General features: G+C 39.2%; 2 pseudogenes; both read right to left on the bottom strand.

Moving 5' to 3' along the window:
* Nucleotides 1–15,017: 15,017 nt before the first annotated feature.
* Nucleotides 15,018–62,511, bottom strand: LOC149221792 (DNA damage-binding protein 1a-like; annotated as a pseudogene).
* Nucleotides 16,466–16,898, bottom strand: LOC149221793 (uncharacterized; annotated as a pseudogene).
* Nucleotides 62,512–72,089: the final 9,578 nt, after the last annotated feature.

Genomic DNA, 72,089 nt, shown 5'->3' with positions numbered 1-72,089 from the left:
GCCTAACCAACAGATTCCAAGCTTTAGATCCCCTTCCAAAATCGAATTTGGCTCGCTTGAAGGTTCTACAGGATGTTTCCTGTAGAAATATAGAACTTCCTCTAGAAGGCACAAAAACTCCTTTGTCTTTGTTTTGAGTGATCCTCCTGACCTGCAATGTCATTGCTGCAACCTGAAATTATTCAATGGAAATTAGATTTATTTTTCTTTTTCTTTTTCTCTTTTTTTTTTGAAAAACAACTAGGGCGCCTCATGGAGGTTTTCACCCTAATTGCCTGCCCTGGGCGCCTCCAAGGGAGGTTTTCACCCAGAGATCTTATTCTCTTTTCTATTTTTTCCCAACCCATTGACTGCCTCATGGAGGTTTTCAATCAATGAGCCAATCTAAGGCGCCTCTGAGGAGGTTTTCACCTTATATTTTTATTTTTCTTCTTATTTTCATTTTTTCTCTTTTTTTTTTTTTTTTTCTACCCTACCCTACTTGAAAAACAAAATCATTTTCAAGTGTAAGAATACTTCCAATGGAGCCATGTGCACATCGAGATTAGTGACAAAATGATGTGAAGGCTTGAAATGCTTGCTTTGACATCTATCCAGATCTTAGAGACAAAATGATCTAACTTTGAAGGGATCAAACATAGCTGAGGAAGAGAGTACTGTTGCAACTTAGTGACTGTCTGGAACCATGTCTCAATATAGATTTGATATCCTTGGTCCTTTTGCTGATCTGGATCATTCTTCATGTCACCTTCTATCATGACCTTCTCATCTTCCTCTTTTTTCTAATCTTTCTCTTGAGTACATGGAGGATTTGATGGTAACCATGAGGGAACTCTCTCGATCTCTGATTCTGATCTCTTCTCTTCATCAAGTGCAGCCCATGGTTCTTTGATCTCCTCTTTTGAATCTTCTTTTGCCGGATGTGGTCCTTCAATGCTTTCAAGATAATCTCTTTTTTGTAATGCCTTTCCTGAGCTATGGTGAAGATCATTAAGCTCAAGAGGAGTCATTTGGACATGTTGTGCCTCAGCTTTCTAATTAGGTTGAGCTATTCCAATGTGCGGGTTTGGAAATGGTGGTATGGGTAGTTGAGTGGGGGCGTATATTTGAGATGGATGTGGATGGGGTTGTGGTTGGGTAGGAATTTGGGGTTGCCTTGGTGGAGCAGGAGGCAATGGTTGTGGATGAGCAGGTGGTGGAGGAAAATAAGCGGGAGGAGTGTTGTATTGGGGCCTCCACCCCGATGAGGTGCATTCCACTGAGGCTGTGGCTGAGCATAAGAATGAAACGAATGAGCAACTGGTTGGGCATAATATGGATCTGTGAAGGAACAAGGAGGAGGTGTGAACCAGGAAGGGTGAGTAGGGGGACCCCAATAAGGCATGAAAGTGGCTTGATAGGGGTCATAATAGGTCTCGGATGTCCCTTGCAGTTCCTGCTGATAAGATCTAGGTTCATGTGGCCTCCTTTGGTTCATATAGTAGAGTGATTCAGTGGCTCCTTTTGCTCTCTGATATGCAGCTTTGATTCCGGGTAAGGAAGGGCACTGATCTGTAGGATGGTATTCTTCACATACAAAACACACTTTTATGGAGTACAATGGACATCCGTTCCTAGGATGCTTTCTAGTGCACCTAGGACAAAAAATGGCCAAAGCCCTCTTGGCTTCTTCTTGCTTCTTTTGGATCCGCAAGGTATCCAGTTGCATGGCAAGAAACTGCCTCATATCACTCTTGAAATCTTCAATCTGATTTTCAAATTCATCTTTGGACAAGGTGCTGCTCCCAACATTTCTGCTTGTAGCCATTTTCTCCAGAGGAATGTTTCTTCTTCTTCTTCCCTTGAGGTTCTTCAAATATGTCTTGCTGTCCACCTAAGGGTTCTTTAATCACAGCCATTGAAGAAGAGAGAAGGTTGGCTGTGTGAAGCGGTGGGGGTGTTGTGCAATCATTTTTCTAACTTATCTCTACTCCTACAAGGCATGAAATGAAATCTTTTTGGTTGATTTTTGCTTTTTTCTACTTCTACCTGCAAAACTAAAATAGATTGAACTGCAACTAACTATCTTGCTAAAATGGAAATGTGGAATTGAAATGAAAGCATGAAAGGACTAATATATTTTGCTCAAATGAAATTGCAGGAAGTAAATACTAGTTTACGCTTGCAACATTGAAATTCTATTTTACGCTTGCAGAATTGAAAGTCTACTCTATGAAAGTAGGAAAGGTCTACTTTACTTTTGCAGAAATGGAAATGCGGAATGGAAATGAAATAAACTATTTAGCAGAAGGCGAGAGTAGGAAAATAGAAGAAAAGCAACAATCACCAATACTCTGACGCTTCCCCAGCAACGGCACCAAAAAGATGGTGAGCCCCAGTATTGTAGCAATAATGCTACAACTCCTGGAACTCCCTTCTTTAATTTTATCAACCCGGTAGTTCGTAACAAACTTGGAAGCGACGGTGCTGTATGCACAAGTACTAGCTCTTGTCGCAGCTGTCACTTGGTCAGCTGGCACAAGTCTACTAGGGGCTTAAGCCAACTTCTATGAGCTCTTAGAAGAAGCTTTTTAACTGATGGATGAAAGCTAACTCAAAGGAAGCTAATCTACTTGCGGAAAGAAACTGAAAGCCAAAAAGAAACGCAAACCCTAGCAAACCCTAATTCTACCAGCTAGTCCTACTGATGCAAAGATGAGAATGCAAACTACTGAAAGAGATGCCATTATTTCTATGAAGGTAAAATACATGTGTCTAGACTACCTCTATTTGAAGAAAACATCTTTTTGTATTTTTGACTAAGTTATTAGAATTATCATGCATGTGCTTTTAACTGGCTTTTCACTGTGCAGGGGTGGATCAAGGAGGAGAAATGCTTGGAAAAGGTTGGGATGGTACAGAGAGGGTCTAAGGAGCCCCTAACAATCTTGCAGAGAGTTTCACAAAGTTTGGTTGCCAAAAAACCTTGTTTGTGAGCTTCTACAGGAAGTCTGCAGGGGTTCTACAGGATGTTTCAGGAATTTCTACAAGATGTTCAGAAATTTCTACAGGATGTTTTAAAATTGGATTTTGGAGGATGGGTGAGTGAGGTAAGGTGCATGAATGGATAGGGAGGTAGGGTAGGGGCCTGAAATGACCTAAGGACTGATGGTTGGAGTGGTGAGAGGGTGTGGAAAGCTGGCTTGGCTTAAAGAAGGCTAAGACAATGGAGGAGCAATAAGGTAGGGTTACGTGGGCAGAAAGACAGTTGTGAGATGAGGAACCTAACTAGGAGATGGAGCAGCTGGCCTGGACGAAGCTTGGGTGAATGAGAGGGAGATGGAGATGCCCTGCACAGTGTACACTTAACCGAATCAACTAAGTCCTGCACACAATCGAAATATTAGCTAATCTAGTCTAACTGTCAATGAAACAAATGAACAGCAGCTTTATTCATAAAGAGAACCATGTACAGCACTTAAGCAAAGAAACATTTCAAAAGGCCTGAACACATGATTAACTCCTACAAATGAAAACATTACACCAAAGATTGCATGGACAAGCAAACTAGTGTTTTTGTTGGGCAGCAAGGTCACATTTGTCCCAACTCACGATCCCACTGAGGGAGAGGTAAGATCAGAGGTGCTTGAGCCCTTTTTCCAAGGATCCTTTATGTTATTAACCTATCAAATCAATCTGAATATGAAAATCTACTTAAATCATCAAAAGCAACCTAAATAACAAAACAAGATTTAGATCTAAATGGCAGATTTTATTCTAAGAATGCAACAAAGACACATAAAGGTAAACAAAGGAGGTATTGGGCGCTTGAGATGGGCCCAACCCCAAGAGCTACATCCTCCTAAGAGAGATTTAGATCTGGTGCAAAGCTGGATTCATCTTTATTGAGCAAGAAAAGAAGAGTTACATCAAAACTGTCCACAAGGAGACTTTGAAAATGAGCTGAAAGCAAAGCTAATCTATTGCCTAAAAATCGAAATACAAAATGACTGCAAAATGACTATAAAGTGACTAACTACTGGCTACAAAAATGACTAACTACTAGCTAACCAAAATGAGGCCCTAAGCCTTCTTATTTATACAAATTGAGGACCCAAACAGTCCTCCTAAACTTTAGGGACTCGGCTGCCCAAAACTTGTAGTTAACAGCAGTCCTACTTGACTTGCTTGGCTGCCCTTGTGTTAATTGATTTGGTGGCCCTTGAACTCCGAGATGATGGTGGAGAACTCGAGGTAAGGGTCCATAAATGAAGGGAACACCTTCCTAAAAATACTCTCCACGAATTTGGCTGCCAAGTGCTCATTAAAACCTTCAATTTTGTCTCCAAATTGACCAAAAAGGCTACACAAAGCACACATTAGACTTGTTGGCATAATGACTAACCCAATTCACTCTATTAGCATAAATATAATCAAAAACATGCAATAAACTAATGAGAATGGTGGATTAAGTCGAATTAGGAGGTTGAATGAGCCCAAATAATTATCCATTTTTGGGGCTCATCAACGTGCACCCCTTTATCCTTGATATTGTTGATGGAGTAACCCCTCTTTTTCTTCTCGAGCTTATATTTTTTCTTCATGGCTTCCACGAGAGCCAAATCTCCGCTCTTTCTTGCTATCGTCACAGGGTCATTTCCCTTACAATGAAGCCGAGAAATTCTATGGATGAGATCTGCTGTGATGGGAATAGGCTCTTCTAGACATAAGTACCCATAATGCACCAGGAAAAGAAGCTGCCTAATGACGAAAATAGTGATGGCCGTGTGGTGAAAGTGTGGTATCCACAGAAAATGAAGCAATTTGGCCTTCTCCACACCATGTAGCCATTTTCACGGCTCTAATGTTATGACTAGCCCCTCTGTGCTCTACTTCATGAGGCTCTCTATCTCCAAGTGTGGGAACTTCTCGCTGTCAGTGAGGTCCCAATCTTCGAACTACATTGTGGGCACACGACCCAGGTGCAAGCCCTCAAACATAATTCCATCAGGGAGAAGCAGGGTCTGGAGTGCACTCTTTGTGGCATCCAGATCCTTTGGTATCTTGGTTTTCCCTTTTTGCGAAGGGACATACTTGGGCAATTTCACTGCAGAGCGCACCAGTTGGATATCCTCTTCCATATCCTCTACTTCCTCTACCTCATCGATGAGAACCTGTAGGTCCTCCTCCTCTTCATACGTCTCAATGGTGACAACCTTGCCCTTTTCTTCCATTGAGAGCTTACTGAACCACAGATTCCTCAGGGACATGCAGACTGGTCCCATTGCCTGCTTATGTTTCTTGCGTCTCAGCATCCGAGGCGATTTTAGGATTTCTGGCGTGACCTCTGCACCTTTGAGAACATCATGTATAGTGGGGTTCTGTGCGGCCTCGCTGGTGGTTCCTTCTGCAAAGCCCAAACCTCTCCTAGTAGCTGCCATCTTGTTTGAACTATTTGTGGTTGTTCGCGAACTTAGGGGCTTGAATATCATTCAGCACTCAACACTCTATGCTCTAATAAACTACTCAAATCTCAAGTGAACAAGTGTTGTCTCGTGGCTAGCCCTTGGAGTTTTATAGCGCCTTTTGAATTCAAATTCGACCATTCCCCCCAATTTCGGGCCATAAATGCTTTCTTGGTGATAGATTGTCCCAAATCTTTCCCTTAATTCACGTCTTAAATGCCCATCGCCTACTCCATTTGGCCTCAAATCGAACATCTCGTCATGAACAGTGATACTAATAGTCACTTCCCAGCCTACCCGTGCAACAGCACAGCGCCTCGTGCGCGGGCGTGAACCTTGTGACATGTTGATTCTGCGCGCACCTCCCTTATCGCACAACTCCTGAACAGCTCTTTTATAGTTTTGCGCTCTCTTTTGATTTCCTGGAGCACTGAGACTGTGCTTCCTATGGCTAGTCATGTGGTCGCACCCCATGTGCGAGGCTTCAACCTGCCTTCCAGTATATTCCGCGTAAAATCCCTAATTGCCCTCGCGATAGCTGGCGTTGCGCATTCTATCGTATGCAATGCGCTCCCTGGTTACTGCATTTGGTGAGATGCGGTCATAGCCATGGTAGCAGAGTCATAAATTCTTAGCGACACTCTTCTAATTCAGTGGTATGATCATCCACACCTTGCCTTGTCATATTTGGTTTATCGACGAGACATGCTTGCATAATCTCGTCTTCCAGCATCTTGACCTCAGTGTTCATCAAAATGATTCTCATCCTCAATCGTACCCAGTCTTTTTCGAGTTCATGAAGTCTAAGGTTCCCTCACTGAATGGCTTCCTAAATCCTTATATGTTTGACCCCGCGTAGTTGTGTGATTTCTTTGTCCTAGCCTTCGCCCACCATCACATCTGCGAGAGATATTACTTGTGAATTCCTCTTTGCATTCTCTTCAGAAATTATGATCCCTACTCTATTCCGCCCCTTTGGAATCGTTTCTGCAGTCAAGTTTTTCACATGGTCCTATAGGCCCATCGAACCGCTAGTACGCGCAGGTCCCAATCAGTGTGTCTCGCCTAGTAAACCATGTTCAATACTTCGCACACCCTATCAAATCCTTCTCCGTGGATAATTGGTAGTGTGCGTCACCTTTCCTGCTACTATGGTTTGTTTCAATTCTATATTATGGGAGTGATGTGTGCTTGTGCAGGTTATACAGCATATGTCCATACCCATCAGGAAAGGTGGGCGCACAAGTTGTTCCACCCCTGCTGACTGGCTCTCGTGTTGAGCTAGGGTTTTCCAAAGTGCAGGCACATCATCCTTCTACATCCGTGCCAATCCTCAGAACTTCCTTGATGTGTACCCCACCATCGTGCGGCCGTTGCATGTAGTGCCCACTTAAGAGCATCGAACCGCTGCTGTTCTGGTGTTGCACTTTCAAATTTGTTCAGGAATTCATCCACTGCTGTCAACCCATCGTATGTCAGCAGATCCCTTGCTTTTGTTGTCACACAATGCATTGATCTAACCATCATGTTGTAATTAAGCATTGTTACTTCATGCAATCGATTCTGCCATCGCTCTATCTCTTCATCTGAATCGGAAGTGCAGAAGATTTTGCGCTCCCACGAAATCCTTCCATCTACAGTCGGGTTCACCCAATCCTCTTCTCACGTGGTTATCTTGTAAATACATTCGATATCGTCATCACTACCATTTTCACGCACTGGTTCAGTGTATCGTGCTCCTTCGGCGAGATCTAGCGGTACTACTACGCATAGTGACTTTTTTCAAATATCATTTTGCACTTCTTCAGGTCTATGACTTCGTTCATAGCGGTGGCCTAGTCTATTCCTAGTAGCGCGGGATAGGGATTACTGTCATCGACAATCTCTATCACTTCAAAATCTGCCTGCGTGCTCGCACCTTCAATATCTACTGTTACCCCTTGCAATCTTCTCATGGGTAAGATCTTTTGTTGGTTCGCCATTCGTAACTGAATAGGATACCACTATAGCGCGGGTCTGCCCATGCATTCCCATGTTTTTTTTGGCAATACTTTCGCATTCGATCCAAGATCCAAGATTACCTTATCCATTTCATACTTGCCGATTTTCGCAGTCAACCTCATTTCCCATCTTGTACGCATTGCATGCTTTCCAAGTTTCCGGACCATGCACGTTACCCTGACCCCACGCACCTAGTGATAAGTTCCTATAGTCCTTTTACTTCCTTTCTGTCGTGTAGAAGTTTCATGCATGTCCACAAAAAGGTAGTGTGCATTGAAGGATCCATCCTGGTTCTAGTTGATCCTTAGGAGGCCTCCGTGAAGCTCTTCTTAGCTTCCATGAATGTCTCCTTTATGCATTCTAAATCAAATTTAGGTTCCTTTGTAGGAGCCTTGTAAACCCACACACTTTCTTTTGATTGTTTCCCTTTATCATCGCTAGTGGTCATGCCGCTCCTGAGCATCATGTTTACATTCGGATCTTCTTCATGCGGCTCAGACCTCATCATCTACAAATTCTGAGTCGAGGGGGCTAAAGTACCCCTTTTTCGTGCAGTCTCGCTATCAATGTAGGGCAGTCTTCTACCTCATGATTAAACTGAGTACAATACAAACATGATGTCCTTGTCGAGTTTGTATAGTTGCGATCATAGTGCCCTGGCCCCCCGCAATTGTAGCAAATTAGTTGTCTGCGACCCCTTCCTAGTCCCATTCCACCTCGACCTCAACCGTGCCCCTAAAATCCAGTGCACACCATTCCTGCATTTGGGTCGAGGGCTCGTGTTTTAGTCTGCACCCTATAGGTAGGAGTTTGATCCCTCATTAGTTCGTAGCTTTTGCAGGTGCATTCATCATGGCCTACTAACCTGCAAAAATTACAAAATAATTGCTCGGATGTCTGCGTATACTTCTACAATAGATGACGATTATGTGTAGTGTGTTTTTCTCCCATCTGACAGATCATGCACCATAATGCAGGTGTCACGCTTGGTCCTACCTGTGCCTCAGGTCTTAACAGCATCGGCCCTCCTCCTGCCAAGTAATTCGTGAACACTGGATAGTGGTCCTTGTTATGCCCCTGGCCTTTGCATTTTATGCACCATACCTCCTCGCGTGCCTCTGGCCAAGGTGTCCTATCCTGTTTCAAACTCTACATCTCCAGACACAGATTTTGCAGTTGCGCGTGGATTTGTTGGACTCCCAAATTAGGCTCTTGTAAAGTGGTCTCATGCAATCTCATTGCCATCTCCAAAGCTTCAGCCTGGGTGGAAATTTTTTGTTGTGACAACGTCATCCGTAAGTGCGGTGTTAGTGATGCTACAAACCATGCACGGTGTTATCCATCCGTCAACATCATGTTGGCTTCACGAATCATACCCTTCAGTCTTTGATCCAAATCCTAGGGGGTCTCACCTGGGAGCATTGCAATCTCCTTAAACCCGATGATTGATTGTGTTTCTGACTTTGGCATGTTAAATTCCCTGTTCAACGCGGTCTGGATTTCTGTGATTCCTACGTTTGGATGGTCATTAGAATGCTTGATGTACCATGTTAATGCACAATCCTAAAACGTGCTTAATAGCGTAGCCTTTTTGATATTGTCATATGTTATCTCAAAATCAAACCCTAGAAGGCTGTTGACTAGGAAGACCTCAAGCAATTATTTCAAACCTACTTTAGGCTGAGGCTTAGCCTCCCCAACCTGAGAGGGCTCTCTCAAATGATTAATGTTTTTTATTATGATTAAGATGGCTAACTCTTGTGAAACAAAGATAGAAAAATGAGAGTGGTTGAAACACAATTAGAAAGTATCCATTGGGCTTATGGAGTTGTTGTGGGGGAAAGTATCCAACTCGGAATGACCCTAACCCACTCTAAGGGTGACAGTTCCTTAGCAACAGCTGAAAGCAAAGCTATCTAAAGTTTCTTCTTTATGACATGCAAGAGATAAAAGGAAGAGATCCACTTACCGATGTCTTGCGCAAATGGTCGATCCAATCTCCTTTGATTGCCGCTTGCTCCCAGCTCCAAGTCTTTTCACGGGCCCAGCTACACGAGATCCTGCAAACAAGACAAAGAAAGGAAACTACAAGAAGCATGCATTCATAATCGATTCAAAGATTAGCATAAATCAAAGACGCAAGTAAGACAATACACCATTGAAACACATGCGAATAGAAGAACCTCAAAAGCTTTATTAATATATGGAAGTAAGGTTCAGGCGGTGATACAACCATGAGAGGTCCAATCCAGCATCACCTTCCCGACGGAGAGAAATCTCTTCTTCACCTCCCTCAAGCAATCACCCAATGCTCACAACTGTAAACCAACAGCAATTCTTTGCACTAAATTCCGGCCTCCTGATCCCATGGGATGAGATCCTTATATAGAGTTTTGGAGTGAAGATAAGTCAGCTTGATGTGTGACTTGTTGTCCTCTTCAACTCCAGTTGTTCTTCAGTTCTTCACTTGGAGTTTCTGTCTTCCACTTGGAGTTTTAGAAGCTCTTAACTCATCATTAGGCGAATCTTATCATCAAGTGTCTTTTTAGAAGCTTCCTGGGCACTGGCACTTTGAGAAAAAGATTCCTCCACATGTCCAAGTACGCCCAACGCAGGTAGCCTTTGTTCTACTTGCTATGCAACGCAGGTAGCCTTTGTTGTACCTGCTATGCAGCGCAGATGCCTAGTGGAGCAGCTGCAATGATCCAAAACTGACCTGTTTTTGAGTGTTTTTCAGTGGAGAACTGACTTGCAGTGCTGTGGTTTGCTGACCTTATTCCTCTAAGGGTAAGAACAACTTGTTTAGGGACTTTGGATCCCTTAGATTATTGACATTTCATGCTCTATGCTGTAAGGCACAAAAATGTCTATAACAGTTGCCCCCTAAAGTATGAGGTCGTTTATCGGGTGAAATGCTTTATTAGGAGGATCTGAAGTTCATTCAATCGCCGGGAGGTGACCTGTAACAAAATACAATACAATACATTATCTTTTCATACTTTCTTTTCATGATCTAGCTGATGCGGGCATTTCCCATGCTCAGCTTTATAAATACATTTGTTGTACATAAACAGACGATCGTCTGATAGTAGACTGATAATTCTCTGCTTTTAATTATCATCCTTTTAGTAGGATGATCATCTGCTGCACATGTCTATGTTTTTATCTCCTGAATATATATCGCAGCCCGGATGGATGAAACTAGATCCGGGGTCTTCAAACTTCCGATCTTCACACTAAGTACAAGTCGATCCATGTGAGAATTTCTTGGAGTCGAACATGGAAAGACATCGCTTGATTACCAGTCAATAATGTAAACTATTAACAAGCGCGAGAGGAATCACCGATAATGATGATGACCCTCAAGGTACTGCAGCACAATTCACGTGGCGTGAATATAGGATCTGACGTCGAACACCACGCAAAGTCTCCCGGTCGAAGGTCATTAATGTATACCTATCGCCGGAAGTGAGAAACTTGCCATTGAGGCATGCAAGCTTCAAAGTACTGAGGGGGTGTTCCTAGATCAACTTCTTGGATAGTGAGCTGATGTCGACAAGAAGCGATCCGTCAAAGGAGGGCCTTAATGAATCCCACATTAGTGACACGGAACGGAACTAGTGATGATGGTGAAAACGATCTGTGAAATATGATCCAGGGTGGCGGTCATGGAAGGATGAAAGATGATGTATGGTAGTGGATGGGACCCGGTTGACACTTTCTGAATGACATCTCTTGGACATATCTCGACACTGATGTGATGGATCGGTAGCATTACCCCATTTGGATGGTATGGCGAGACCATGGTGAAGGGACCGGTGAATGATAATAACCCAACCCGATATTTACGGAGGCAAAAGTGTCATGTTCAAGAGCGACTTGCTACCATTAAGCTTTGAGGTTCTTCCCAATTTTTCCCCAGTCATTTCTGACCAGTACCTCTTTATTTTTGTCAAGCTTGAGGAGGATAACATATGCTTGATCTATAACCTGCCCTTCGGGCAAGCCCATCGCTATGTTTTAACGAGCCTAGCGATAGGGAAACTCGTTCTTGTCTAAAGACAAGTTTGTCGCTATCTAATATTTTTAACGAGCCCAGCGACAAAGACAACTCGGTCCTTTTCATTTTTAGAGAGTCTGAAAAGGGTACATAAAGTAGACTCCAGGGGTCCTTTTTCGTCGTCTAATCCCTTAAGTCCGAAAAAGTATAAAACAATACAGAAGGGATGAATGTTCGATATCTTTATCGAGCCGAACCAGACAAGCGCTCGATCTTTTTGTGCAATAATCCCTCAGGTCCAAAAAGATTAAAATCTAGAGGAGGGATAGCTCTTCCGGTCCTTTTAACGAGTTGGAAGGCCAAAACTCAGCAAACTTTTCATTTTTTACGAGTCAGTGAAAAGAGCTCAAAGAAGACTCGTATTTTGAGGAACGAGTGATAAACAGGGATAGCAGCAGATTCCAGGTACAGGTTGGAATTTTCCAATCACGGCAGTATTACAAGGATGGCTAAATGGGATCACTCTTCGCAGATGTTCCTCAAAATAGGTAAACAATCAAGTGGATGTGAATGATCGGCCAAAGGAAAAGTGGAGGTGACGGTGCACAAACACGACCAAGGCTTTTATGGCTAATGAATTTACGGTCTCAAATGGTTATTTACCGGTTCATTTTTTCTGAATGAGCTTGAACACTGGGGGGAAGCCTGCTCACATGTGTGTTTATTTTTTAACGAGCATGAACCCTTGCGAAAACTGCTCGGTTTTGCGTTTATTTTTTAACGAGCATGAACTTTGCCAAAACTGCTCGTTTTTACCAGTCATAAAGTAGTAAGGTCTCATGGAAGATTCCTATTTTTTAAAGAGCTTCATCTTCCTGCGCTTTGCCCCATACCCTCTTTTTATGCAAGCTGGGTATCGGCTAATCCTACGAGTTTAACGGGTTAGACCTACAGGTTTAAAGGGAGGACCTAAAAAACTAAAAAACAAAATAGCCGCCCGTGCTTGCATTCCAAGAGGTTTGCATGCCCCCAGGTATAAAGTATAATTTCAAGGTTGCCCCTCCTCTCCTCCACTTCTGTTTTTCTTTGGGTGTTCTCATCTACTTGTCATCTTGTCAGTCCTAATGTTAACGATACTTGTCTTCTCGTTATTTTTAGCGGGTCTTACGCGGTACTTGTCTTCTCGTCAGCCCAGTTTTTAACTGATCTTTGCGACAAGAGAAGAACACTTCTCAATAGACAAAACATTGGTGGGTTTGAGGGAGGCTTACCTCTTTCAGGTTACCCAAAGATTGGTTTTATTTGCTGGCGCAAAGGAAACTCTTTCTTCGGCGATGTCTATCATTAGGATACACAAAGATGGTTACAATTTGTTGCAGCAATAGAATCTCTTTCTTTGGAGGCTGCCCCTACTTATCCTCTAAAACATTTGTTTTAATGGGTGAGGCTTGCCTTTTATCCAAAGATGGTTACTACTTGCTGCCGCAAATGAATCCCCTTCTTTGGCAGAGCCTACTTATTTAGACAAAGGTGAGTAACGGGCCCCCGTCCTCCCACATAACTTTAACAAAAGAATCTTTTTCCAGAACAACCCCATTCCTAACAGCCCCTTCTTCCGCATGAGAGCTCTTCTCGGCTCTTCTGTTTTACGAAGAAGAAGGAGGGGACGGGGTACGGATTAGTCATATTCTCCCGCGGAAATTCTACTTTACACCCAGGGTTTTTTCTGCCTCCAGAGCAGACCAGGATGCATGCCCCCTGGGCTCCTGCGTTCCTTTCCCGAATCACTCGCATTCATCAGGAAGAAGAACCGGGGGAAGAGACCTTTCTTGATCGAAAAGACCATTGAGGATAGGTATGTGACTATTCGCGACGCGTGATCCCGGAAATGAAAGTTGGTCTACGAGCTTGACCATTCTTCCTTCGCGTGGAAAACACATTATTCGAAAGAGTGAGGAGACTATTGCTTCCATGCAATATATGTAGTCTCGTCCAAGGAGTAGGTTATAATCCAAGGGTCCTTGGACGACCATCAAATTCATCTTGACAGCCTTCCCCTTCAAGGTAATAGGCACATTAGGTAGAATCCCTAATGGTCGACTGGTTCCCCTGTCAAAACCCGAGAGACGCCTTGTCTCGGGCAAAAGCGCCGGGCAACCCAGTGCTTTCCAAGCAATAGAGGACAGGATACTCACAGATGCCCCTTCATCAATGATAGTTCCAGCCATCACCATTTTGTATATTTGGACTATAATTCTAAATGGTATACTGGCTGGTAACCGGGGTCTGCCTAGTTGGTTCCAATCAAAGGACACAACTAGGTTGCTTGGTGGTGGGACCGAATATACGGCCGGATATGATCCTGACGATGCTCCTTCCTGCGATAAAGGAGTGGGCGCTTTGCCCAGATGCTCATCAGAATCGGAGTTGACGAAAAGAATATGGATGGTGTCATCCTTATTCTCTTTGGCGGGGGTGTCAACTGAAGATGGATCCTCAGTGACTGTGGTGTTTGAAGATGAAACTTCTGAAGGGAGAACCGGGTCAACTGCCGTTTCGACCTTTGGACTTTCGTCCGGTCCGGATTCAGTAGGTTCACTTTCAGTGACTGACACTTTAGCTGGCCCTCTGAGCAAGACAGCTGTATTTTCGACCAACGAAGGACCTGGCGCGAGTTTTTGATATCCAGGAGGAAGTAGCACTGGTGCCACCAGTTGATCTTCCAAAACTCTCTTTGCCTCGTCTAAAAAGGGACAACGGCGAAGGGTGTGATCGCCTTCACACAGTTCGCAGGGGAATCTCATCCCTCTTCGTCGTCTGCGACCTTCACTTTCGTTGGTCGACAGTAAGCATTCAACCTGGTTGTCAGAGGTTGACGCTTCTGAATCGTGCAAACGAGGGGACCAGTCCCTTAGTATCCGGGGAATACTGGGACAATCACGGTGGAGGTGGTCTCCTCTACATATGACACATGGCGATTTGGGCCCGGTCCGTGCTGTGTGTGGGTTTTCGTTAGATGCCTTTTGCTTGCCCCCAGGCGCCTTTGGCTCCTTTTGCTTCTTTTCTTTCTTCTTCTTTTCCTTCTTCTTTTCTATGGGAGCTCCGCTTTTGGCGGCTTGACCTTTCGAAGAAGAAGGATCGGAGGAAGGCTCACAAGAAGTGGAAGGCTGGAGGGTAGCTCTAGACTGGTCTAACTGTTGAATTGTCTGTTCAGGAACCGTGGTGGTCTGAACTACAGCGGTTGAGAATAGCCAAATTGGCAGGCCAATTGTCAATCCTGGAAGCAACAATGTGGCCATTTGAGTGCCACATTCTTCATGTGTTGTAAGCCTTTCCCGTATACATGTGTGATGACAAAAACTTTTAAAAAGATTTGCCGCTTTGTCAATCATAATTGATCAACCGAATTGTAACATGCAGCTACAGCAGTTTCGTAGCGCGCTACGAAACTGCTGTGTAATTTCAAAAACACAGTCTTAATGCCAAAATTTGACTATCTTGAGCTTCATTATCTTGAAATGTATCTTTTCATGTGCCCTGAAGCTGTTCAAAACTGAATGCAAAGGCCCTTTTTAACTCTTAAACACCACATTCCTCTTGAGAGATAGTTGCTTTACCTCTACTGGAACAGACATTGCAGTTGCAATTTCCTCCATCCGATTTCTGCTGAGATCCAGAAATGACTCAATTAAATCACCGTCCAGGAAAATTTTTGCATCCATAGTCTTCCTTTCATAGCTAAATGATCACCATTGTTCATGGCTTAAGCCCCCTACTCCCTTGATCACCTTGACAAGATTTGCTTGCAACTTTTCAAGAAACGTATATTGCTCCTGAGGAAGAGATGCAATGACACAAATAACACCCTTGACTGTTCCAAATATAGCTGTAGGAATCTAGCTAGATTCTGAATTTGGTAGACGCATAACAAGATATCCATGCCTAATAAGATACAACAAACTCTCCTAAGTGGTATTCACCTACAACTTCCAATTTTCCTCTCTCTTCATCAGTTGCAGCATCGCTATTTTTCCTCACTGTAAAAAGGTTGAAATTGTTCTCTGCTCCAAGGTATAAAATGTATTCGCAAGACCTAACAATGGATATCCTGATTTTACTGATTCTGTACCATCAACTGACTGCCTTGGAGAGAAATCACTGTGACCATCCTCATCAATCTCTGGTGGCTCTAATGTCAGAGTCGAATCCCAGAATTTATGCATCATTGTGCTTGTTGTGTCACTTGCAGCGCAGCTTGAACCTCCCACCATGGCCATGGCTGCATGTGTTAGTTGTAAAACATCCAGGCAGGCCAAAATGTATCCATCTTTAACAACAACTAGAAGATGTAAAAATTTCCCATCGTGCATGGTGTGCAATGCATCAACAATTGTTGTGTCAACAGTTGTACAGTATGTATTTGGTCTCATCACCTTTTCAACAAGGGTTGATTCTGGATAAAGGTTGTGTGCAACAATCCATGTAAGCAAATCCTTTGAAGTTAGAATTCCTTGAGGCTTATTCCCAATTGTGACGATGACTAAACTGACTTGAAATTCACTCATCTTCTTTGCAGCCATATACACAGATTATACAAAATCTGAGGTGGCCGGAGTTGATCAATATCATCTCTTATTCCTTGAACAACAGTAGAAGCAAGCTCTATCAAGCTCTCAAATCCACAATTGAAACGATGAATGCAACCCATAGAATCGCGCAACTTAAAATCTAGCATCATCCAGAACTTCAACTGTTGTCATTTAATTTGCATTATAATCACGAGTCCTCTCTTCAATTGCTCCCTCCTCATGTTTGTATAAACTCGATTGTGGATAATTGTATATGCCTTTGAAAACCAGGAGCATTGGTGAGAAATAACATGTTTCAGAAGGCACTCGTAGTTTGATTACGAGTATGACAGTGGCCATGAAATTCAGCACACAATACCGGACCTCACACTTTTACAGTGCACAATGAACATGGAGACATGGTTACATTGAATTTAATGAGAAAAAGCCGCTTTTCACTGTTATTTCTTAAACCCTAAACCCTGATAACACCTCAGTCCTTGTTCTTAAGCCTCTGGAGTTGCTCGTCCATCCGCTGAAGCTGAAGGCGCAAAATTGTAACACGGTACAGAAGCCAATAGAGAACCAGAGACATGACTATAAGCAGAGCATTCCTCTCACTTTTCATCACTGATTTCTGGTGTCGAAGATGTTCTGCGGGACTACAAAGGGGCCATCACAAACAGGGCGTACCTCGAATTTCCAGTAGATATCCATCAACAGAAAGAGGCAGAAGGGCACCACAGTCAACAATGGCTTCAACGCGCTCTGGGCCACCACATTGAGGCCCTTTCCCAGGTAGTCCAATCCAGGCATTGTTAACATTAATAATATTATGGCCTCTGCTGCTGCAATGTACCCTAAAACAATCCATTCCAGTGCCATATATCAATAAAGAGATTGATTTCATCAAATCACCAACTACAATAAAATCTCCACGAGATTGAACATATATTGCAAGAATATGACCATGATGGCCACATTCAGACTGCAACTCCTTTGAACCATCATCACGGAGTTCCCATTTGTATAACTAAATCTTTTGATTGATGCCAGCAAGAAAATTTCCATTAAATGCATTCATATCGTAAACAGAACCCTTTGTCTCCTTCTCAGTAACAAGTTTCAGTTTGCCATCTTCAACTGAAAATACTAAAATTCGTCCCTTGTTAGGTTCGTTCTCCTCGGGCAATACATATGTTGTCCCAACACAATAATAAGCATTTTTGTCATCTGTAAATGAACAACTGCAAACATGTGCCAATACCAAGACACCTAACGACCTAATGATGAGGATAAGTGGTTGAATTGATAGGTAAAGTTCAAGGAGTGACACGTGGTGTTGAAACATTAACAGATTTTATTCTTGCGCTACGAAAACTCCTAGACAGTTTCGTAGCGCATAAGAACCTTGAAAAAAGTTTCGACATATGATGTTCATGTGAGCTATGAGACCAATGATAGACTAAGACAGATAATTGACCCCTTTTGACATACCAACAAGATTCTTAACAAGACTCCTATTCAAAATCTTAGACTCTAAAACAACATGAAAAGACCAGACCAAGACTGACACCAACCTTTGACAAGTTTAAAAAATTTATGCTCAAAATTTGAAAATGTTTTTTCTTGAGCGATAACATCATCCACGACTCCTTGTGCTTCCCATACCACTCTTACCACGAACCAGAATTGGTTCGGATCTTCGTTCCCTACTCCTTTGAATACTGGTAGTTTGATCGCACTTGCCATACTGAACTGTGGTAGTGGCGGAGGTGGGGTGGGTGGAGATGGGGGTGAGGAGGGTGAGATGGGTGGTGGTGTAGGTGTAGGTGGTAAGCGTGGAATTCGCTGACTTATCAGACTGACCGCGCTTCTCAGAGAAACTTTCGCAAGCTCTTCCTCACTTTCCCTCAAGGGAGAAATTAAGGGACTGGTTTCCAATTCTTCATTACTTCCTCTTCTGTAGATATTCCCACTTCGCGTAGTCCCAAACATTAATTTATTCACATAACCCACTTTTCACATTATAGCATCTTAATCCAAGTGTTCAAAGATTTGATATACTTACCTCGCGGTCCCTTGAGGAAACGTCGCTCCTCCTCACTGTAGCTAACGATCATATCTACCATGAACCCAGTGATAAATCCTCCTATAATTCAGCCGAACCAATGGTCCACAGCTCATGCGATCTTATCTCCTGACGCTTCAAGTCTGTGCGCTAATTCCGGAGTCCACACGATTGGTTTGTCGAGCCTACATGTTGGGTCCCTATAATACTAGTGATTACCCCATTACTATTGTAGTTATACCCCTTATTTATATTGTTGTGCCCCTATTACCCCCATATTGCTATTTCTGTGCCCCATAGAATCCCTCTATTTTTATTTTTGTGGCTTTATATTATTATTGTTAGGTCGGCTGGATTATATTGTGACTCCTTAGACTCCTATATACAGAAAGGAGGTTTTGTCATTTGTATCATCCAAGAATTGTTCATTTATGTAATGTAAAGGAGGTTGCCCCCTCGAAGAGGCTGAATTCTAAGGCGTTGATCTATCTTTTCTATCTTTTCTTGAGCTGGTTTCATAACATTTGGTGTCAGAGCTTTGGATTCTAGGGTTTCGCTGCTCCAAACAGGTCATCGTGGCATTTTCGCTATAACTTTTTTCTCTGATGTTTCAGAAGTCGCAAAAAAAACCCATTTGAGAAGAAATCGTGCTGAACCTTGGGTCCGAATTTCAGAGCTTTTTACGTGATATTTATGGAGATATGATCTGAGGAAGTTGGTATTTTTGCAGACTCCTGAATTACATTCAAAACAGGTGACCGGGGGAAAATCGTCATAACTTCCTCTCTAGGGATCGGATTGAAATTTCATAAGAAGGTACAGAAAGAGGATGGATTGTAGTTTCTTGTATGCATGTTTCATATTCAAATTTTGAAACAGTGACTCGTGGCACGTCGTACAAGTTCACTCTATTGAACTAGTCTAAAAGCAAGTCACTGTGGGAGATTTCACATAACTCTTCCTTGGAGAATCCAATTTGGGTCAGACTTGTGGAATTGGAAAGAGGATGCAGAAGGCTACTACAGATCACAATTTCAGAACTAGATGATTTGAAATTACAGAGATACATCAGATTTAATATCAAGCTTCCATAAAGTTAAAAAAGGTGTGTAGTTTTTTTTTAATTTTTTCTGTAAGCTTGGTTTAACGGAATTCAAAGGGCATAGTAAGGAATTATTATCGGTAAATGATGCCCTGAGGAAAGAAAATGCAAACACCTAGTAAGGAACCTGAAATCTCTAGCATGACTCATGAAGAAGAGGAAGAAATGCTACATGATATATCCAAATTACAAGAACAAGTGCAACAAATGTCACGCTCACAAAAGCTAACAAAAGCTAAGATAAGTGGCGTGGAATCTAAGATAAATGGCGTGGAATCTAAGATGAATGGCATGGAAGCTAAGATGGAAAATTTAAAGATAGATTTGAACACAAATTTGAAGACAGGCATGGCATATTTGAAGACAGTTTTGACAAATTTTCTACAAGAAATACTTACTAATGGTGAAAAGGTAGTAAAGGAAACTCATGATGAGAACAAAAGAAATGTTAATCATGATTCCGTAGACGCTAATGTTGGATCAAAGAATCACCATATTCCAAAAATCGATATGAGGAAGTTTGATGGCAAGGATCCCGCCACATGGATATTACAGATGGAGCAATTCTTCGATCTCAATAATGTGCAAAACGCACAAAAGGTACGTATGGCAACTGTATATTTGGAACCAAATCAATTTGTATGGTATCAATGGCTTTGTTCTCGTAAAAAATTTATCACTTGGGCAATTTTTACGGAAGAATTGATAGCACATTATGAGGATACAAAAAGCAACACTTTTTTTAGCCAATTGATAAGTCTCAAACAAAAGGGTTCAATAATGGAGCACATTGAGGAGTTCCAAAAATTGAACATAAGGGTAAAAGATATTCCAGAGGAGCATAGGATTGATGTGTTCATAGGGTCTTTAAAGGATAATATCCAACATGATGTTCGCCTTTTGGAACCTAATTCATTAGAGAAGGCATTCAGGTTAGCAAGAAAAATGGAAAGCAAAATTATGGCAACTAGGAAGCATACCATTCACAACTATAAAGATGGAAGTGTTGTTGCCCCTAGTCTTCCACAACCTACAAGTTTGACACCACAACAATTGGAAGAAAAAAGAGCAAAAGGGCTTTGTTACAATTGTGATAGCAAATACACGAAAGGTCATAAGTGTGCTGAGAAGAAATTATTCTACATAGATTGTGAAGAGGAAGAAGAAAAGGAGCAAGAAAGGTCAAAAGAAGAGGATATACTCCAGGAACAAAGCCTAGATGAAGAACAAATAAATCTAACCATATCTTGTAATGCATTGGCGGAAATTACCACTCCTCAAACCATCAAGATAGAAGGACAAATCAAGAAGAAAAAGGTAATAGTGTTGATTGATTCAGGAAGCACCCACAATTTTATTCATTGTAGGGTAGCAAAAGAATTGAATTGCTTCATATATCCAGCACCAGAGTGTCAAGTGATGATTGCAAATGGAGGAACAATAAATTGCTTTGGAAAGTGCCATAATATTAAGCTATCCATGGGAGAATATGTATTGACTAGCCCAATGCTTTCCATTCCAATGGGAGGTGCTGATGTTGTACTAGGAGTCCAATGGATACAATCCTTGGGTACAATATCTTTTAATTTTCAAGAACTTTTCATGAAATTTTATGCGGAAGGAAAAGAAGTTGAATTAAGGGGTATTGCAGGGAAACCAGGAAAGATAATCAGCTCTAATGGCATGACAAAGCTTCTAAAAAAGGAGCAAAGAGGTGTAATTTCACAATTATGTTCGCTAGATGTTTCCACATTGGAATCATCTATTTCTCCAGATCTCCAAAAAGTTCTGGACAATCATTCCAAGGTATTTGAGACTCCCAAAGGTCTCCCACCTATGCATGAGCATGATCATGCTATTCATCTGATTCCAGGAAGTGTTCCTCCAAACATCAGGCCGTACAGATATCCCTATGTCCAAAAAAGTGAAATTGAACGTATGGTTGCAGAAATGCTAGAGGCTAGTATAATTCAACCGAGTCAAAGTTCTTTCTTAGCTCCAGTAGTATTGCTGCACAAGAAGGATGGATCATGGTGCATGTGCCCGGATTATAGGGAGCTCAACAAGCTCACTATTAAAGATAAGTTCCTCATTCCTGTCATTGATGAATTACTGGATGAATTGCATGGATCAATTTACTTCACCAAGTTGGATCTTCGTTCAGGATATCATCAAATCAGAATGAAGATTGAAGACATTCCGAAAACGGCATTTAGAACTCATGAGGTTCATTATGAATTTTTGGTCATGCCTTTGGCCTTACCAATGCACCTTCAACATTTCAAGGTTTGATGAATTCAATTTTCAAACCATTCCTTAGAAAATTTGTGTTAGTATTGTTTGATGATATACTAATCTACAACAAGTCTTGGAAGGATCATGTTGAACATGTTGACAGGGTGCTACAACTATTGGAGGAGAAACAATTATATGCAAAAAGATCCAAATGTTTCTTTGGAGTCCAGGAGGTGGAATATTTGGGTCATATTGTATCTCATGAAGGAGTTAAGGTAGACCCTAGCAAAATTAAAGCCATTAAGGAATGGAAAATCCCCACATCCATAAAGCATATGCGAGGATTTCTTGGGTTGACAGGGTATTATCGCAAGTTTGTTAAGAATTATGGGAGAATAGCAGCACCTCTAACAACATTATTGAAGAAAGATTCATTTTCATGGACTCCGCAAGCAACAAAGGCCTTTGAACATCTTAAAGAGGCAATGTGCCAAGCACCGGTCTTAGCTACACCGGACTTCACAAAAACCTTTATTGTGGAATGTGATGCTTCAGGAAATGGAATTGGTGTTGTTCTAATGTAAGATGAAAGACCCATTTCTTTTGAAAGTCGTCCAATCAAGGGAAAGTTTTTAAGCAAAGCTATTTATGAGAAGGAAATGTAGGAAATACTCCATGCACTTAATAAATGGCGACCCTACCTAATGGGAAGACACTTCAAGGTAAAAGCGGATCATGATAGCCTTAAATACTTTTTAGAACAAAGATTATCCTCTGAAGAGCAACAAAAGTGGGTCACAAAGATGTTGGGTTATGACTTTGAAATCATCTACAAAAAAGGGAAGCAAAATGTGGTGGCAGATGCACTCTCAAGAAAGGATGAGGATGTGGAAGCATTGTTGTGTGCCATTTCTATTATCCAACCAGATTGGATAAACGAAGCAAGGGAGGAATGGAATAATGACAAAGAAGTGTGGGCACTTATTCGAAAGCTACAACAAGATTCCAGTACTTCTGATATATTTAGCTGGCAAAATGATTCGTTATGGTACAAAGATCGTTTATACCTCTGTAAGAATTCCCAGCTAAAACAAAAGATCCTTATAAAATTGCACACTTCTCCCTTAGGAGGGCACTCAGGATTTTTAAAAACTTACCACAGGGTTAAGAAGGAATTTTTTTGGGATGGCCTTAACTAAGATATTCAAAATTTTGTGGCGGAATGTTTGGTTTGCCAGCAAAATAAAGTTGAAACAATTGAGACACCGGGTCTATTACAACCTTTATCCATTCCAAGCCAACGTTGGGAGGAGGTTTCAATGGATTTTAGCACAGGTTTACCCAATTCCGAGGGAAAGAGTGTCATCATGGTGGTAGTTGACAGACTTACCAAGTATGCACACTTTTGTGCATTATCACATCCATTTAAAGCCAGTACAGTTTCTATTGCATTTATGGAAATAGTTCAAAAGCTACATGGAAACCCAAAGATTATTGTAAGTGACAGAGATCCCATTTTCACTGGAAATTTTTGGACAGAATTATTTTCTTGTCTTGGTACTCAGTTAGCTCATAGCTCATCTTATCATCCTCAATCTGATGGGCAAACTGAGATAGTAAACAAATGTTTGGAAGGATATCTCGTTGCTTTGTATCGGATAAACAAACACAATGGGTCAAATGGTTGCCTCTGGCTGAATGGTGGTATAACACTTCCTTCCATACAGAAACAAAAATGACCCCATTTATGGCACTTTATGGGTATCAACCACCATCCATCACATCATATTTAAGAGAAAATTCTAAGGTTTAGGCAGTGGAACATCACATCAAACATCAACAACAAGTCCTCCAACTCTTAAAGGATAACCTCGTGTTGGCACAAAATAGAATGAAACAATTGGCAGATCAACATCACAGTGAAAGAAGTTTTGATGTAGGTGATTGGGTATTCCTACGGCTACAACCATATAAGCAAATGTCCCTAAAGCAAGCTAAGAAGGATAATAAATTATCACCAAAGTATTATGGTCCGTACAAAGTGTTGCAAAATATTGGTACTATGGCATACAAATTGGAGCTTCCTGCAGCTTCCCGATTGCACCCAGTTTTCCATGTTTCATGTTTAAAGAAGGTTATAGGCGACAAGCTCCCAATTCAAACAATATTGCCAGAACTTGACGAGGAAGGAAAAATTATATTGGAACCGGAAGCAGTCACAGAAACAAGAACTCGACAGCTACGAAATCGATCAATTTCAGAGTATCTTATCAAGTGGAAGAACTTATTTGCTGAAGATTCCACATGGGAGGATGAGAATTTTATGCAGAAGTATCCAGAACTACTCAAGCGTTGAGGACAACACTTTTTTGAAGTAGAGGGGCATGTTGGGTCCCTATAATACTAGTGATTACCCCATTGTAGTTATACCCCTTATTTATATTGTTGTGCCCCTATTACCCCCATATTGTTATTTTTGTGCCCCATAGAATCCCTATATTGTTATTTTTGTGGCTTTATATTATTATTGTTAGGTCGGCTGGATTATATTGTGACTCCTTAGACTCCTATATATAGAAAGGAGGTTTTGTCATTTGTATCATCCAAGAATTGTTCATTTATGTAATGTAAAGGAGGTTTCCCCCTCGAAGAGGCTAAATTCTAAGGCGTTGATCTATCTTTTCTATCTTTTCTTGAGCTGGTTTCATAACACTACACCTTCCCTAACTATCTGCTAACTTTTTGATCCACTCATACAGCTCAGAAGGAAAGGATGCAAAGAAAATTTTGTGGATTTTCGTACACAAGTAGCGCTCCAACCACTGTTCCTTAGATACTCGTGGATTTATGTTTTCCTGCGCTACGAAATCATGAATCTTCTTGTCCAACCACTCTTCAATTTCTTTCTTTGTTGGATTCCAGTGGCACGACATTACACATCCCTTGTGCAGATCCCAATCCTGACAATGGAACCATTTGTTGGCTTGTATGGGCCTGACTCAAGTTCAGAGGTGATTTAGCCAAACGAATCCCAACACTACTAGCCCTTTCAACGACAGTCCACAGAGCGTAGATTGAGGTCTCACCTGAAGTAGTATGGGAGGGTGCTAGAACTAGGTTTCCACACCCTGGGGATGTCTGATGAGCTTCTGGCAGTCCGCGGTTTGACCCTGCGTGCATGTCGCTACGCGCATCTATTAGTCCCTCACAACCTGTGATGTTGCCTTCGCGCAGCCCTACTCGGGCACAATCCGTAATATACCCAAGTTCCTTACTATTTAACTTGTTATTACCCGATTACTTAACTTATCTATGTAAGACTAGTGATAATTAACAGTATATCCAGCAATCATATAAGTTCACGCAATAAACAAAATAGTATAAATGAATAGACTGCAATACACAAGCAGATGCACAGAATTTGGAATCAACTTCTCTTTATTATTCTTCATTCAAGGTTACAAACTCAACACCGCCCTGTGCACTCAATTGCAAGGGTCTTCGCACTCAGCTGCAGACTCTACTAGGCCTCTACGCACTCAACTACAGAGCCTCTTCCTACTAATATGACCCAATACACTTAGATTCTCACTCTATGCTCTATCTCTACTCCGCTCATCCACTAGCTATCTTTACAACTTAGAGCCTCACTCTATTTATACAATCCCATGGTCCGCGAACCATGGGTAGGGTGACATGACATTACATTACATTACAAAAATTAGGGCTGATAGCCCTATGAATCAACATATACTTCGCGCTAAGCGCCCGCAATTCGCGGAGTCTTACAATACATTTCACCAAAACCTTGGCTTTGAGCCCCAAAACATGTTGTGGGAGGATCCGATGCCCAACACTCACTATTGATTTGTATTAGTTAGCTTCGCGACATCCATTCTAGTGTTTGTGCCTCCACGCATAACTGCGCCCACAAATGATTGATCCTTGTGCAGTTTCATGGTGCTCATTTGAATGTTCAATCCTTTCTTCTCTTTTCATTTTGTAATTAGATGAGAACAATATTTTGTTGCATGATTAAGGGCTCTACAATAGGTACAAGTTGAGCAATGGTAGGGGAAATCCCTTGCAAGATTTCCTAGTTGTCCACAATTATAGTGGATAATTGGCCCTTTACCCCTTCCAACTGCTCATTCTCCTCATCCTAGTCCTCTAGGTCCTCTGCCCATCATCCCTTGGCCTCTTCCTTTCTAGTTACATGGTCTAGGTTGATTGTAAGTATGTGCAATTCTTTCGTTCCCTTCTTGTACTTAATAAGAATCCATCGTGTGATCCCTCATCAACTCCAATGCACGTCAATGATGAATATCATGTCCCACCAAATTGGAAAAATTATAAAATAGGGTCCTCACAGAAGTCTCATATTTCTGCATCATGGGGAAATTTGAGGGTTAATGTCCCCAAACTCTACAAATTTCATACCCCAATCATCTTCCTTGAGCCAATGGATCGGCTACACCAATTTCCATGTAGTCTATCAGCATAGGACACTCATTCCTATGGTGTGTCTCATCCCTACAGATAATGCACCATACATCCTTTCACTTTTCTTTTCCATTAGTCAAGTCATATAACTGAATCATCAGTGCAACTAGTCGTGATTGAACTTGAGCCATGTTAGTACTATATCCACTTGCTACAATGGATGCCTCAAATTTTAACACAATCTCTAAGGATTCTAATTGTGATGTTATTTTCGGTTGGGTCAATGATAATTGAATATGGGGAAGTTGTCCAACAATAAACCACTCCTTATGTTTCACATCCAAAATATCGAATTCCAATATACCCAACATTACTTTAAATATTTGATCATAGTCCCACACAAACTCATTTTTCCTCTGCTTAATATCCTTCAACTTTGTTATACATTGTGAGTCATACTTGTGTTTCAAAGCTCTTTTAGTAATGCCTACTTTATTTATGGAAAAGTTCTCTATTGTCAAGCCAAAGTAGTGCTCTTATATTTCATGTACCATGTCAGTGTGTGGTCTTGAAATGTAGTCTCTAGCTACGAATCTTAGTAGGCTCATCTTGGAATTGATTCACACTCCATACCACCTCACATACAAACAAATTTTGGTCAGGATTCTCATTCTCGGTACCATGAAATGAATCTTTGAAGTATCTCCCATTTTTCTCTGTGCACTAGTCCCTGATAAAGGATTTCTAGGTATACTTATTGTTTTTATGGCACACTTGTTGGGTAATTTAATTGACGTTAAATTACTTCATTAATTGTCAACCAGGGTTCCTGTACTTATGAAGTGCATGTGCACAATATATGCTGATGAAATTGATTTGAATATGAATGGGTGTTATATTAAATCAAAATATTACCACGCACATATTATTTCATTAAAACTACTTCAAAACAAAATGAAATCTAATTGTTGAACTAAATTGAAATTTAATCTATGAATTTAAAATCACTGCTTATTCTAATTGCAAAATGTAAATTCTAATTCTAATTTCCATAAAGGAAATTCTAATGCTACTTGCATAAAGAAAAATTTAATGTTACTTGCAGAAAAGAAATTTTAATGCTACTTGCAGAAAGGATATTCTACTTACAAAAAGGAAATAAATCAAAACTAGACTTCTTCAACAATATATCAATTCAACTTGTAACTTCAAAGGATTACTAGTGTGCATGACTAAACTTTGAAATTCTTCTATTTGCCATCCATGAAATTATTTGGCAAATTAATTGAGCTATGAAATGAAACTTCTAAAATAAATGAATTATGAAAAGTACTTTTTTTGGTGTTTTATGAGCACTTTGTTTGTTATGAACAACGAGAAATTAAGCTAGAAATTTTTGAATAAAATGCATTGACATATTTAATGAAATAGAACTGTCTGGTAATCAAATCGCAAACATGAATAGAAACTAATATACTCTTACAACTCTCCAGGGGGGGCTCGTGTTGAGTGCAAGTTCACCACCAAATTAATTCAATTAACCATGCATTTGTTCAGAAACAGAGTATTATATTAATTGTATAAGTCTTCAACAAAGATTCCAAATAATTAACAATAACAACTATTGTCTCTCAACCTCGCCTCAAGGCTTTTTATACTCTCTTTATTAAAATTGTTTTAAGAGTCCTATGCCGAGAGGCAACTTAGCTAATTTGACAACTAAGAAGTAGAATTAATATAAAAGTCTTTATCCTCATGATTTGCTACTAAAAGAGAAAATCATGATGGATTTTGATCGAACACATTAGTTTCTAAATCATTTCCACACTTGCCTAATCTTGCCACGAACTTCCTTCAAAATCTACCTGATCGCCGAAATGTCATAGCCAGAGTTGACTTCTGGTTTGACTTCTAGATCTCTCAATCTATGTGATTTTCCAGATCATGAGGACAGGTGGCTATTCATATATGGAACTTTTTCCATCTGCTAGTACCTTTTATTCATTCTCTAGTGTACAAGAACCTATCTAATCATGGAAATAGCTGTAGAAATTTTCATTGGTTTTGGAATGAGAAAAATTCGGTAGTTGTAGAAATGTTTCAATTATATTTCACAAAGAAGCAATATATTCTAAAACATGGATGATTAATACCTTTTGGATGCTTGATCATATCCATGATGACCTTGTTTGGATTGAAACTGCAACAAAATTGTCACAAAAAGGATAAAAGAGAGGAAAAAGGATTGTCATAAAGAGAACAATTTTGGACTTCAACGTTCCCCACACCAAAGGTTTTGCATGTCCTCATGCATCAAAATTTAAAAAATTTCTCCTTCTTTCATTCAATGTGTTATCTATGAAGCTTGTGCTATAACATCTAGACTAGTTCTCTTCTTTCTCTTCTTGATACTAAACACTGTCCTAGGTTTCTTCATTAAAATTTTTCTCTATAACCCTTTAATTGTATCTTTGAGGAATCTATTATTTACTTTTATTTTCTTGTTCTTTTTGTACCAATGGCACAAAGGAAAAAGTATATTTTCATTATGAGTCCTCAATTTCTCATTTTGTACCTTTACTACTTCATGTCCCTGTTTAAGATGTTTATTTATAATTTCCAACACACATATATCTTGCTTTAAAACATCCTCAATTTTGTATTCTTTTTCAAGAATATTATCTGACAGAGGGGTTCTTCATTGAATGTATCTTCTTGATTATGAGAGAGAGATTTACCTTTTTTTTTCACTCTTTGCTCCAAGGATTCCACATAATCATAGATTTCTTGTTGTACAGGATCAATATTTGGTGTCTTCCTTGTCAGACTTAGAATTTGTGGTGGTTTTTTGTAATTTTCTTCTTCCATATCAACTACTTCTAGAGACTACACATTTGATAGTTTAAAAATTCACCTTCTTCTTCTTAACTTTATCCCTAATTCTTTAATGTTTTGGGTGTTTTTCCTTTTTTTGGGTTTTCCCTGTTTCTTATCCTCTAGTACTTCATCTTTTTCTTTAGGTAGTTTGGCAGTTGAGTTGGCTTTATTTCTTCTAACATTTTATTGTTTAAAGAAACTCACTCTGTTTCTGGGTTAACTTTTAGCTTCTGCTACTATATATTGTGTCAATATAAGTTTGATTTCACCAATTTCTGCCCCTACCTCATCAAAAGCCCAAGCAAAAGATTTGGTAACTTATGTCTCGTGCCCATTGAACTTTTCAAAGAACTTGAGCCAGCCCACTTGTTGCAGTTTTTCTCTGACTCATGGATATGCATGAAGGAATTTGGCTCCATTAGGTTCTGATCGAATAATGACACCCATGGTGGAGAGGAGTCTCAGTCCTAGATTGCGTCTTTTTTTAAAAAGTGATGGAATTTTTGTAAGAGGATGGCTAGCATAGCTGGATAATGGTGGTATGAAATGGAGGTTGAATGATGATGAAATAAGATGCTCACAGGGTATTCAACTCATAATAGGACTAGACTATTTCACATAATTCCCACGATTCCAAGATCTAATTCCATAAGATCATTAAATCTTAGGCAATTTTGAATGAATTTGATGTGACAAGTTGAGGTATGGTGATAGGATAGGGTTATAATAGTTATGATATAGAGATATAATAGTAAGCAAATTCATGCTGTATTTTAATTGCTCGAGCCTTGTAATGTAATCATCCAATGAATTAAAATATAATGTCCCTTATATGAAAATAATTTAACATTTTATATATCTCATTGTAATTATGATTTTCCTTTGTTGTAGGTTCTCTGAATGGCAAATGTGAGACTATTTTGGCTATAGAATTTGAAATCATCTACGAAATTGAAGATTAGCTGCAGAATGACATTGATTATGTGGTTGTTTATTTTTATGAGATTTTTTTCTTGATTAGAAGGGAATTCTTTATTGTTGTCACTTCCTTTGGTGAAAATTGGAGGTTTGTCTTCAGAAGTGTTGCTTTGCAACCTACAGAATTATTAAAGAAAAGAGGGATAAAAAAAAGAAATGGGAAAAAGATAACGGAATTATGAAAATGTAAACCGCCAAGAACTCTTGGTTTTTAGTTAAGATTTTTTGTGAGTATGCCAACATTGTTGGTTTTCATGATTATACCTTTATTATTATTATTATTATTATTATTATTATTATTATTATTATTACTACTACTACTACTACTATTATTATTATTATTATTATATACAATTGAGTTAGCATATGGGGAGAAATATCTCCTTTCTCAACTAACTTGAACTCAAAATTATTTTGCAAATACTTGACAAACTCTTCTCTTGTTAGTGGTTTATGATATAATCTTAATTTCTGACCATTAACAAGGAAATTAACTTGTTCATCATCAATAGTTTTGATCTTGACTGCTCCATTATCAAAGACAATATCTATCTCATAAGGACCAAGCCAATGAGTATGAAATTTCCCTTTAAAATCTTTGAATTTGGAATAAAAAAGAAGAGCCAGTCACCTGGATTGAACATTTTAGCCTTGATAAATTTTTCATGCCATAATAATCTTTTTTTTTTAACTATGTTATTTCTTTGGATAACATCTTGTCGAACCTCATATAGTTCATTCAATTTTTCTAGTCTTTGTTTCTAAGATTTAGATAGATCAAGGCCCAATTTAGTTGCTATCTTGAAGGTCTCCACTTGGAACTTAATTCGAAGCAACAATTGCTTCCCATAGACAAGCTCACAAGAAGTATTTCTAGTTGTGTTTCTCCATGTGGTTCGATATGCCCATGGTGTCTCTTAAAGCTTCTATGCCCAATCTCTCCTATGTAGATGCACAATCCTGGTTAGAATTGCTTCAAGTACCTTATTGGTGGACTCCACTTGTCCATTGGCTTGTGGATGATATGGAGTATACTTTTGATGCTTGATCTTATATTGCTCCATGATCTTTTCCACCAACTTGGATGTGAATTGAGTACCTTGATCTCTTACATTTTCTCTTGGAAAACCAAAACAAGTAAAAATATCCTCAAAAATAAATGTAACTACAACATTTTCAGTTGCAAATTAAATATCTTTAGCTTCTACCCATTTTATAACATAGTCGGCATGAACAAGTATATACCTTTTCTATTTAGATGGAGGATTTATTGGCCCAACGAAATCTAGAGCCCATTTTCAAAAGGCTTTACAAGTACCTATGGTTGTAGAGGAAATTCATTTGATGGAATAGGATTCCCCTTTCTTTGACAACTATAACTTCTTTTGACATATTCCTTGGCATCCTTAAAAAGAGAAGCCCAATAATATCCCAAAATAAGAATCTTGTAAGAAGTTCTTCTGTCAGCAAGGTGTCCTCCATATGGCTCATCAAGAAAACCTTTTAGGATTTATGGTACTTCATCTTCTCAAATACACCTTTGAATGATAAAATCAAGTCCAATTTTGTATAATTCTCCATCTATCCAAGAATAAGGTGCATTGGTTTTGATGACTTTTTTCTTTTCCCTAGGTAATATTTGTAGGGGTAAATCTCTTGTAGCTAAACAATTAGAAATATCTACAAACCAAGGTGTTTTAGTATATACTGCAAAAATATATTCATCAGGAAAATTATCCTTTACAGGAACATCATCATTATTATTTTTGCATTCTAGAAATAAAATCAGAAATAGTGTTTTCTTTTCCTAGTCCATCAAGAATAGTAATGTCAAATTCTTGTAATAATAACAACCATCTTATAAACCTACCATTACTAATTGGTTTTTTCATTATATATCTAATAGCAAAATTATCTGTATGGATGAAAGTTTCATAACCAGTGATATAATGATGAAACTTATTAATGACAAGCACAACAGTTGAAAATTCATTTTGTGTTAAAGTGTAATTTAAATCTATTGGAGTCAAATTTTTTCTTGTGTAATAAATAACATAAGGAGTGTTGGCTTAGATGGGCTTAACCCAAGTTTGGCTTTTACTTTGTACCAACAAAACCCTTAGAAACCGTCCCTTTTGGCAACGACCCGCAAGCAATTTGAAGTCTCATCTGAGGTGGCTATGGTTGATCGCAGAACCAGGTTTCTGCAACCTTGAGGGACTGCACGAAGTGGCTCTTAACTTCACTTTTCTATACTTTAATATTCCTTCTAACATTCATAACATTACTGTACAATGTAGTCTAACTACAAACTTTGTCACATTCATTTTAATATAAACAGATTGTATAACAATAGCAGTTACACTAACATACCAATTACTTGCAATTACTTCGCATAAACAGATAGAACACAAATAACAAATACATATACAAAAGGCTTCCTAAAACTTCTTCTTCGTTATTAATATAGATATTTCAAGACATACAACTTCTCGACCTACGCACCCAGCTGCAGGTGGTTTGCGCACTTAGCTGCAGACTCTTCCAAAGCCTCTGTGCACTCAGCTGTGGAGCCTTTCCTTAAGACCCAAAACACAGAACAAAAGATTCGATCACTTGTGCTCTCTCTGTGTTGTGATCTAATGATTTTTTCAACAAAGCATTACATGTCCTTCAATACATTACATTGCTAAAAAAACCATGGTCCACATACCATGGACTCAACAAAACAATGAACTAAAACCCCGATACCATTACAAAATTAGGGGCTTTGATCCACCCCGAAGCCCCTAGACACTAGGCGGTAAATAGAACTTTGTGCACTCCGCTCCTCAAAATGCAGAGTCTTTGACCAAAACTAAACCAAGTTGGGTTGCACTCTACAAGCCCCAAATACTCACATGTGACTCATCCTGAGTCACTCAGCTGCAGTTCCCTTGGACTATTTCTACTACCTACTTTTCCTCTCGGTGCACTTCTTCTAGCAATGCCTTTATGGTTGGTTCGATAGTCTTTTGCATCACTTCTTTCTCCCTCCTTGATCCTTTCATCTACCGCTTGCAAAATTTGGAGGGCGTCATCCTAGCACGGCTACGTCCTCTCTAGCAAAATATTCTCTTTCCTTTGAAGATCTTCAATCTGTTTATGGAGATTCTTCCCTTCAGTGATGTTGGCGAGCCTCTGCAAGACTGGTAGGGTCTTCATAGTTCCCAGGATCTCTTCCTACCACTTCTGCTTCACCTGTAGCTCCTCTTCAATCCTCTGAATGTTTGGATCCTCCTGTAGTGAGGTCCAAATCTACATGGTCTCATCTAGTAACTTTCCACAATCTGCCACTATGTCGGAGATGCCTTTCACTATAGTTTTTAGATCCCTCTCCCTTTGCTCACGTACTTCCAATAGTGTGACTAGCTACAACATTGTTTGCAGCTCAGAAATATTCACTTCATATTCAAACTTTATTTTCGTGAGATTATTCTTTAACTCCTTTATCATGAGGCCGAGCTTTGTGACCTTCTTTGCTGGAGGTTCTTCTTCGCAGGCATTTGCATCCCGAACTTCACTACAAGATTTTGCAATGGCTTCCTCTAGATGTTGTTGTTGCTGGCATGCTTCATCCCTTTCTTTGATCAATTGATCGAGCTCCTTCTTCATCGAAGCTCTTCCCTTTTCCACCTAAATTCTTAAAAATGAAGTGCTTTGTTCTTGCTCCTTCAATTCATTTGTAATAATTTGAAAGAACTCATGTAATACTTGATTTGGCAGTGCAGTGATGTTCATGTTAACACTATCCCACTCTCTTGCTCGCTCTCTATCCTCGGTGAATTCGAATGGTAACACTCCACCTGGTATCTACAAAATCCTCAATCTAATTATCAGCTCTATTCGTCGCTCTGGTTGCAGTAGTTGACCTATTTGTGTCGGTTGTCTAGCTATCTATGCCAGTACCTTTAACTCTGTGATGCTTTGTTGCACATCTATAAAGATCATTTTGTAGTGATCATCAACCTTGTTCTATGTCTATGTTGTTACTTCCTGGGCCTTTTCTCCAATCTCATCGATGTCCAGATCAGTGAGGATAAGCAGTATCATGCCCTTAGATTTTCTTTCCTTTTGGTTCTTTTGTGTGCTTGGCGTAGTTACTGTAGGTACCCTTTTTTTGATGATGAATGGTGATTCCCCTGTCAGATCTATGCCACTAAGAGGGTCTTGGGTATCATGTTTTGTCTCTGGCTCTAGTTCCTCTACTTCTTTTCCTTTATCTTTCCTACTTGGACCCACATGTTGTGTGGTGCCCCTCGTTGCTTTTGTGTCATCTATGGTTGGGATCATCCATTCGACTGACCATTTTTGTATTATTGCGAGCATGTCATCTTCATTGACCAAATATGGCATAGGGTGCCATGTCTCCATAGGATCCTTTCGAGCCTTGATGTATAATCTATGAAAATCTTTCTTGAATGTTGTGATGTTGCGATACTGCTCATACAAGCTAGGTGATAAACTGGGATACTGGTTCACCACAATGTGAAAATCCATGTCCAATAGCACAAAGAAAATTATGTTCTCTTGCACGTACAACGGCTCCTTGGTATGCCATAGTGAGGCATACTGCACGGCTTCACATACATATGTTTCAACTAGCGTAAATTCTGAGTCCTCTAGCTCCTTCCATGCTAACAGTGCAATGATCAAAATCAACAACACATAATGAAATGTTTTGCCTTCCTCCTGTGCCTTGCAACAATCCTCCAAAAATTCCTTGCATAGTACCCAACCTAGTTGAATTGAACCCCAACATTGCACTTCGTAGCCAAAGAAACCACAGATGTGGGGACTTCATTTTCTCTACATTTCCACATTACTTTTCCTACTAAAATGTGTGCAGCGAAGTGCACCCCTTGGTCGTAGATAGAGTTGATATCATATCCGTGAGACTTTTTGATAATCCCAAACGTATCCTTCATGTTTTGTGCCATTTCCTTGTCTTGGTTTTTACCGACGAACTCTTCGACGGGGTCCTTCCCTTGGTAGGGAAATCTAGTAATCCTTCTTATCAACATCTCATCAATCGAGATCCTCTTCCCCAACCAAAGGCATCCATCATGCACCAATACTAGTAACTATCAAACACAAGTTTTGTTGGATGTGCTTCTACCAAAGTGTGGCACGTATAACATGTTTAGCAAGCCTGATCTCTACAATCTTGCAGCCCACTGATGTGGCTCCAGCCTCATAACTCTGCTCTCTAGATAATAGATAATAGACCTGGTGTAGGTACCTGCTCGGCTTGAACTGTGGATATTTACTTCTGTCATTAAAGTGTTAATCCTCCATTTTTAATTGCGGGATTTTCACCAACATGTCACCTGTTATCACTTAAGAATTCTAATGCCAAAATTTCTCATGCTAGCTTGATGATAAAGGTCAGCGTTAGTCTAAGTTTTATTTCATTTGTCCTTAGAGTCTGAGTCTTAGGAGGTCTTGAGTCAAGCATGCATTCTCATCTATCACTGGTCACCCTCATTCATCACCGATCTCATAGCCATGTGTCAGTTTGGTTTAAAAATCATTATGTACCACAAAGCCTTTTTAGGTGATTGCGTAGTGCATGTAACCATTCTGAAGTGTTTTCGCAGTGCATTAATCTTGTTTAGCAGTTTCGCAGCGCAAAAATTCATTTGGTGATTACACAGCGCAATAGTCCTTTAGGTGTTTTCGCAGCACGATAGGTTTTAGGTGATTTCGTAGCGCATCATTCAAAATTTACACTGATCGCGCTGCGAAATTGGAGATTCGTGCATTCCGCAGCGAATCTTTCCCAACTGTCAAATCTGTCAAGTTAATCTATGGCTACGTCATTCATTGTCAGTTTATGCATTCCATATATCATCTCCAACCGCTTATCTCCATTATTGCAATCACTAAGTACGTTGGTACACACGAAATACAAGTTCCAAGAAAGGCCAGGTATGCTCAGTTTTAATGATGATTGTATGCCTTGCATGAGAAACAAATCTACTAGATTTAAATTTGAAAACATCGTCATCAAGTGAGGCAGCTATCAAGCGAGGCAGCCATTCAAGCAAGGCAGATTTTGGAGTTTGAGCAGCGCTAGCATTTCCAGCCTACAGGTCACTGAATCTTCATGGAGGGATCGGCAGAGAGGAAAGACCATAGATTAGGCAAATGTCTGAGAAACGAGCCTGAAGGTTTGGATATAACCTTGAAGAACAGAGAGGTCGAACAGTTATTTAAACAAGCTGGATGTTGGAAGTTTAGGTAAAAAAGTTTTGTTATCAAGCCTATGTAAAGACTCTGTTTATTTTGGTAATACAGTAATGGCTTCTGCTGCTCAAGAATCATAGTGACTTCAATGTATGAATTCCTCTTGTTGTGTTTCATGGTGTTTACAGTTTGATGAGTACTTGATTACTTAGAAATCACTTGCAGTGTTGTAATTTCCTTCAGTTACTCATATACTGTCCCTTTTGTGTCTGCTGCACTTTATATATATTGAAGTCTGAATGCCTTGATTTTACTGCAAAGCCAATTCATTGTTAATACTAAATGACATATGACTCCATGAGCCCAATGGATGCTTGTTAATTTAGATTTTACCAGCCTCATTTCTATTTGTTTGATAAAGAGTTAGCCATCTCAATCACAATCACAAACCTTAAATCCTTTGAGAGAGCCCTCTCAGGCTAAGGAGGCTAAGCCTTAGCTAAAAGATTGGTATGAAACATTTACTTGAAGTCTTCCTGGTCTACAGCCTTCCAGGGCCTGATTTTGAGATAACATCACCTTCAAATGGAACTTTTTCTGGTAGCAATGGTGTGAAAGTGTCAAGCATTGTGTCTTTCAGGTCCTTAATCGGCTTGGCACCCAAGTTCCTTGGTGGAAAATATAGTGGCATCACAGAGGTAATTTATGTGCCCTTTGTATCCATCTAGTGCATCTTGGCTTCCTCTTCGTTGCCGTGGATTTCATCTGGCTCTTCCAACTGTATTGGCTTCTTTGCCTTCTCCTTAGGTTTCTTATCTTGCTTGGTCTTCATCCCATGCTCTTTTGTTGTCTTCTTCCTTGGGGATGCTCTTAGCTCTACTCCAGAGGCTTCAGTTAGCCTCTTTTTTATCCTTTTCTTGGATTGTTCTTTTGCAACTAATTGTTTTCGCGAAGACCTCGTGCTCCTTGGGGACAGGGTTACATTTGATGCTCCAGAGTGACCAGCCTAGGCTTCCATGACTCCTGCTAGCCCTTTCTCTACAAATTCTTGAGAAATTTCTTCAAATCTTCTCTCAGAAATATAATAACACACTTGACTCACTCTTGATTGCAAATTCTCAAACTAAATTCTCTAGATAGCAAAGTGTAAAATGTGGAGCGAGACATAGATTTTATAGTGAATTTGAATTTTGAACCTCATGATTAGCTTAGATCTTGTTCATTTAATGCAGGTATGGTGCTAGATCCAACCAGTTGTGCTTCATAAATGTGTTTCTCCCGCGCCTTTTAACGACAACTTTTTCCTTCCAATGGTCATATTTTTCCGATTATCTTCAAAAATCGTGAAATAATCTACCCTCCATCGTGGTCCTTTCATAATTTGACATACTTCTAAATATCGTGCATTAATCCTCCTTTAGCATGGTTATTTCTAACTTTGACATACCCCTGAATGTCACATAGTAACCTTCTTCGATGAAGTCCCCTTCTGCAAAGTAGTTTATAGTCCTGTGCTCACTTTCAACTGTAGGTGGCACGAAGACTCTTCTCCTTTCGTCTTTCAGTGCGAAACTCTAGGGACGGAGTCGTCCATGTATACCTTCAATCTACTACCATTCACTTATCTTGGATCAGCTGACCATTTAACTTCGCGAGTTGAACTGCACCACATTCAGAGACATGTTTGATGATATATGGTCCTAACCAATGTATCTTAAATTTTCCTGGGAACTTCGAAAATTTTCAATCATATAAGAGTACAATATCTCCTTCCTAGAATGTCTTTTGCTTGATGTTTCTATCATGTCAGGCCTTCTCCCTTGCTTTTTGTACTTTCTGATGAAAACCTGCTATAAACATGTCCTCTTCCAAAGCAAAAAATTGTGCCATCCTCTCCTCCATTATATCATAATCTGACATGTCTATGATGGTTGCAATTCTTAAACTGGGCACAATGTACTCCATAGACATGACTACTTCTTGTCCATATACCAACCTAAAAGGTGTTTGGCCTATTAATTTCTTGCATGTTGTACTATATGCCCACAACTTCATTAGAATCCTTAGATCCCAGTCATTTCTATTCATATCACACACTTTTGTGAGTGCATTCTCCAAAATTTTATTGAAATCTTCGACTGTCCCATTCACTTGAGGGTGATATGGGGTACTTTTCTGATGGTGTACTTGAAACTCTTTAGTTAGCGCCTCAATAGTCTAATTCAAGAAATGTGAGCCTTGGTCGCTCATTAATATCTTCAGGCACCCAAACCTGGATAGAATCTATTCAAAAATGAACTTCGCTATGGTATTTGCGCTACAATCCTTCACTAGTTGTGCCTTGGCCTGCCTCGTCAAATAATCAGTTGCAGTGATTATGTATCTTGCACGAGTCTTCTTTCCTGGTGGGTTAATAGGTCCAACAAAGTCAATAGCCCATTTGTCAAATTCTTGCAACATCACTTGTGGATTTAATGGACTTTCGTCTCTTCTATATGGCTTTCATGTTCTTTGGTATATATCACATGCTGGACAAAACTCTTTTACATCCTTATGTACTATGGGCCACCATAACCTAGCTCTCAAGGTTTACTACATAATGGCCTTTCCTGCATAATGTCCACTTGTGACTCCTCCATGAGATTTTGCTAGAATAATTTGCCTTTCATGTTCTGGGACGTATCTTCGTAGTATTTCATCTAGTCCCATTTTGTACAAGTGCCCTACAATCAACGTGAAATCAACTGCTTTTACTACCAACTCCTTCTTCTATTGTGTAGTGTACTCTGCGGGCGTCATTCATATGGCCAAAAACTGAATCATATCCATGAAGTGATCATCTGCGACCCTGATTGCAAACAACTGTGTGTCATGTAGGTTATCTTCGATACTGGTGGGTTCTTCTCCTGTCGCCAATCTTGAAAAATATTGAGCTCAACATTAAATCTTCCTGGCTTGACTACAACCTCAAAATCATACTCTTGGAACAACAACAACCATTGACATATTTTTTCTCCTAAAACAAGCTTACTCACCAAATATTTTAGCGCGTAATGATTAGTGACATCTTGAAATGTGCTCCCAAAAAGCAGTGCCTGAACTTCTGTAATGCATAAACCATAGCTAACCCTTCTCTTTCTATTGTTGCATAGTTCTTTTCCACCTTGGAAAAATTTCTACTTGCAAAAGCTACGAGCTAATCAACTTCGCATTCTCCTTCATGTGTCAGCACTATACCCAGTGCTATGCAAGATGCATCGACATGTACATGAAATTCCTTATTCCACTCTGAAAAAACTAATATCGACGTACTTACCATATTCTCCTTCAGTATATCTAGATTCTTCTAACATTCTTTGTCCCATTTAAAAGTGACATCTTTCTTCAATAAATTCTCCATTGTCACAGTTATCTGCACATACCCCTTTATAAACTTTTTGTAATAGCCAGTGTGTCCAAGTTTCGTGTGCAGTTGTCTCACTATTTTCGATGCTGGCAAGTTCACAATGACTGCTATCTTCACGGGATCCACCAGCAAACCCTGTTTGCATACAATATTCCCTAATAGTATGCCACAAGGCACACAAAATATACACTTCTTCAAGTGTTTTTAAATTTGATGTGGCCTACATGTATCCAGCATAAGCCTTAAGCTTGCAATATGCTTCTTTAATAGTCCAAAGACTGTCCAATCATCAAAGTAAACTTCCAAGAATTTGTGTATGTACTCCTTAAATGTTGCGACTACAACTCTAGAAAATTTGTAGGCACATTCTTCAAGCCAAAAGGCATCATTGTGTACTGAAATGAACCCCACTCTATTGCAAAAGTTGTCTTATGTCTATCTTCTGGCGCAATTCTGATCTGATGGCAACCCGAAAAGCCATCTGTGAAAGAATAGGCCTCTTGACCTCTTACATTTTCCAATACTTCGTCTGTAAATGGTTTATGGAAGGGGTCATGCACACATGCATCATTTAGTTTCCTCAAGTCAACACAAATTTTGATCTCTCCCTTAGTCTTTTTTTCCTGAAATATCATGGGACTTACACATTCAAACTCTTCAACAGGCTCGATGATCTCGGCTGCTAGCATTTTCTCTAATTCTTCCTTCACCTTTTCCTTGTATTTCAGATTCAACCTATAGGGTCTTTACTTCACAGGCTTCGCGTCAGGTTTCAGACGGATCCTCATAACTCCTAGGTCCATTAATTTTCCCTTTATTTTTGAAAACTTCATAGGGAATAGATCCTCGTATTCATGTAGCAGCTACATGATTTTACTAACTATATCTGCGCCCCAATAGTCTCCAATCGTCGTGAACTTTGGTTCTTCCTCTGTCCCAATATTCACTTTCTATGTTTTTACCGGCTGCATTATATCTGGTATTTCTAGTTCTGGTCCAACAACTTCGCGATGTCCTTCTAATTCTAGTATATCAATATTGCGCAAATCTTCATCTTCTTCGACAGTGATATTATAACATTCCAATGCATTTTGTAACTGTGCAACCCAATCATGCTGCCAAGTTAATGGAGCTTCATTCTCAAAAATATTTGCTCTAATTACCTGAAGAGTCGATTCTAGACATGGACAATCATCTTCAAAACTAAATGTTATTATGAACCCTTCAACCAAATCTATCCATTTCACAATTCCATGTTGCAATTATGTTTCAAGATATCAATTCATAGGAATCATTTATAGTGTGTGGATAAATCCATGTACCCACTCTTGTTTTGGAATTTCTTTCCAAACCAAAGTGAAACGATGAATATTCTCTCGAGGATCAACCTTACCATCATACTTTACTTCTATTTCTATGTTGATTGAGCCAAACCTGATCCACATTAATCTTCGACATTGCTACCAATATGCTATATTTCTTTTATGAGTACCCCACCATCTAGTAGGTGTAGCCCTCATGGCTACATCCAAAGCTTGCAACCTTTATTCTTCTGGTATTTCTCTTTCTTATTCATCAAGAAACAGACTTACATCTCTGATCCCATCATAATAAGGCGGATCACATACTTCAAAAGTTATGCAGCAAAGTGATTTTCTGGTAGATACTTCATATAACCTGTTCTACCAATTTTCTAGTTCTTCCTTAGAATCTGAAATACAAGAATTGTCATGTTCCAAGCCCAATTTTCCATCTGCAGTGGGATTAATCCAATTTTCCTCCTTAGATATTATCTGATAAATTTTGTCAATATTTGTGTCGCAGTACTCATCCCGGACAGGCTCTGTATAGCGCACTCCTTCTAAGGGGTCTAGAGGGACAATGAACCTCGTATTGTCTTTTTCGAACATTATTTGTCTCTTCAAATTGATTATCACCAAATTATCAAAAGCTAAATCTAATCCAAGCAGCGCTGAATAGGGGTTGCTATCATCTACAATTTCAATCACTTCGAAGTCTACAATAGTTCAGACTTCTTCGATGTCTACTATGATGCTAGGTAACCTTCCCATAGGGATGATATTTTGTTGGTTGGTCATCCTCAACTGTATCGATGACCATTGCAACTTCAGTCTTCCCATTAAATCCCAATTTTTGTCAGGTAATATGTTGCAACGATCCTAAATCCAGGATTACATGATCCATATCATATTCCCCGATCTGCGTAGTTAATATCATTTCCTTCCCCATTCTCTTCTTGTGTCAATGTAAATTGTTCACTGCGTGCAGATTTCTTTGCGGTACATATTTATCAACGCACGAGTCTATCAACTCCTAGAGTCCTTCACCAACCCTCTTATTCCTCAACAACTTCATGCAAGTTTGTAAAAATGACTTCAAAATACTTGGATCTAATTCTTGCATCAGAGTAGACACTTTGTCACAGTCCTTCTTTGGCATTAACTTCAGTTTTCCACTATATGTTGAAGCCCCGGAATCCATGAAGCTTCGCTTTGCTCCCATGAACGTTTCTTTTTCCTTTTGGATATTGAACCCAAGGACCTTTTCTGTGGTCTTTCTTACCCATGTGTCTCTTCTACTTTCTTCTTACCTTTATTGTCTCCTATCATAGTGCATTCATCCTCCCTTAGCTTAGTGGTCATCATTTGAATATTTGTTATGGGTTATTGGTTCCTTTTCTCCTACATCCTTGTGATAAGGATAGGACATTCTTCTATCATGTGATCAAAAGATTTACAGTAGCTGTAGGTTGTAGTAGGGTTCTAACAGTCTCTTGCAAAGTGTCATGCCTGTCCATAGTTATAACAGATAATTTGGTTGCGTCCTCGAATAGCTCCGTCCTCATCCTTGGAAGCCTCCTCAACCAGCATGCTATCCTAGCTCCTCATGCATATGTCCTTCAGCTTGCAGTCTATAAGCATCACCAGTGTGCTCCAACATCAAGTCATAACTTCGATATTTTCTCTCATCGTGGCCTACTGATTTACAAAATTTGCAAAACAGTTGCTTTGGGGTTTGCACATACTTCTATAATAAATAAAAATCTTCAGAGTGATGTTGCCCTCTCATTCTAAAAATCTCGCACCACAAACTTGATCCTGGGTTTACTATATTAGGTGCTCCACTTGCCAAGTAATCTCTGAACACAGGGCATTGATCCTTATAATGGCCCTCTGCTTTGCATTTTGTGCACCACACGTTTCATATAGTTTCTTTACCTTTCTTGAGATCTTGCCATTCCAAGGTCAAATTTGTTAGCTGAATATGAATGTGTTGTACTCCTACATGAGTATCTCCAATCGGTGAGACTTCCAACTTCATTGCAATCTTTAATGCTTTGGATTGAGTCATTATCTTCTTATGCATCAAGGGTAACCTGATATGTGGCAATAATGCAGCTATAAACCATTCTTTATGTTGTTCTAGGGGTATGTTAAATATTACTTGTCCCATTAACACCTTGAATCATTGATCCAACTCCCACACAAACTCAGTAGCCATATGTTTGATTTCCTTCAGCGTTGTAATGCACTATGATTCTAATTTTGGCTTCTTGAATTCTGACACCAGTGCTTTCTTAATATCATCCAATGAAGTAGCTAGATTAGTCACAGAATACTTCATGTACCATGTCAGCACTCTTTCTCGCAGCATTGTGATGAGTTGCACCTTCTTTACATCTTCGTTAGTGATTTGTCTTTCTTTCCATACTACATCAGCTACAAACTAGAACTGCTCAGGATCCTCTTATCCAAGTCCTCTAAATATAGGCATATTAATTTAATCGACCATTTTTCTTCTTGGAGAGTTAGGGGGAGGGGGAGGGGCATAGGGGAATTACGGGGAGGGGGATGTGGGGTAATGGGAGTAGATGGATGGGGAATCCCAAAGATGCCCTGATTTTTCTCAACTCCTAACTTCAACGTGCCTTCACAATGGGAGGGGGAATATCACGGGGTTGTGGGGTTACTTCCTTCTTCTTCACTCTCAGATCCACCTAACAAGAGACTATAGTCAGTCTCAATAAATTTATTTGGTTTGTGTTCTACTCTACATCGCTTTCCACTTTGCATAGACATCAGTCCTAGTTCAAACTTATTCCCTCTTCTTCCAAACATTAATCTGACTACATTCATAGTATGCCCTTTTCACAAAAAATCATTTTAATCCACAGCTTCAAAGAATTTAGGTACTTACCTCATAGACCCTTGAAAAAACTTCACTCAGCTTCATTGTAAGATACAGTCATGTCTATTGTGAACTCAGTAATAAATCCTACCAAGATACTATCAATCCAAAAATCAATCGCTCTTGAGCTACTATTGTTCGTATTCTTGAGTTGTTGTATCAATTCAGGGCTCCACGCAGTAAGCTCATATTTTTTAAATAGGTATTATGCTCGGTCAACATCGATACACATTCATAACATTCATTAGCAAATGTCACAAAGAAATCTCTTGACGTTTTGTACAGAGATACTTCTGCAACCAGGCTTCAGTCGAAAATTGCAGATTTTTGTTTTCCTAAAAATGTGAATTATCGTTCTTTCTGATCTACCCAATCTTGCATTTCCTTCTTTGATGGGTGTCACATCCACATCCCTCAAATATATCCTAGTCTTGGAAACAAAATGATTTTCTAAGTTAGTAATTGGAGAACCCACAGTAATACCCATATTCTGTCAACCTTTCAAATCCCAACAGGGATCCATCATCAGGACAAAAATTGTCCTGATGATGGATCCCTGTTGGGATTTGAAATGTTGACAGAATATGGGTATTACTCTGTGTTCTCCGGCTACTAACTCAGAAAATATAAACCACAGATGTCTAAAATCTAGGAACATAACCATTTGTTGGCTCGGATGGGCTTAACCCAGGTTTGGCTTGTACTTCACACCAACAAAACCCTCAGACATTAGCCCTTTCAACAACAACCCATAAACAGGTGGAAGTCTCACTCGAGGTGGCTATGGGTGATCGCAGAACTAGGCTTTTGCAATCTTGAGGGACTGCGTGGAGTGGCTCTTAACTTCACTTTTTTGTACTTTAATCTTCCTTCTAACATTCATAACATTACTGCACATTGTATTCTAACTGTAGACTTTATCACATCATTTTAATATAAATAGATTACAGAACAATAACAGTTGCGCTAACATACCAATTACTTCGTGTAAGTTTCAGTATATGCATACTTCCATCAGGGATCGAATCTGCTCTTTGCATTTTCATTTTAGGTGTCTCATTCTAAATTTTTTATCATTCCACTAGGTCATGCAAAAATGGTGTACTGACGGTTGTCTTCTTCTCAGAAAATCAAATTTTCCCTCATAAGGTATATTTGCTGACCCATCTCCATGTTTCATTCAGTTATGGTTTCAGTTATGTTATTTTTAGAGTCAAGGCAGTTGTGTTTCCATTAGGTCTTAGGTTCATTTCCTAGGTCTTTCCATTAGGTCTTAGGGTCCATTTCCAAGGTCAAAAGTATAGTTTCAAGTGTTAATAAAGGGCAACAAAGGTATGAGGAAGACCAATAAACAAAGAGTGATTGGTAGGAAGTCATGGTTATTGTACAAAAATTTTATTTCACCGATGTAATTTTCATCTCGATTGGTAGGAAGTCATGGTTATTGTACAAAAAATTTATTTCAACAATGTAATTTTCATCTCAAAAATATGTTTTTGAGATGAAAACGAGTATTTTAGTTGATTTATATTTTTTGATGTAATTCAAGCCATTTCATGTAATAAGTGATACCATAAGCTACCCAAGCATTTCTCCTTGCTACAAATAATGAAAGTCATTGAAGAAATCAGTTCAATCCAAGCATCATCCAACTGAAAAGAGACAAAGAGAGAAAAGTATTAAACCGATATTTGGAGGAAAGTAAAAATTCCAAAAAACATTATAAAGTGGGTTTTTCTAAAGAAAAATCAAAATCATTCTCTATATAAAATTTTCAAAGGAATTTGCCAAAATTCATTAGTTCTTTTGCACCCTAAGCTCTCCTTGGCAAAGAGGAGATTGAGTGAAGGAGGAAAAACTAAGAAAGGCACATTTTCTTAGGCGCTGCACACTGGGAGGAGTCATTGCGTATATGTAGGGTCAAGGACACGTTCTCCAGTCCAAGCCAGAGTAAAATTCAATGGTGCTGCGTGCCTATAGGGTGAAGGGCATGCTTGTTGAGGACGCTACGCGCTGGCACTTGCTGCTGTGTGTTTGGCCAGAGGAGCCTATTGAACCCTAGGAGCACCAAAACACCACTTCCTTCATTTTCTCAAAGCCACAAAAGCTTCAACTACCAGCGTACAACAAGTAAGTGGCCCGATATCTCGTTTTCTCCATCAATTAAGCAAATTAACACCCTAAATTTTGAAACCCTAGCAAAGCTCCCTTGCATGCTTCCAAAATCACCTCTTTGATCAGAGTTACAGTAATTCTTATATTTTATCACCTTCCTATCATCCTTACTATATTTCACTCCACCTCCTCACTGTTTCACTCATCTTGGCATATATATTAGTTCCTCAAGTTTTCACCTATAAAGCATGTCAGCATATAGTAGGTCAGAAGAAGGGGAAAGACAGCCCAGGAGGCCAACCAAGAAAGGAGGTAGAATTATTAGATTTGAACCCATTGATACAACAGAACTTATGGCATCACCACTTGCAGTATCATGTTTCAGGCACATGGGCTGTTTAGAGTTTTGCCAGAGGGTTGAGACGTTGAATTTTCATCAGCAGTTAACCAAGTAGTTCATCCTCAATTTGCAAAACAACCAGGTCACTTTAGCCAGGGTCACATTCACTATATCTTCAATCATCATATTACAGGCCACTGGAATTCCAAATGTAGGAGATAAATGGTTCAAGCAGAAAAATTTGCATCACGGTTTTTATGAGCCATATCTTAAAACGAGGTTCAAAAATGATAAGAAGAGAATTTTCCCTTTCTCTTATCTTTTGGACAAGTATGTGCCATTGATGAAGATCATCATGAGGTATTTCACATGTGAGGGCAGGTTTTCCCAACTATACTCATACCACATTAGGATTCTCATGCACCTTACCAGGGTAAGAATTCTCAATTTTCCATATTACCTTTTCAAGAGTATTGACAATATGACATATATTGCTCAGAAGAGGGACCCAGCTCATTAGATGCATAGTATTTTCCATCATTCTCTTATCAAAATGATAGTCCTCCATCACTTAGATCAACTAGGCATTACTTGGGAGGCCTTCATAGCTAATGAAATATTCAATGAACCACCTACTCAGCCTGCTCCCCACATTCCTCCATCATCCTCCACTCATCCATCAACTTCTTCTCATCCACCACAGCCTACTTATCACTCATCCTCAACAGGTCATTATTCACCAGACACCTCCACACCATCTACATCACCATTTCATGTAGCCATTCATTCACCCACTAGAGATGATGACAGTGATGAGGGACATGATGTGCACACCGAGCATGGTCAGAGTAGTGTACCACAGAGGAACAATTTGCAACCATTTGTTTTCACCTATCATAGGGGAAAGAGGAAGGCGTTTACCCCACGAAAAGTGGGAGGGGCCTTGCCTTCATCATCAGCATTACAGTTTAAAGGAAAGGAGAAAATGGTAGAGGAAGCAAAGGTCAAACAATAGCATGAAGAGCATGACATTAAAAAGGAATTTCTCCTTGTGGACTCTAGTGATGAGGAGGGAAACAAATCTTCTCAATATTCCTTGAGATCAAAGGATGCCAAAATTAGGGAGCTTGAGTTTAATTTACAAAAAGCCCAATATGTTATCTCCTTTTATGAGCAAGAGAACAAGCAGCTAGAATTTAAGTAGGAGTTGATGCAAATCAAGTACATCAAGGCAAAAGAGGGAAACTGAGAAAGCCAAATTTTAGCTTGATGAGTCCTATGGAGATTATGGAGAGTCAGATGATGAATAGGGACAAAGAAAAAGGCCAAGAACAAGAGGATTGAAAAATGCCTTAGAGCTTGAAAGACAAAAAGAGGGAGAATTGGAGGAGTAGCTCGCTCTAAATGGACAACTGGTCAAGGACATAGCTGAAAACAGAGATTCTTGGCTTGAGAAAGTGAACACACACTTGGAGACCCTCTTGGACAAATCAAACAGAGATGTTGAGTTGCAAAGGAAGATGGCCAAGTATTATGCAAGGAGAAACCAAGTGGCAAGGAGCAAGCTCGAAAGAGCTCATGAGAAAATTGACAAATTGACTAAACAAGAGGAGAGGAGGAGACTTGAAATGCTTGTTGAGGCATCCCTACATGCCTCTAATCTTTGATTAGTCATAAGAAAACATTTTTGGGAATAATGGATGATTTTTGAATTTGAAGTAGGTTTTTGTGTTTTTCAATCCAATTTTTGCACAGTCATGGCATCCATTGAGGAAAAGGTCAGCATTTTTGGAATCATAGTGATGTGTACATGCACCGTGTGCATTCGCTAAGGTTTTGGAGAAGAAATGGTTGCCCAAAAAGGCCAAAAACCCTCAAAAATGACCTTTATGCCTTCTTTTTGGCCTGAGTGCTGCGTGCTAAGCCGTGTTGGGAGAATTGACTTTTGAAAGGGAAAATGAACTCCAAAAGAAAAAATTCAAGATGTTCTGGAAGGTTGACAGGCAGAGATTTCCAACAAGATATTGTGGACCCAATTTGGACATCGGAAAGGCCTCCAAAAGTGCAGCTGAATTTGAAGGGTGCGCCTGGCATTGGCGCTACACACCTAGCACTAGTGCTGCGTGTTTGACAGTTTGTCTAGATTTTCACTTTTTTGTCCTAGTTTTCACTTTCACCCTGGAAAATCATGATTTTATCCTTGTAATTGATCAATTGAATGTAATTATGATGCTTCTAGAGCTTACTAGGGTAGATTCATCAGATAAAACAAGTTCATGAGGTGTAATGTATCAGTTTGTTTGAATTAGGGATCAGTCACTTTGACCACCCTATTTTCTTGTTAGCAGTTCAGATTTTGTTGGAAACAGCTCCTCCTCTCATGGATTTGACCCCTTGAGCTTAGGATGAGTTTTTTGGGGTCTATATGATGCTTTTCCTCAGTCATTATAGGGGTTGGACTCAGTTGGATGCTTATGTTTGAGTAGACATCATTTTTGTATCAATTTTCAGCAGGAGATTAATGAAAAGTTGCAGCTATTTCTTTGGGATCCATGTGGTATAATGTTCAGTTAAGTTTTCTATATTGTGATCATATGTTAAATTTTTTTTTGTACTTCATCAATCATTTCATTGCTTTTAAGTGGATGTTTTCAAGTTGATAGGCAGAACCCATAATTTTTATGCTCTGTTTTGGGGAAATATTCGCAGTCTGTGTTTTCTTCAGTTTAGTAAGAATCCATGAGGTTTACATGCTCTTCCTAGCTCCTCACCTGTCTTTCACCTCATCCATCAAACCCTGAGGTTATAATCGTTGTTCCTACCTTGCCCCATCGAACACCCTGTAGTTTTGACCTAATTTCCTTACCCTAACTGTTTGGCTCCTCCTGATCCAGCAAATCCCTTCAAAATCAAATCAAACCTTGTGATACTATACATAGCCTAATATCAGTTTCTAGATCCTATCAATTTGGCTGAGATCCTTACGGAGAGAGCCCTCTCCTGGCCTAGTAGGGCTAGCTACTTGGATAAGCGTGGTTTGTGGTTACCCTGGCATTGCCTTCCTTCAACCTGAGGTTCAATCTAGGTGATAACATAGTGGCGACCATACTATGGAACAAAAGATCAGAAATTAATCACCCCAGTAAGATGTTTCATTTGAATTCTTAAGCTTATGAATGATGAGTTTTAGAATTTAATAGGCTGAATTGGAAAGTTGTAAAGTAATATATTAAATTTCAAAATTAGACATACTGGCTTCCCGAAAGCACTCCAGATCCAATCCAAATCCGAATCCTCCAACCATTGTCAGTGATCCTCATAAAATTGGGCGAAAATCTAATAACACTGCAGAGAAATCTAGTTTAACTAGAGAACAATCAAGTGAGGATTTCATTCCTCAAGCTAGTTCACTCTCAGGAAGGTTAAACACTTTGCAAGACATTGATTTTGATATTAATTTTGAGCAGAGTTTATTTCACTGTAAATCTTTAAGTTGGATTGATCAGACAATTGTTGATTCCTCTATATCTCTTTATAACCCCACTGAAGACTTGTTTTCACACAATAAATCAAGGTCACAGCTTATTCACACTCTTGATCATTTGCAAAACCTCTCTTCAAACTTAAACAATTGGGTACAAAATAAGACTCATGGACCATCTTTTGATTTTCGAAATACCTCCTTTGCATCTACTACCACTCAAACTATCTCTCACCCTCCACTTTCTTCTTCATCGATTGTTCACACCGCTCAAGCTATCATTAATCCCCCTTTGAGTATACCGAATATCCCAATCCTTGTTTTAAATCCACCACCTCCCCCACCTCCAGTTATGGCTGCCCGATATGCACCCCTTGTTTTTCCTCAAAATCTTGGTGCCATGCCCCCTGATTATCAAACCAAAATACCTTTCTTCAATGACACCCAAACCATCACAGCTCAACAGCACATAGACAAGATGAATGATTTCTTTGACCTTTATGAAGTTGAAATTGAAGATGTGATAATGAGGTTGTTTGTACAAAGTTTTGGAGGAGAAGTTCGAAAATGGTTCAGATCCCTACCAACAACTTCTATCACTACTCTACCTATCCTCCATAGGCAATTTCTAGATCGGTTGGAGGTAAAGAAGAATCCCCTTCAGATCTTGTCTGAATATGAGAACATCAAAATAAATGTTGGCAATAGTGTGCAAGACTATTGTGTGAGATTTAATGCAGTGTACAATGTTATCCCTACAAATATCAAACCACCAGAGGGATTGGCTTTGCTTAAGTTTCCAGATGGATTTGATGCTGATATGGCATATCAGTTGCGTGAACATGATCCTACAACTCTAGAAGACATGCAAAAGAATGTATTGAGCGTAGAAGTGAACTTTTTGGCCAAAAGAGCAAGAATGAGATCAGAGAAAAGAGTGGCCGTGAAAGAAGAAGCATCTACTTCAGATGTAAAAATGGATACATTGATTCAAACAATGGAAAGGATGGTTGACCAATTGTCCATCACAGACAAACCTGAACCGCAGATCTGGAACCCAAACTTTAGAGGGCATCAGCAGCCCTAATTCTGAATCAAGAAAAGAGAGAAAAAAGCACCGAACAACTAGCGCAACAACAATAACAGATCAGAACTCCCTTGCAACATAATTATGTTCAAGGAGTGGAAGAAGAAGAGGAAGACCTGGTAATTGAAACAAATCACTTCTTCACTACCGATGGTATGCCTATATTTCTAACCAAAGATGAGGAGTATGTAGAAATTTTCGACACTCTAAAGGATGAGGACTACATCTTAGCAAATGATGTTGTTTTGGAGGCCAACTATGATGATTATCAGCGTGGTTACACGAATGCTTTGAGCGTGCAGCAGAGACAATATCCTTTGAGGAGCAGAGATGTACCGGTCAGTCCTATTCAGAAGAGGAAGGGTATTCAGTCAAAGAATTATCTCTTAAACAATTAGAAAAAAGGAAAGGAGCATGACGATCAGAATTCTAGCAAGGTAAACCAGCCATCAACAGGTATAACTACAAAAGAGAAAGACAATCAGCAAAAGGATAGTGCAACAAAGGAGCAAACAGATAAGAGGGACATCGATGTCAAAGAGGTAGAAAAAGTCACACCTTTTACTTTAGAAAGTGAAATTGATAAATTAAAAGTGTTTATTCCTTTGACCGAGCTTGTTAAGAATATCCATTACAAACACCATGTGTCTAGAATACTGCAAATTGATCCTTTGTCCAACATGGTGAATGTTGAGGTTGATCACCCTGAACTTATTTTTGGTCCAGTTATAGAAGGTCAGCTAGAAGATAGCGAAGTCCAACCCTTTTATTTGAGTCTTAGACTGCATGAGTATATTCTTCATAATGCTATGCTTGATTCTGAAGCTTTCCACAATTTCATGCCCAAGGCTATCATGGAAAAGTTGGGCCTAGGTATCACCCGAAAATATCATGATTTGTAATCATTTGATTTTGGTAGAGTTCACTGCATTAGTATCATCAAAGATTTGGTGGTTTCCTTAGATCAAATCCCAGCCAAGAATGTTTTGATGGATGTGGTAGTAGTTGATATACCACCTCGATTTGGTATGCTATTGTCTAGATTGTGGGGAGCCAAACTCAAAGGCACTTTACAACTTGACTTCTCTTATGCTACAATCCCTTTTTTCGGTCAATTGAGGAAGCTGTACCAGGAAAAGAAGATGAAATATATGATCACTAGTAAAGAGAAGCCCATAAATCATCTGATAAGTGCTTTACATACAAATTTAGAGTCTTTTGTTTTGTACACTGAATGTGGATTGAATGATGTAGATATTCAGCTCATAGAAGTAGATGATGTACCAGAAATTTCAGAAAAAATTAGAGCAGTGCTTAATCAAGAAAAGGAAAAAGTGGCAATTCCTTTTGAGCAACCTCCACAGGAGCAGAAATTCAGTGAAGAACAGAAAAATGAAGCAACCAGCAAAGGAAAGATTGAAACAGAAGCAGAATTCCAACATCTAGAGGACGAAGATGGCCTTTGGAGCATGGACTTCGATGGTGCTTTGGGTAAAGATGGTGCAGGTATTGGAATTTGGATTCAAAGTCCTGTTTTTCAGCCAGACAAAGTTCCAAGTAATGTTAGATCGTTTTCCTATAAATTAGCTTTCAATTTCTCTAACAATGAAGTGGAGCATGAGGCATTGATTAGAGTTCTAAATATTTTGAAGAAGCTAGGTGCGAAAAGGATTTATGTTTATGGTGATTTAGAGCTAGCGATTAAACAATTCAAAGGAGAATATCAAGAGAAACATCCACGGATGAGAGCTTATAGGAACGTAGTCCTGGATATCTTGAAAATGTTTCCAGAATACACATTGGCAGCAGTGCCAAGAAGTCAAAACATCATTGCTGATTCACTTGCTACAGCAGTGAGAAATCTAAAAATTCCAATGAATTCCAACAATAAATTTGAAATTCGTGTCAAACATAGGCCTACTATTTTGGATAATATGAGATATTAGCAAGTTTTCTGGGATGACAATGAAATTAATTCCTTTTTGCATAATGAAGGGAAATTTAAGAATGCTTTCATTAATGATGTTAATGATTCTGATGAACAAGACATTGAGGTAAATTAGATGGATGTTTTACAGCTGAAGGATAATGTTATTCCTAGAGGTCTTATACCTTTAGAGGAGTTGCTTGATCAAGATGTTGTGGCGAGAAAACCAACCTTGGTTCCTACTGACAAAGGAGTTGAAGATGTAAAAATTGGAACAGCAGACCAGCCCAAGCTTGTTAAGCTATCAAAAACATTATCTCCTGAATCAAAAGCTAAGTATGTTAAGTTGCTTTCTAAATTTTTTGATGTTTTTTTGTGGGATTACTCAAATTTGAAAGTTTATGACAAGAACATCATTCAGCATACCATACCTATCAAGCCAGATCAAAAACCTTTTAGACAAAAGTTGAGGAGGATCAACCCAAAGCTGTTTCCATCCATCGAGAAAGAGGTAAATAGATTGTTTAAAGCTGGTATCATTATTCCAATTAGATTATCTGATTAGGTTTCAAATTTGGTCCTAGTACGAAAAAATACCGAAGAGATAAGGTTGTGTATTGATTTCCGTAATCTGAATAAAGTAACCCTGAAAGATAATTATCCTCTTCCTAAGATGGACCATATTCTACAAAGAGTAGTTGGATCATCTTGGATGTCACTACTAGATGGCTACTCAGGTTACAATCAGATCTTGGTGCACGAAAAAGACCAAAACAAAATTGCCTTCAAAACACCATGGGGGACTTTTCAGTATGCCAAGATGCCATTTGGGCTGAAGAATGTCGAGGTTGCTTTTTAGCGGGCCATGAATATAGCTTTCACTAATGAGAAGTATGTTTTCTTAGTGGTTTACTTAGATGATTTGACAATATTTTCTGATTCTTATGATGAGCATTTACACCACCTGAGAATTGTTTTTCAGAAATGCGAGTTCAAGACTTATTTAAATCCAAAGAAGAGTCTTTTTTCCATGGAGGAAGGTAAACTCCTCGGTCATATAATTTCCAAAGATGGTATTCGCATTGATCCTTCTAGGGTGGAGGCAATTCAGCAAATAGACTTTCCGCGCAACATAAAGGAGATCCAAGCCTTCAACGATAAGATGAATTTCTTACACAGATAATTTGGCTGAGTATTTGCATGAGTTATCTAATATGTTGAAGAAGGATAACACTGTGAAATGGACTGAGGAGGCCATGAAATCTTTCAACTTGGTAAAGCTTGCTTTGACCACAGCCCCTGTTTTGATCAGTAATGATTTTATTATATTTTCATTCGCATCTGAGCACACTTTGGCTGTGGTGTTTATGCAAAAGAAGGATGAGGTGGAACAACCCATTGCATTTTTTAGTCGGACTATTAGAGATGTTGATCTTCGCTATAACATCATTGAGAAACATGCTTTGGCTCTTATAAAGGCATTGAAGGATTTTCGATTCTATATTTTGCATTCACATACCATAGCATATGTTCCCAACATGGATGTCAAAGATGTCCTCAAGCAAACTAATCCATATGGAAGAATAGGTAAGTGGATAGCAGCGATGTTAGAGTATGATCTTGAGATTAAGCCCAAGAAACTGATCAAAGGTCAAGGCTTGGAAAAACTCAGGGCTGAGTCGAATCTTCATGCTCTAGACATAAATCTCATCGCAGCAATGTTATATGACAAAGATGGTGGCACCCCCATTCAAGTATCAGAGATGTTTCTCAACTCACCTTGGTAATATGATATAGTATATATGTTTTTCAACATCTTTCTCCTCCTCTTGGAATGTCAAAAAGTAAGGTAGATCACTAAATCTGAAATTTACAAAATTCTGCATTTTAGATAGTGCTCTCTATTGGAAAGATCTGAGAGGGGTTCTTCTTAATTGTTTGGTGTAAGATGAAGCTCAGCAGGTAATGAATGATTTTCATAGAGGATATTGTGGTGGTCACTTGTTTTGGAAAACAACCGCTAATAAAATCTTGAGATCAGGGTATTATTGGCCATCTTTGTTTTCAGATTTGTATAAAATAGTCATGTGCTGCCACGAATGTCAAGTTTTTCAAGGAAAAAGAAAGCTGCTTCCTCTTCCTTTGAAACCATTCGTAGTTAATGCACCATTCTAGCAATGGGGGCTTGATTTCATAGGATAAATTTTTCCTACATCATCAGCACAACATAGATGGATTTTGACAGCTACTGATTACTTCGCCAAATGGATTGAAGCCATTTCGACAAGGCAAGCTATGGACACAGTAATTATTTAGTTTTTAGAGTCCAATATCTTGTCTCGTTTTGGTTTCCCTTACAAGATTATTACAGATAATGCAGCAGCGTTTAAGTCAAAGAGAATGGTTGAGTTTTGCAAAAAATACAACATCGCATTGGGTCATTCCACAACGTACTACCTGCAGGGCAATGGACTAGCTGAGTCTTCAAATAAATCCTTGGTGAACATTATTAAGAAGATGTTGGAGGCAAACAAAAAGAATTGGCATCGAAAGCTTATCAATGCTTTGTGGGCCGACAAAGTGAGTAGTAAGAAATCAATAGGTATGTCACCTTTTGAAATGGTTTATGGTATTGATACAGTGTTTCCTACCTCCCTTGCAGTCCCGGTCATGATATTATTGCAGGAAGCCGGTAGTGAAGAAGATGGTGTTTAGAACCGAATCAATCAAATGATTCACCTTCAACAAACAAGAGAAGAGGTTTCTCAAAACACTTTACGGCTGCAAGAGAAGATAAAGAAAATTTATGACCACAAAACCAAGGCAGAAAAGTTTCAACTGAAATATGTAGTTCTGCGATGGGATGTACGAAATGAAGAAAAAGGGAAACATGGTAAGTTTGACAATTTGTGGAAAGGAACTTATAAAATCTCAACCTATCGAGGACAGAATGCATTGTTACTAAAGGAAATGAATGGTCAAGAATGCTGAGGAGGACTAGTGAATGGTAGGCTCTTGAAACACTATTATTTCTAATGCAACTTGCTGAAGTGGTGTCACTATCATTATATATACTAGTTTGCTTTCCTTGCAAGTATTGAAGTACAATGTCATTTGAGCTTGGGGCCTGAAGTGAAGGCTATAAAGCTTAAATGTTGTGTTTTGTGTTTAGTTGGTTTTTGAGTCAGTTTAGAGTCGGTTGTGAGTCAGTCTTTAGTTTGTATCAAGTCATTTTTCAAAAGTAAAACATTTTCAGTCTTTCATTTGTTTGACTGTATTGGCTCAATCAACTAGGAACTTGGTCTACGATGTTCTTGACACCTCCAAGGAGTTGTCATCCCCAATAAGGCCAATGTTAGTGTCAATGTATGCATACTTCCATCAGGGATCAAATCTTCTCTTTGCATTTTCATTTTAGGTGTCTCATTTAGATTTTTTATCATTCCACTAGGTCTTGCCAAAATGGTCCACTGATGGTTGTCTTCTTCTCAAAAAATCAAATTTTCCCTCATAAGGTACATTTGCTGACCCATCTCCATGTTGCATTCAGTTATGATTTCAGTTATGTTATTTTTAGAGTCAAGGCAGTTGTGTTTCCATTAGGTCTTAGGGTTCATTTCCTAGGTCTTTCCAGTAGGTCTTAGGGTCCATTTCCAAGGTCAAAATATAGTTTCAAGTGTAAATAAAGGGCGGCAAAGGTATGAGGAAGACCAATAAATAAAGAGTAATTGGTAGGAAGTCATGGTTATTATACAAAAATTTTATTTCACTGATGTAATCTTCATCTCGATTGGTAGGAAGTCATGTTTATTGATGTAATTTTCATCTTGATTGGTAGGAAGTCATGTTTATTGTATAAAAATTTTATTTCACCGATGTAATTTTCATCTCAAAAATATGTTTCACCGATGTAATTCAAGTCATTTCATGTAATAAGTGATCCCATAAGCTGCCCAAGCATTTCTTCTTGCTGCAAATAATGAAAGCCATTGAAGAAATCAGTTCAATCCAAGCATCATCCACCTGAAAAGAGACAAAGAGAGAAAAGTATTAAACAAAGATTTGGAGGAAAGTAAAAATTCCAAAAAACATTATAAAGTGGGTTTTTTCTAAAGAAAAATCAAAATCATTCTCTTTATAAAATTTTCAAAGGCATTTTTCAAAATTCATTAGTTATTTTGCACCCTAAGCTCTCCTTGGAAAAGAGGAGATTGAGTGAAGGAGGAACAAATCAAAAAGGTGCATTTGCTGAGGGTGCTTCATGCTGGGAGGAGTTGCTGCGCACCTGTAGGGTCAAGGGCACGTTTTCCAGTCTGAGCCAGAGTAAAATTAAACGGTGTTGTGTGCCTGTAGGGTGAAGGCCGCACTTGATGAGGGTGTTGCGCATTGGCACTTGTTGCTGCGCGTTTGGCCAGAGGAGTCTGGAAAACTCTAGGAGTGCCAAAACACCACTTCCTTCATTTTCTCAAAGCCATAAAAGCTTCAACTACCTGCATACAACAAGTAAGTGGCCTAGTATCTCTTTTTCTCTAGCAATTAAGCAAATAGACACCCTAAATTTTGAAACCCTAGAAAATCTCCCTTACATGCTTCCAAAATCACCTCTTTGATTAGAGTTACAGTACTTCTTATATTTTGTCACCTTCCTATCATCCTGACTGTATTTCACTCCACCTCCTCACTGTTTCACTCATCTTGGCATATATATTAGTTCCTCAAGTTTTCACCTATAAAGCATGGCAGAATACAGTAGTTCAGAAGAAGGGGAAAGACAGCCCAGGAGGCCAACCAAGAAAGGAGGGAGAATTATTAGATTTGAACCCATTGATACAATAGAACTTATGGCATCACCACTTGCAGTATCATGTTTCAGGAACATGGGTTGCTTAGAGTTTTACCAGAGGGTTGAGACAGTGAATTTTCATCAGCAATTAACCAAGCAGTTCATCCTCAATTTTCAAAACAACTAGGTCACTTTAGTCGGGTTCACATTCACTATATCTTCAGCCATCATATCATAGGCCACTGGAATTCCAAATGCAGGAGAGAAATGGTTCAAGCAGAAAAATTTGCATCACAGTTTTTATGAGCCATATCTTAAAACAAGGTTCAAAAATGATAAGAAGAGAATTTTCCCTTTCTCTTATATTTTGGACAAGTATGTTCCATTAATGAAGATCATCATGAGGTATTTCGCATGTGAGGGAAGGTTTTCCTGACTATACTCATACCACTTCAGGCTTCTCATGCACTTTACCAGGGTAAGAATGCTCAATTTTCCATATTACGTTTTCAAGAATATTGACAAGATGACATATATTGCTCAGAAGAAGGACCCAGCTCATAAGATGCATAGTATTTCCATCATTCTCTTATTAAAATGATAGCCCTCCATCACTTAGATCAACTAGGCATTACTTGGGATGCCTTCATAGCTAATGAAATATTCAATGAACCACCTACTCAGCCAGCTCCACACATTCCTCCATCATCCTCCACTCATCCATCTACTTCTTCTCATCCACCACAGCCTACTTATCACTCATCCTCAACAGGTCATTCTTCACCAGACACCTCCACACCATCTACATCACCATTTAATGTAGCCATTCTTTCACCCACTAGAGATGATGACAGTGATGAGGAACACAATGAGCATGATGACAGTGAGGGGCATGATGTACACACCAAGCATGGTCAAAGTAGTATACCACAGAGGAAAAAATTTTAGCCATTTGTTTTCATCTATAAAAGGGGAAAGAGGAAGGTGTTTACCCCATGTAAAGTGGGAGGGTCCTTGCATTCGTCATTAGCATTACAGGTTAACGGAAAGGAGAAAATGGTAGAGGAAGCAGAGGTCAAACAACAGCATGAAGATCATGACATTGAAAAGGAGTTTCTCCTTGTGGACTCTAGTGATGAGGAGGGAAACAAATCTTCTCAATCTACCTTGAGAGCAAAGGATTCCAAAATCATGGAGCTTGAGGTTAATTTACAAAGAGCCCAATATGTTATCTCCTTTTATGAGCAAGAGAACAAGAAGCTAGAAGTTAAACAGGATTTGATGCAAATCAAGTACATCAAGGCAAAGAGGGAAGCTGAGAAAGCCAAATTTCAGCTTGATGAGGCTTATGGAGATTATGGAGAGCTAGATGATGAACAGGGACAAAGAAAAAGGCCAAGAACAAGAGGATTGAAAAAGGCCTTAAAGCTTGAAAGGCAAAAAGAGGCAGAATTGGAGGAGAAGCCCACTCTAAATGAGAAATTGGTCAAGAACATAGCTGAAAACAGAGAGTCTTGGCTTGAGAAAGTGAACACACACTTGTAGACCCTCTTGGACAAAGAAAACAGAGATGTTGAGTTGTAAAGGAATATGGCCAAGTATTATGCAAAGAGAAACCAAGTGGCAAGGAGCAAGCTCAAAAGTACTCATGAGAAAATTGACAAACGGACTAAGCAAGAGGAGAGAAGGAGACTTGACATGCTTGTTGAAGCATCCCTACATGCCTCTAATATTTGATTGGTCATAAAAACACAGTCCATTTTTTGCACAGTCATGGAAGGCAAACGCGCAGCACCATGGGCCCTACGCTCTTTTTTGGGGCATCCAATGAGGAAAAGGTTAGCATTTTTGGAATCACAGTGATGAGTACATGCACCCTGTGCATTTGCTAAGGTTTCGGAGCAGAAATAGTTGCCCAAAAGAGCCAAAAACTCTCAAAAAATGACCTTTCTGCCCTCTTTTTCGCCTCGGCATTGCGCACTGAGCAGTGTTGGGAGAATTGACTTTTGATAGGAAAAATGAACTCCAAATGCAAAAATTCAAGATGTTTTGGAAAGTAGACAAGTAGATCTTTCCAACAAGCTATTGTGGACCCAATTTTGACATCAGGAAGGCCTCCAAAAGTGCAGCTTAGGTTGAACGGCATGCCTGACATTGGCGTTGCGCGCCTAGCACTGGTGCTGCGCGTTTGAAAGTTTGTCTAGATTTTCACTTTTTTGTTCCAGTTTTCACTTTCACCTTGGAAAATCATGATTTTATCCTTGTAATTGATCAGTTGAATGTAATTATGATGCTTCTAGAGCTTACAAGGGTAGATTCATCAGGTAAAACAAGTTCATGAGGTGTAATGTATCAGTTTGTTTGAATTAGGGATGAGTCACTTTGACCACCCTATTTTCTTGTTAGCAGTTCAGATTTTTTTGGGAACAACTCCTCCTCTCATGGATTTGATCCCTTGAGCTTAGGATGAGTTGTTTGGGGTCTATATAATGCTTTTCCTCAATCATTGTAGGGGTTGGACTCAGTTGGATGTTTATGCTTTGAGTAGACAGAATTTTTGTATCAGTTTCAGCATGAGATTAATGAAAAGTTGCAGCTATTTCTTTGGGATCCATATGGTATGATGTTCAATTCAGTTTTCTCTATTTTGATCATATGTTAAAATGTTTTTTATACTTTATCAATCATTTCATTGCTTTTAAGTGGATGTTTTCAAGTTGATAGGCAGAACCCATAATTTTTATGCTCTGTTTTGGGGAAATATTCACAGTCTATGTTTTCTTCAGTTTAGGAAGAATCCATTAGGTTTGCATGTTATTCCTAGCTCCTCACCCATATTTCACCTCATCCATCAAACCCCAAGGTTTTGATCGTTGTGCCTACCTTGCCCCATCGAACACCCTACAGTTTTGACCTAATTTCCTTGCCCTAACTATTTGGCTCCTCTTGATCCAGCAAAACCCTTCAAAATCAAATCAAACCTTGTGCTACTATACCTAGCCTAATATCAGTTTCTAGATCCAGCCAATTTGGTTAAGATCCTTACAGAGAGAGCCCTCTCCTAGCCTAGTAGTGCTAGCTACTTGGCTAAGCGTGGTTTGTGGTTACCCTGGCATTTCCTTCCTTCAGCTTGAGGTTCAATCCAGGTGATAACACTTTGCATAAACAGATAGAACACAAATAACAGATACAAATACACAAGGCTTCACCAAAAATTCTTCTTCTTTATTAAGATAGATATTTCAGTACATATAACTTCTTGACTTGCACACCCAGCTGCAGGTGGCCTGCGCACTCATCTGTAGACTCTTCCAAGGCCTTCGTGCACTCAACTATGGAGCCTTTCCTTAAGACCCAAAACACATAACAAAAGACTCGATCACTTGTGCTCTCTCTATGTTGTGATCTAATATTTTTTTCAAAAAAGAATTACATGTGCTTAAAGACATTACATTGCTACAAAAACCATGGTCCACATACCATGGATTGAACAAAACAATTAACTAAAACCCCGATACCCATTACAAAATGAGGGGCTTTGACCCACCCTGAATCCCCTAGACACTGCGCGGTAAATAGAACTTTGCGGACTCCACGCACTTCACTCCTCAAAATGTGGAGTCTTTCACCAAAACTAGACCAAGTTGGGTCGTGCCCAACAAGGAGTTAGATCTTTTTGTCCCAACACAACTCCTAAATTTGTATTTGAAGCATCATTGGAAATGTGAAAAGGAAGAGACCAATTAGGTCTTAAAATTGGTGCTTCAGTGATTTTCTGCTTCAATGTCTCAAATGCTTTTTTGCAGTCATAATTCCAAACAAATTTAAAGTCTTTTCTAAGAAGATTGAAAAGTGGAGAGGCTATTTTTGTGAAATCGCCTATAAATATTCTATAATAACCAGTGAACCCAAGAAAAATTCTAACATATCTTTGACAAACATGAATTCAAATTTTAGAAATTACTTCTACTTTAGATGTATCCACTTTAATTCCATCATTTGAAATATGGTGGCCCAAAAAAATGACTTCATTAAACATCATAAAACACTTCTCATGACTTAATGAAAGATTTGCTTCTTTACATCTAATGAGAAAATTTTCTAATTTTTAGTGAGCTTCTTCAAAAGTGTTTTCATAGACAGTAAAGTCATCCATATAAATTTCTACACAATCATGAATTAGATCACAAAAGATACACAAAACTTCTATCTGAAATGTTGTAGGTGCATTACATAATCCAAAGGAAAGTACCCTATAGGCATATGTTCCTCATGGAAATGTAAAAGTAGTTTTATCTTGATCTTATAGTGCTATTTGGATTTGGTTATATCCACTAAAACCATCAAGAAAAGAAAAATATTTCTTCCCTACTAAGGTATATAATATATGATCTATAAAAGGTAGTGGAAAATGATCTTTTAAAGTAGTTTTGTTCAATTCCCTATAATCAATACACACTCTCCATTTTCCATTCTTCTTTGGAACAATTACCAAAGGTGACACCCATTGACTATCTGAGACCGAATAGATGAAATTCCTTTTTTCCCTTGGAAAAAAAGTCGTAATTTCTATTAATGATAAGAAATTACATTCTGTACATGCCATAGCATATGCATATTGAGTCTAGATAGCCTCTCCATTTGAGTGTTAAAAAAAAAAACCAAAAAACATAGTCTCCACGCAGGGAGCACTTGTGAGAATATCCCAAAAATGAGGTAACTGTCTCTTCACAATTTTAACGGTAGACTTCCAAAAATGGAAACTGTCTCTTTGTCGAGAGATCATTACTGTACTATATGTTCACAAACTACTTAAATAAAAATAGAACAACATACATAATATATACAAGTATGCCAAAAAACATAGTGGGCTTATGGCTCCTGTTGCATATGTAAGTCGATGAAGGGTCTATGAAAATACTGGTAGAGAGTTCCATCAATTTCTTCTTGAATTAACCAATCCTCTTCCTGCCTATGCACTGCCTCCTTTGATAAGAAGTCTGCCCCTGTGTTGCGCTCCCCGATGAGAAGACAACACCCTTGGCAGCTCTGGAGTGCGTCATAGGAGGAGAGGGAGGCTAGATAGGAGTCTTGCCTCGCTTCTTCTGGACTGGTGCAGTTGGTGCCTCAATAGTATCCGATGTCTTGATCTGCTCCTCCGTATGGGTCTCTGCTACTGGTGGTGGAGGTTGTTCTGCAGGGGGGTCCAACTCCATTTCTTGTGTGCCCAGATTGTTTTTCCTAAGGAGGGGGCATGCCCTAAAGAGGTGACCCACCTGATGACATCTTCTACAACGATATGGGATTCCTTCATAATCGAGCAACTATTTGCGCGAGGAGGCTCTCCACTGAATCGTGATATGCTCCTGTAGACCTCCTCTAGTGTCCAAATGAACTAGGATCCTTGCGTAAGCCATCATGCCTGTAGTCTGGTAGGATTTATCATACTCCATGAAAGTGCCTAAAGAATTCCCAATCCTTCTGAATATGTTCTCGGACCAATATTGCAAAGGTGCGCCCGGAAGCCTAATCCAAATAGGGCCGACTCTGATTTTCTCAGTCTTTGGATTGAAAAGAGGCTTCCAACACTTTAGTAACATGGGTGCATGTTCAAAGTGCCAAAAGGAGGAAAGGACACAGCTCGTATGACCTACCCTTGCAAATCTCAGCATGAACCACCCCCTTACAAAGTTTTGGACAAAAGGCATGTCCACCAGGTGTTGTCTCCAGATTTCTGTAACCCAGGTCTTCAAGCGAGCTTCCGAGTAGCTCCTACCTTTGATTCTGCCAACCAAAACCCTGTCTACATAATCCATCGTATCACCCCACTGAATATCCTCTTCAAGCCTTAAAATGACGTCTTCTGCCCTAGACTTGAAACACTTCTGTTTCTTCTGTGGTTGAGCCACCAAGATATTCGATTATTCAGAAACCCTTGCCGAATCAAGGACCTTAATCGAGGGACTAGGGTTAGGGGGAATAATAGGGATGGCCTCCGAAAGAGGGGGGACAGAGGAGAAACAACCCGAGGGGGGAGCACGGGAGGAGGAAGGGTTGGGGTCGACAAGTGGGGGAGCAGTGGAGGGAGCTTCAACGAAAGGCTCAGACGAGTGGGTCGGCGGGGCAGATGACAAGCCTTTGAGCTTTGGGGAATGGTTGATACAGCTAGTGAGAAACCCCAGGGTAGTCGGGGATGGCAGAGAGAAAGCCGGCCAAGTCGAGGGTTCCTCCGGCAACACAGAATCAGTGTGAGTAGGTTTAGAGAGCTGAGGGTAAACTTTGAAATTGCCAGAAAACCCTTCACTGTAGTTTAACATACCTTCTGAGGCAGCGTACGTGGACTACCAGATGGAGCCTTCCTCCAGCAGATCCTCCAAATAATCAACTGCATCAATATCCATACCGACAGCTGCACTAAAATGTGGGCTAACTGCCTCGAACAAGCTGGCCGACGGAAAACGACACCGACAGGAATGAAATGGTAACAGTAGTGCGAAAACCCCAGGGAGCAGGGTCCGATGCATGGAGTTGGTAACATTCAAAAACCTTTAGGTGAAATGTTAAAACGGAGAGCATCCTGAGAGCAAAAAACCCTCATGGCGAAAAACGATAATGTTAAATCCCAGTTTGAAAAGTGTAAATGAAATGGTAGGGTGTAATCGCAAGAGCTGACGAGGGTAGCTGCAGGTCGGGTGACTGACGGCTATAGTACCCTGTACCCCTCAATTATTTTGCTTCACCTTTTTCCGTCTCGACCGTTCCATCCTGAAACCCTCCATCGCTCCGTGAATATTGAATAGATGAAATTAATATTAAGTAAATTTTGCATTTTCTCCTTAACAATTTCTCTCGTATTATGATTCATCCTTCTCTGAGGTTGTCTAATTGGTTTGGCATTTTCCTGGATATAAATGTGATGCATACAAGTTTTAGGATCAATCCCTTTCATATTAGTATACTCCCATGCATAAGTACAGGAATGTTTTTGTAGCATCTTTATCAATTTCCTCTTTTGAAATTCTTCCAAGTTATTGTTAATGTTTAATGTTGTTCCTGGAAATATTTCTACTAGAAAATTGCCCAACTTTTCCATGGAATTTAGATACATTTGATGAGATGATAGATATTCAATATTACATTGTTCCTGAAAACTTTGATCTTGCACATAATATCTAGAAGAATCATTATTATTCATTAAATTTATTAATTGATCTTCTTAATCTATTTTTGAAAGAGTAAAAACTGGTTGGATATCATCAAAGTATTCATTATCATCATCTATTTAAACTTCACTTTCTACTTCAGTTATTGTTTTTGCAGGTGGATATAATTTGAATTTCTTAGTAGAGTTTCCATCATAAATATACATATCACCAGATCTACAACTTATGAATGCATCAATTGTAGCTAGCCAAGGTCTACCAAGGATCAATGGATGGCCTCCTAAATTATTCTTGGGAGTTAAAATCATAAAATAAACATGATATTCCCAAGAATATAAAAAAACAAACACATCTTCTAACATACCATCAGGTTTAATAACAAATCTATCTATTAATTGCAATAATGTAGGGGTATATTGAAGATTAGGAAGATTTAATTGATCCATTGTTTGTTTTCTCATGATATTGATGGATGCTCCTAAATAAATCAAAGTTTTTGGAATATAGATACCATTAATGTGGATTTTTATAATAGGGCTACCTGGATCTAGATATTTTTGAACTATTGGTTTCTCCATCATAATATTCGCAATTTTTCCTACCAGTTGGATTTTCTTGACATCTTTTCCTTTCCTTCCTGGTTTCTAATGCATAGCTCCTTAATAATTTTTCAAATATTGGTATTTACTTTATAAATTGAAGCAAAGGAATTTTGATGCAAACATTCTTTAGTTCGTCTAGCATATCATAATTTGGTAAAATAATTTGCCTTTCTATTCCTTTATCAATTTTGAGCCTTTCAGGAAAAGGTGGATCTTGTAAGGAGATAGGAGTTTGTTCTACTAGAGGAACTGTAGGAGCTTAATTCATTTGTTCATCCTTCAAATGTATAGGAATATATTCATTTGGAGTGGTCTTTTATTGATCAAGAATTATATCTTTTTCAAGAACCTCGTCCTCTTTAGATTTTTGGATGACAATTGTTGGTGACTTCTTTTGCAAAACCCTGCCAGATCTAAGTTGAAAATTGTTTAGATCTAATGGGGCTATCATACAAGATTGAAAATTTTGACCTTCTATATTGTAGACATCTTTTTTATTTTTATTATTTGGATTTGGGAGTGGTTGAGCAGGTAGTTGATTGTAATTTTAAGGAAATTGAGTGGATGGTAATGAAAGTTGTTAGTTTGGTGGTTGGGCTTGATATTGAGGGGTTTGGTTTGGTTGAGGAGGATAATATTGAGGTGGAAACATAGGATAAGATTGTTGAAACTAAGGATATTGAGGATTTTTTCCATAAGAATTTTTCCAACCTTGTCACCAAGATAGATTTTGGGGTTGTGGAGGCCAATTTTGTCAAGGCATAGGTGCAGTCCAATTATTATGTGGTTCTGCATAATATTGGTATTGATTAATGAAGCCTTATGTCATATTTGGTTGTTGGGATTATCATGGTCATTTAGCAACAAATCAAAGCGATTATGCTTGGCTTGTTCCAGGTTCATCCTGAAAGGCGTCTTTAAGACCAAATATTGAGGGACACTCCCTTATATCATGATTTTTAGCACATATGACACAAATTTCTACATTATCAAGAGGACATTCTCTCAAAGCATGTTTCTTCGTACACCTAGGACAGAAAATATATAATGTAGCATTCTAAGATTTTTTCTTGTTTTTTATTTTGAGGGTATCTAGTTGTTCGCTAACATTCCCAAGGAGATATGTTTTGAAGTTATCAATAAAATTACCTATTTAGACTCTACTCATTGTTCCAGTTTTGGATTTACTAACTCTTTACATGACAAGATATCTTGGATTCTTACCAGTTCTAGCCTTGCCTCTTGAAATATGTTTACACAAATCACAAATTTCACCAAATGAAAGTTGAGAAATATCTCCTTTGTTCATTAAGTTGAGAAGGTCAATCCATTCATCTCTTATAGATTTTATCAAAAGAACTTTTTATGTTTCTTTATCTAGTTCATGCATCCTAGCCCTTTTAACATTGTAAAAGACCTTTCAACTAAGTCTTCAAGGATCTCATCCTCCTTTTGCATCATCTTAAAGATTTCATCCTTAAGGTTATGGGGCATACAATAATCTTTATATTTTTCTAGGAACACTCTTTTCATTTCTTCCCATGTTCTAATATTATGTGTCCCTAGTCCCATGAACCATTTAAGTGCTCCATCTTTTAGAGTAGCTGGAAATAATTTCAATTTTTGAGTATCAAGTAAATAGTCATAGGATCTACATAATACTTCAAACTCAAAAAGAAATGTTTCTGGATCCTTAGTTCTTAAGCCATGAAAATTAGGAAGAATAGAGGGTGAGATGTTCTTCATTGTGGCTGTGGTATCTTCATCAAAGATAGGAAATCCATAAGGATCTAGTTCTCCCCTACCTCCTCTACCACCTCCTCCTCCACTTCCTCCTCTATTTCCTCCTCTGCATCTTCCACCTCCAATCCTAGGTTCACCATCTACATTATGTATGTCTCCTTCCCCTTCCCCTGCCATTGTATATTCTTCAAAGTTGATATAAGGTTCAATGATAGGATTATATATCTCTTCTTTTGGTTCCTCTACTAATGGTATATCATAATAAACTTTCTCTTCTTCACTAGGTACCTCTAGTTCTTGTCCTAAGGGTCGTTCTCTTTTCGAAGAGGGAAATATTACTCCATTTGTTGGGGATGTGGGTTCTTCAACTACAGCTTCAGTAAGAGAAGTTGGTGAATCTCTAGGTTGGATTTTAGATCTATGCACCTCAGGAAATTTATGTCTACCTGTTATGGATGAAATGTGAGTCTCGGTGGACGGTGTGGCACTCCGAGGTCTAGCATGGGTTAGTGGTGATGTTTGGAATTGAACTTCTACCTCTACTTACAAATATACCCCTAGAATATCTTTCTATATTCATGCATTCTAAATTGTCTTTATTATTCTTTAAGTATGCATATACAAGTTTGAATGCATATAAAATAATATGCAAACCAAGAATGGAATCCTATATACACTTCCCTGGCAACGACACCAAAATGTTGGGTAATTTAACCGACGTTAAATTACTTCATTAAATGTCAACCAAGTTTCGTGTACTTATGAAGTGCATGTGCAAAATGTATTCTAGGAGTTCTATTTTTGGATGAAATTGATTTGAATATGAATGGGTGTTAGATTAAATCAAAGTGTTACCATGCACATGTTCTTTCCATTAAAACTACTTCAAAATAAAATGAAATCTAATTGTTGAAATGAATTGAAATTTAATATATGAACTTAAAATCACAACTTATTCTAATTACAGAATGGGAATTCTAATTCTAATTTGCATAAAGGAAATTTTAATGCTACTTGCAGAAAGGAAATTCTACTTACAGAAAAGAAATAAATCAAAACTATACTTCTTCAAAAAAATATCGATTCAACTTGTAACTTCAAAGGATTTCTAATGTGTGTAACTAAACTTCAAAATTCACCTAATTGTCATCCATGAAATTACTTGGCGAATTAACTGAGCTATGAAATGAAACTTCTGAAAGAAATGAATTATGAAAAGTAAATATTTTTGTGTTTTATGAGTGCTCTGTTTGTTATGAACAACGAGAAATTAACCTAGAAATTGTTGAATAAAATGCATTGACAAATTATATTGAAAGAGAACTATTTGGTAATCAAATTGCAGTAAACATGAATAGAAACTAATCTACTCTTACAACTTTCTAGGGGGGCCTCCTGTTGAGTGCAAGTTCACCACCAGACTAATTCACTTAACCTTGCATTTGTTCAGAAACAGAGTATTATAATAATTGTATAAGTCTTCAACAAAGATTGCAAATAATTAACAACAACAACTACTGTCTCTCAGCCTCACCTCAAGGATTTTTATACTCTCTTTATTAAAATTGTTTTAAGAGTCCTATTCCCAGTGGAAACTTAGCTAATTTGACAACTAAGAAGTATAATTAATATAAAATTCTTTCTCCTCGTGATTTACTACTGAAAGAGAAAATCATGAGGGATTTTGATCGAACACATCATCTTCTAAATCGTTTTCATGCTCGCCTAATCTTTCCTTGAACTTCCTTTGAAATCTTCCTAATTGTTGGAATGCCTTAACTAGAGTTGACTTTTGGATTGACTTCTAGATCTCTCAATCTATGTGATTTACCAGATCGCGAGGATAGTTGGGTATTCATATGTTGTTATAGACAATTGTGTGCCTTACAGCAATAAGCATGAATTGTCAATAATCCAAGGGATCCAAAGTTCCCTAAACATGATGTTCCTACCCCTAGAGGAACAAGGTCAGCAAACCAACAGCTCTCAGATCAGTTCTCCACCTGAAAACACTCAAAAACAAGCAATCCTGAAATCAAAGCAGGTGCTCCACTAGGCTTCTGCGCTGAAACACAACTGCTCCATGGTGTACCTGCGTTGCAAAGCAGGCAGAACAAAGCCCACCTGCGTTGGGCGAGTTTGGACATGTGGCACAGTGAGTCATTGCTTTGGAATCTTCCAAAAATGACACTTGGATCAGGTATTTCGCCTTGTGATGAGTCAGAGGCTTTGTTTCTCCAAGTGGAAGCAAGGTTCACCAAGTGGACTCAAGAACTGAAGATCAACTAAAGATTAACTGAAGAGAGAGAGGACACAAGGCAGCTACACATCAGTTGCAAGCTGACTCATCCTTTCTCAATTCATCTATATATTGAGCTCTCTCCTATGAGCTGAAGGGGCTGGAATTTTGTGCAAAGTAATGATATGCTGTTGGTTTCATTCTTGAGTTATTGGGTGATTGTTTGAGAGAGGTGAAGAAGAGCAATTCTTTCTGCTGGGAGGTGTTGCTGGGTTGGAGCCTGCAATGGTTGTAATCCTCTCAGAACCTTTATTTCTTCATTAATAAAAGCTATTGAGGTTCTTCTATGTGCTCTTGTTTCAATTATGTATTGTGATGATTGCATGTTTGGTTTACACTAATCCATGAACCAGTTATGATTGCATGCCTCTTGTAGTTTCCTTCTTTGTCATTATGCAGGATCTCATTGCAGCTAGGCGAGCAGAAGGACAAAGAGCTAGGAACAAGCGGCCAAAGAGGAGAGTTTGGATTCGACATTAAGCGCAAGGCAACGGTTAGTGCTTTCTCCATCCTCTTTTGCTTTCATAAAGAAGTAAACCTTCAGTAGTTTGTTTTACAGTTGTTGCTAAGGAACTGTCACCCTTAGAGTGGGTTAGGGTCATCCGAGTCGGATACTTTTCCCTAAAACAAACTGGCGACTCCGCTGGGGATCGTATCTGTTTGATTGTGTTTGTAGTATTTTTGCTATTCATTTCCTGAACAAAAGAGTACCAAATCGAAAAGCTTTTGACTATATCAAAAGCGAAGTAGAGGGCAGCTACTCTTGCTCATTTTCTGAGCAGATTCATGATTTGAAGAGCTGATCTACAAAGATCCTTGTAAGCTCTTAGTGATAGCTTTGCACCTTCTAAATCATCCCTTTGATTGTGCTTGACTGAATGCTTCTGATTTGAGCAGAAACCGTGCATTTTTGAGAAAATTATGACCCGGAAACTGTGAAAACGCAACTCTCGTTTTCCAAAGCAGGTAGTACATAGGCTACCTGCTTTGCAACGCAGGTCCCGAACTAGCTACCTGCGCTGAGATCCAGTTTGACTGTGCAGAGCCTGCGTTGACCCAAATTTGCTTAGTGCATTTGGGGTTTCCTCCTTTCTCTTGCCTGTTTTCACTTAGTTTTGCTGCTAGGTGTCAGTCTTGTGCCTGTTTTGAAACCAATATTACTTGCCATCATTCTGCCTCTGTTATATAACAAAATTGTACTTGTTCTTTGTATTTCTTGCTCATTTACAATTTCCCATAACGAAAAGTAAACTAGTCATGCTTTTGGCCTCTTAGATCTGAACCTGTGTTAGGCGTTTTGCTGGTCTAAAGAGTTAGCTTGTTTGCTGTCCATAGCTGGTTAGTCATTTTACTTTCGTTCGTATGGTTTGATTTCATGTATTTCCAGTGATTAAGCAGATGAATCTTAAGGTGTCTTTTGATTTTGGACAAGCTTGTTTACTTTCGCTTTAAATCGAAATCAAAGTTATATAACCACTTTCTTTTTGTATCCATCCACATTAAGAAAGGAAAAAGAAAATACATGCATTGTGCATTTTTGCATTTGACTGTGTGCTTGACGATTTAGGAAAAATTTGCATTTTAGTGTGTGCTCTATGATCTGTGTGAAAAGATTTGCCTTTCTTTTCCCTCAGTAGTTAAGGTTTTCAAAGTTGAAAGATTGAAAAGTTTGCTTCTCATCTTAGACTGCATTCAGGAATTTGTTATATACATCTCGTGGTGATCCTTAAAGGCAAACTGATAAGCAAGATCAACATTAAAATAAATCCAATTTACATAACAATGCTTTGTAGCATAACGCAAACATATAGAGGTCTAGGTAGAGACGTGTTCCGGCGTCGTTAAACATAGTGACTGTCGATCTCTACAAAGGTGGGTGATTCCTCCTGAGAGTCGGTGGTGCTAATATGGACTTGTGCTCCCACGTACCATCGCGTATATATTGGGAGACCCCTATAGGCAATTATCCTTTATCCATAGGAAGCCGTGTCGACCGCCCTACTGATCGCGATGCAGTGAACACAGCATTCACGAAGATCGACCACCCGTACCGTAAAACGTATCCTGTGGTTTCGCGAAAAGTTTGGCACACCCTCTGCCTAGAACTCCAGAGCAGTTTCTTTTGGCCTTTTTCAAACTCTATAACTGAAAAAGTCCAGCCGAGCATTTGTCACTTCGGGCTCGTTAAAACATCGAAGGTGACTAGAGTCATCTTTAGCTTTTTCTCGACTCTTAAAACATGAAAAAGCAAGTTTGTGTCTAAAAGCGTCGTTAATAAAATTTATTTTAAGCGGAACAAAATCACCTGTTATTCCCACGTTGATCTTTCAGTTGAAAAGTATGGAGCCCACCAACCAAGGAGGCAACCTTGGCGGAAGTCCAAATCCCTTCTCCTCTTGGGGAGATGTTGGTGCGCCTCATATGGCAACATTGTCACTTCCAAGATTGACAATTGGCCTACCTGTATGGCTCTTTTCAACTAATGTAGTCCAGATCGCCACTAATCCTGAGCAGTCGAATCAACAGTCAGACCAGTCTAGGACTACCCACCAGCCTTCCACTTCTTACAATACTTCCTCTGATCCTTCATCTTCGCAAGGTAGAGATGGCAAAAGTCAGCCTCCCAAGGAGAAGAAGGAAAGGAAGAAGAGAGAAAAGAAGCAGAAGGAGCCTATGGCGAAGGCGACTGGGGGCAAGCAAAAGACAGCTGACAAAAACCCACACACTGCACCGACCGGGCCTAAATCGCCGTGTGTCATTTGCGAAGGGGCCCACTTCCATCGTGATTGTCCTTGTATTCCCCGGATACTAAGGGACTGGTCCCCAAGATTGCACAATCCGGTAGCATCAACCTCTGGCAGTCATGTTGATTGCAGTCCGTCAACTAGCGAGAGTGAAGGACGAAGAGGGAGACCAAGATCACCCTGTATATTGTGTGAAGGCGAGCATGCCATCCACAGATGTCCATTCTTAGATGAGGCAAAGAG

This window comes from Pinus tabuliformis, chromosome Q (genome assembly GCF_031772625.1).
Source record: "Pinus tabuliformis cultivar Carrire ecotype Pingquan chromosome Q, CPIR1, whole genome shotgun sequence".
NCBI classification, from domain to species: Eukaryota; Viridiplantae; Streptophyta; class Pinopsida; order Pinales; family Pinaceae; genus Pinus; species Pinus tabuliformis.
The sequence above is the reverse complement of the archived record's forward strand: the minus strand, read 5'-3'. Positions and strand labels throughout refer to the sequence as shown.